Source organism: Pristiophorus japonicus, chromosome 18 (genome assembly GCF_044704955.1).
Source record: "Pristiophorus japonicus isolate sPriJap1 chromosome 18, sPriJap1.hap1, whole genome shotgun sequence".
Taxonomy (NCBI): Eukaryota; Metazoa; Chordata; class Chondrichthyes; family Pristiophoridae; genus Pristiophorus; species Pristiophorus japonicus.
Window position 1 is genome coordinate 146,750 of NC_091994.1, and position 71,587 is coordinate 218,336.

The 71,587-nt window shown below is 49.7% G+C and overlaps 1 protein-coding gene across 1 annotated transcript; it reads left to right on the forward strand.

Annotated features, from left to right (window-relative positions):
* Window positions 1-28,439: 28,439 nt before the first annotated feature.
* hapln4 (hyaluronan and proteoglycan link protein 4) lies at window positions 28,440-55,638 on the forward strand. Its single transcript, XM_070861066.1, has 5 exons — window positions 28,440-28,544; window positions 43,707-43,821; window positions 51,017-51,379; window positions 53,291-53,593; window positions 55,349-55,638. Exons 1-5 carry the CDS (start codon window positions 28,440-28,442, stop codon window positions 55,636-55,638), a joined length of 1,176 nt encoding a protein of 391 aa, XP_070717167.1.
* The last annotated feature ends 15,949 nt before the right edge of the window (window positions 55,639-71,587 follow it).

The following is a 71,587-nucleotide window of genomic DNA, read 5'->3' on the forward strand; positions in this document are numbered from 1 at the left end:
GTCCTAGTGTCCCTGTGTCTCAGTGTCTCAGTGCCTCAGTATCCTCGTGTCCCAATGTCTTATGTCTCTGTATCTCAGTGGACAAGTGTCCTAGTATCCTAGTGTCTCTGTGTATCTGTGTTTCAGTGTCCCAGTGTCCCAGTGTCCCAGTGTCGCAGTGTCTCAGAGTCTCAGAGTCTCAGTGCCCACTGTCCCAATGTCCCAGTGTCTCTATAGCTCATTGTCCCAGTGTCCCAGTGCCTCTGTTTCTCTGTGCCTCAGTGTACCAGTGTCCCAGTGTCTCAGTGTCTCAGTGTCCCAGAGTCTCTATGTCTCTGTATCTCTGTGTATCTGCATATCAGTGCCCCAGTGTCCCAGTGTCCCAGTGTCCCAATGTCTCTGTGTCTCATTGTCCTAATGTCCCAGTGTCTCTGTGACTCTGTGTATCAGTGGCCCAGTGTCCTCGTATCACAGTGTCTCTGTGTCTCTGCGTCACTTGGTCTCTGTGTCTCTGTGTCCCTGTGTCTCAGTGTCCCAGTGTCTCTGTGTCTCTGTGTCTCAGTGTCTCAGTGTCCCAGTGTCTCTGTGTCACTGTGTATCTGTGTCCCAGTTTCCCAGTGTCTCTGTGGCTCTGTGGCTCTGTGTCTCAGTGTCCTAGTGTCCCAGTGTCCCGGTGTCATAGTGTCACTGTGTCCCTGTCTCTCTATGTCTCAGTGACCCAGTGTCCCAGTGCCCGAGTGTCTCTGTGTCTCTGTGTCTCAGTGTCTGAATGTCGCAGTGTCCTAGTGTCATGTGTCTCTGTGTCTCCATGTCCCAGTGTTCCAGTGCCCTTATGTCACAGTGTCCCAGTGTCCTAGTGTCTCTGAGTCTCTGAGTCTCTAGTCTCAGTGTCCCAGTTTCCCAGTGTCCTAGTATCTCTGTGGCTCTGTGTCTCTGTGTCCTAGTGTCCCAGTGTCCCGGTGTCATAGTGTCACTGTGTCTCTGTCTCTCTATGCCTCAGTGACCCAGTGTCCCAGTGTCCTAGTGTCTCTGTATCTCTGTGTCTCAGTGTCTGAGTGTCGCAGTGTCCTAGTGTCATGTGTCTCTGTGTCTCCATGTCCCAGTGTTCCAGTGCCCTTATGTCCCAGTGTCCCAGTGTCCTAGTGTCTCTAGTCTCAGTGCCCCAGTGTCCAAGTGTCTCTGTGGCTCTGTGTCTCAGTGTCCCAATGTCCCAGTGTCCTAGTGTCTCTGTGTCTCTGTGTCCCTGTGTTCCAGTGTCCCAGTGTCCCAGTGTCTCTGTGTCTCTGTGTCTCAGTGTGTCAGTGTCTGTGTCCCAGTGTCCCTGTGTCACTGTGTATCTGTGTCCAAGTTTCCCAGTGTCCCAGTGTCCCAATGTCTCTGTGTCTCATGGTCCTATTGTCCCAGTGTCTCTGTGACTCTGTGTATCAGTGGCCCAGTGTCCTCGTGTCACAGTGTCTCTGTGTATCTGTGTTTCAGTGTCCCAGTGTCCCAGTGTCCCAGTGTCCCAGTGTCCCAGTGTTTCTGTGTCTCAGAGTCTCAGAGTCGCAGTGCCCACTGTCCCAATGTCCCAGTGTCTCTATAGCTCATTGTCCCAGTGTCCCAGTTTCTCTGTGTCTCTGTGCCTCAGCGTACCAGTGTCCCAGTGTCTCAGTGTCTCAGTATCCCAGTGTCTCTATGTCTCTGTATCTCTGTGTATCTGCATCTCAGTGCCCCAGTGTCCCAGTGCCCCAGTGTCCCAGTGTCCCAATGTCTCTGTGTCTCATTGTCCTAATGTCCCAGTGTCTCTGTGACTCTGTGTATCAGTGGCCCAGTGTCCTCGTGTCACAGTGTTTCTGTGTCTCTATGTCTCTTGGTCTCTGTGTCTGTGTGTCTCAGTGTCTCAGTGTCCCAGTGTCTCTGTATTTCTGTGTCTCAGTGTCTCAGTGTCTCAGTGTCCAAGTGTCCCTGTGTCACTGTGTATCTGTGTCCCTGTTTCCCAGTGTCATTGTGCCTCTGTGGCTCTGTGTCTCAGTGTCTCAGTATCTGAATGTCGCAGTGTCCTAGTGCCATGTGTCTCTGTGTCTCCGTGTCCCAGTGTTCCAGTGCCCTTATGTCCCAGTGTCCCAGTGTCCTAGTGTCTCTGAGTCTCTGAGTCTCTAGTCTCAGTGTCCCAGTTTCCCAGTGTCCTAGTGTCTCTGTGGCTCTGTGTCTCAGTGTCCTAGTGTCCCAGTGTTCCGGTGTCATAGTGTCACTGTGTCTCAGTCTCTCTATGTCTCAGTGACCCAGTGTCCCAGTGCCCTAGTGTCTCTGTGTCTCTGTGTCTCAGTATCTGAGTGTCGCAGTGTCCTAGTATCTCTGAGTCTCTGAGTCTCTAGTCTCAGTGTCCCAGTGTCTCTGTGGCTCTGTGTCTCAGTGTCCCAGAGTCCCAGTGCCCCAGTGTCTCTGTGTCTCAGTATCCCAGTGTTGCAGTGCCCTAGTGTCGCTGTGTCTGTGTGTCTCTGTGTCTCTGTGTCTCAGTGCCTCAGTGTCCCAGTGCCCTAGTGCCTCCTTGTCTCTGTGTCTCTGCGTCTCAGTGTCTCAGTGTCCCAGTGTCCCAGTGTCCTAGTGTCTCTATGCCTCGGTGTCCCCGTGCTCCAGTGTCCCAGTGTCCTAGTGTCGCTGTGTCCCGGTGTCTCAGTGCCTGTGTCCCAGTGTCCCTGTGTCTCAGTGTCTCAGTGCCCCAGTGTCCCGTCGCCTTTGTGTCACTGTGTCCCAGTGTCAGAGTGTCCCAGTGTCTCTGTGTCTCTGTGTCTCAGTGGCCCAGTGGCCCACTATCCTAGTGTCGCTGTGTCTCTGCGTCTTGGTGTCCCAGTCTCCAAGTGCACTAGTGTCTCTGTATCTCTGTGTCTCAGTGTCTCAGTGTCCCAGTGTCCCAGTGATCCAGTGCCCGAGTGTTTCTGTGTCAATGTGTCTCAGTGTCTCAGTGTCCCAGTGTCCTAGTGTCCCTGTGTCTCAGTGTCTCAGTGCCTCAGTGTCCTCGTGTCCCAATGTCTTATGTCTCTGTATCTCAGTGGGCAAGTGTCCCAGTATCCTAGTGTCTCTGTGTATCTGTGTTTCAGTGTCCCAGTGTCCCAGTGTCCCAGTGTCCCAATGTCTCTGTGTCTCATTGTCCTAATGTCCCAGTGTCTCTGTGACTCTGTGTATCAGTGACCCAGTGTCCTCGTGTCACAGTGTCTCTGTGTCTCTGTGTCACTTGGTCTCTGTGTCTCTGTGTCTCAGTGTCTCAGTGTCGCAGTGTCTCTGTGTCTCTGTGTCTCAGTGTCTCAGTGTCCCAGTGTCCCTGTGTCACTGTGTATCTGTGTCCCAGTTTCCCAGTGGCTCTGTGGCTCTGTGGCTCTGTGTCTCAGTGTCCTAGTGTCCCAGTGTCCCGGTGTCATAGTGTCACTGTGTCCCTGTCTCTCTATGTCTCAGTAACCCAGTGTCCCAGTGCCCGAGTGTCTCTGTGTCTCTGTGTCTCAGTGTCTGAATGTTGCAGTGTCCTAGTGTCATGTGTCTCTGTGTCTCCATGTCCCAGTGTTCCAGTGCCCTTATGTCCCAGTGTCCCAGTGTCCTAGTGTCTCTGAGTCTCCGAGTCTCTAGTCTCAGTGTCTCAGTGGCTCAGTGTCCCAGTGTCCCTGTGTCTCTGTGTCTCTGTGTCCCAGTGTCCCAGTGTCCCAGTGCCCCAGTGTCCAAGTATCCAAGTGTCTCCCTGTCCCAGTGTCCCAGTGTCCCAGTGCCCAGTGTCTCTGTGTCTCTGTATCCCAGTGTCCCAGTGTCTCAGTGTATCAGTGCCTCAGTATCCCAGTGTCCACTGTCTCTGTGTCTGTGTGTCTCTGTGTCTCTGTGTCCCAGTATCCCAGTGTCCCAGTGTCCCAGTGCGTCAGTGGCTCAGTGTCCCAGTGTCCCAGTGTCATAGTGTCTCAGTGCCCCAGTGTTCCAGTGTCCCAGTATCTCAGTGTCTCAGTGTCTCAGTATCCAAGTGTCCAGTGTCTCTGTGTCTTTGTGTCCATGTGTCTCTGTGTACCAGTGTCCCAGTGTCCCTGTGTCTCGGTGTCCCGGTGTCCCAGTGTCCCAGTGTCCATGTGGCTCAGTGTTCCAGTGTCCCAGTGTCCCAGTGTCACACTGTCCCAGTATCTCTGTGACCCTGTGTCTCTGTGTGTCTGTGACCCAGTGTCCCAGTGTCTCTGTGTCCCTGTGTCCCTGTGTCTCTGTGTCCCTGTGTCCCATTGTCCCAGTGTCCCTGTGTCTCAGTGTCCCAGTGCCCCAGTGTCACACTGTCCCAGTATCTCTGTGACCCTGCGTCTCTGTGTGTCTGTGTCCCAGTGTCCCAGTGTCTCTGTGTCTCTGTGTCCCAGTGTCCCAGTGTCCAGGTGTCCCAGTGACCCAGTGTTTCTGTGTCCCTGCGTCTCTATGTCCCTGTGTCCCATTGTCCCAGTATCCCTGTGTCTCTGTGTCCCAGTGTTCCAGTGCCCCAGTGTCCCAGTGTCACAGTGTCCCAGTTTCTCTGTGACTCTGTGTTTCTGTGTGTCTGTGTCCCAGTGCCCCAGTGTCCAAGTATCCAAGCGTCTCCCTGTCCCAGTGTCCCAGTGTCCAGTGTATCTGTGTCTCTGTGTCTCTGTATCCCAGTGTCCCTGCATCTCTGTGTCCCTGTGTCCCATTGTCCCAGTTTCCCTGTGTCTCAGTGTCCCAGTGTCCCAGTGTCCCAGTATCCCTGTGTCTCTGTGTCCCAGTGTTCCAGTGTCCCAGTGTCCCAGTGTCACAGTGTCCCAGTGTCTCTGTGGCTATGTGTTTCTGTGTGTCTGTGTCCCAGTGCCACAGTGTCCCAGTGTATCTGTGTCTCTGTGTCCCAGTGCCCCAGTGCCCCAGTGTCCAAGTATCCAAGTGTCTCCCTGTCCCAGTGTCCCAGTGTCCCAGTGCCCAGTGTCTCTGTGTCTCTGTGTCTCTGTATTCCAGTGTCCCAGTGTCTCAGTGTATCAGTGTCTCAGTATCCCAGTGTCCAGTGTTTCTGTGTCTGTGTGTCTCTGTGTCTCTGTGTCCCAGTGTCTCAGTGTCCCAGGGTCCCAGTGCCTCAGTGTCCCAGTGTCCAAGTGTACCAGTGTCTCAGTGTCCCTGTGTCTCTGTGTCCCAGTGTCCAAGTGGCTCAGTGTCCCAGTGTCCCAGTGTCTCTGTGTGGCTGTGCCCCAGTGTCCCAGTGTCCCAGTGCCCCAGTGTCCTCGTGTCTCCCTGTCCCAGTGTCCCAGTGTCCCTGTGTCTCAGTGTCTCAGTGCCCCAGTGTCCCTGTGTCTCTGTGTCCCAGTGTCCCAGTGTCCCAGTGTCCCAGTGTCCATGTATCCAAATGTCTCCCTGCCCCAGTGTCCCAGTGCCCAGTGTCTCTGTGTCTCTGTGTCCCAGTGTCCCAGTGTCCAAGTGTCCCAGTATCCCAGTGTCTCTGTGTCCCTGTGTATCTGTGTCCCAGTGTGCCAGTGACTCAGTGTCCCAGTGTCCCAGTGTCAAAGTGTCCCAGTGTCGCAGTGTCTCTGTGACTCTGTGTCTATGTGTGCCTGTGCCCCAGTGTCACAGTGTCTGTGTATCTCCGTGCCCCAGTGTCCCAGTGTCCCAGTGCCCCAGTGTACACGTGTCTCCCTGTCCCAGTGTCCCAGTGTCCCTGTGTCTCTGTGTCACAGTGTCCCAGTGTCCCTGTGTCTCTGTGTATCTGTGTCCCAGTGTATCTGTGTCTCAGTGTCTCAGTGTCCCAGTGTCCCTGTGTCTCTGTGTCTCTGTGTCCCAGTGTCCCAGTGTCCCAGTGCCCCAGTGTCCAAGTATCCAAGTGTCTCCCTGTCCCAGTGTCCCAGTGTCCCAGTGCCCAGTGTCTCGGTGTCTCTGTATCCCAGTGTCCCAGTGTCTCAGTGTATCAGTGTCTCAGTATCCCAGTGTCCAGTGTCTCTGTGTCTGTGTGTCTCTGTGTCTCTGTGTCCCAGTATCCCAGTGTCCCAGTGTCCCAGTGTCTCAGTGGCTCAGTGTCCCAGTGTCCCAGTGTCATAGTGTCTCAGTGCCCCAGTGTTCCAGTGTCCCAGTATCTCAGTGTCTCAATGTCTCAGTATCCAAGTGTCCAGTGTCTCTGTGTCTTTGTGTCTCTGTGTCTCTGTGTCCCAGTGTCCCAGTGTCTCAGTGACCAAGTGTCCCAGTGTCCCAGTGTATCTGTGTCCCTGTGTCTCTGTGTACCAGTGTCCCAGTGTCCCTGTGTCTCTGTGTCCCAGTGTCCCAGTGTCCTGGTGGCTCAGTGTTCGAGTGTCCCAGTGTCACACTGTCCAAGTATCTCTGTGACCCTGTGTCTCTGTGTGTCTGTGTCCCAGTGTCCCAGTGTCTCTGTGTCTCTGTGTCCCTGTGTCTCTGTGTCCCTGTGTCCCATTGTCCCAGTGTCCCTGTGTCTCAGTGTCCCAGTGCCCCAGTGTCACACTGTCCCAGTATCTCTGTGACCCTGTGTCTCTGTGTGCCTGTGTCCCAGTGTCCCAGTGTCTCTGTGTCTCTGTGTCCCAGTGTCCAAGTGTCCAGGTGTCCCAGTGACCCTGTGTCTCTGTGCCCCTGTGTCTCTGTGCCCCAGTGTCCCAGTGTCCCAGTGTCCATGTGTCTCAGTGTCCCTGTGTCCCATTGTCCCAGTGTCCCTGTGTCACAGTGTCCCAGTGTCCCAGTGTCCCAGTATCCCTGTGTCTCTGTGTCCCAGTGTTCCAGTGTCCCAGTGTCACAGTGTCCCAGTGTCTGTGACTCTGTGTTTCTGTGTGTCGGTGTCCCAGTGCCACAGTGTCCCAGTGTCTCTGTGTCTCTGTGTCCCAGTGTCCCAGTGCCCCAGTGTCCCAGTGTCTCTGTGTCTCTGTGTCTCTGTATCCCAGTGTCCCAGTGTCTCAGTGTATCAGTGTCTCAGTATCCCAGTGTCCAGTGTCTCTGTGTCTCTGTGTCTCTGTATCCCAGTGTCCCAGTGTCTCAGTGTGTCAGTGTCTCAGTATCCCAGTGTCCAGTGTCTCTGTGTCTGTGTGTCTCTGTGTCTCTGTGTCCCAGTGTCTCAGTGTCCCAGGGTCCAAGTGTCTCAGTGTCCCAGTGTCCAAGTGTACCAGTGTCTCAGTGTCCCTGTGTCTCTGTGTCCCAGTGTCCCAGTGTCCAAGTGGCTCAGTGTCCCAGTGTCTCTGTGTGGCTGTGCCCCAGTGTCCTAGTGCCCCAGTGTCACAGTGTCCCAGTGTCTCTGTGACCCTGTGTCTCTGTGTGTCTGTGTCCCAGTGCCCCAGTGTCCCAGTGTCTCTGTGTCTCTGTGTCCCAGTGTCCCAGTGTCCAAGTGTCCCAGTGTCTCTGTGTCCCTGTGTCTCTGTGTCCCGGTGTCCCAGTGTCCCAGCATCCCAGTGTCTCAGTGTCCCAGTGTGAAAGTGTCCCAGTGTCCCAGTGTCTGTGTATCTCCGTGTCCCAGTGTCCCAGTGTCCCAGTGTCCCAGTGTCCCAGTGCCCCAGTGTCCACGTGTCTCCCTGTCCCAGTGTCCCAGTGTCCCTGTGTCTCTGTGTCACAGTGTCCCAGTGTCCCTGTGTCTCTGTGTCTCTGTGTCCCTGTGTCCCAGTGTATCTGTGTCTCAGTGTCTCAGTGCCCCAGTGTCCCTGTGTCTCTGTGTCTCTGTGTCCCAGTGTCCCAGTGTCCCAGTGCCCCAGTGTCCAAGTATCCAAATGTCTCCCTGTCCCAGTGTCCCAGTTTCCCAGTGCCCAATGTCTCTGTGTCTCTGTGTCTCTGTATCCCAGTGTCCCAGTATCTCAGTGTATCAGTGTCTCAGTATCCCAGTGTCCAGTGTCTCTGTGTCTGTGTGTCTCAGTGTCTCTGTGTCCCAGTGTCTCAGTGTCCCAGGGTCCCAGTGTCTCAGTGTCCCAGTGTCCAAGTGTACCAGTGTCTCAGTGTCCCTGTGTCTCTGTGTCCCAGTGTCCCAGTGTCTCTGTGTGGCTGTGCCCCAGTGTCCTAGTGCCCCAGTGTCACAGTGTCCCAGTGTCTCTGTGACCCTGTGTCTCTGTGTGTCTGTGCCCCAGTGCCCCAGTGTCCCGGTGTCTCTGTGTCCCAATATCCCAGTGTCCAAGTGTCCCAGTGTCCCAGTGTCTCTGTGTCCCTGTGTCTCTGTGTGTCTGTGTCCCAGTGTCCCTGTGTCTCTGTGTCTCTGTGTCCCAGTGTATCTGTGTCTCAGTGTCTCAGTGTCCCAGTGTTCCTGTGTCTCTGTATCTCTGTGTCCCAGTGCCCCAGTGTCCAAGTGTCCCAGTGTCCCAGTGTACCTGTGTCCCAGCGTCTCAGTGTCCCAGTGCCCCCTTGTCCCTATGTCTCTGTGTCCCAGAGTCCCAGTGTCCCCGTGTCTCTGTGCCCCAGTGTTCCAGTGTCCCAGTGTCCCAGTGTCCAAGTGTCTCAGTGTCCCAGTGTCTCTGTGTCTCTGTGTGCCAGTGTCCCAGTGACCCAGTGTCCCAGTGTCCACGTGTCTCAGTGTCCCAGTGTCCCAGTGTCCAAGTGTCTCAGTGTCCCAGTGTCCCAGTGTCCCACCGTCCCTGTGCCCCAGTGTCCCAGTGCCCCAGTGTCCAAGTGTCTCAGTGTCCCAGTGTACGAGTGTCCCAGTGTCCCAGTGACCCCGTGTCTCAGTGGCCCAGTGCCCCAGTGACTATGTGTCTCTGTGTCCCAGTGTCCCAGTGTCCCAGTGTCTCAGTGTCTCAGTGTCCCAGTGTCCCACTGCCTCAGTGTCACTGTGTCTCTGTGTCTCTGTGTCCGAGTGTCCCAGTATCCCAGTGTCTCTGTGTCCCAGTGTCTCAGTGCCTCAGTGTCCCAATGTCCCAGTATCCCAGTGACTCTGTGTCTCTGTGTCCCAGTGTCCCAGTGTCCCAGTGTCTCAGTGTCTATGTGTCTCTGTGCCCCAGTGTCCCATTGTCCCAGTGTCTCAGTGTCTCAGTGGCTCAGTGTCTCAGTGTCCCAGTGTCCCAGTGTCCCAGTGTCTCTGTGTCCCAGTGTCTCAGTGCCTCAGTGTCCCAGTGTCCCAGTGTTTCTGTGTCTCTGTGTCTCTGTGTCACAGTGTCCCAGTGTCTCAGTGTCTATGTGTCTCTGTGTCCCAGTGTCCCATTGTCCCAGTGTCTCAGTGTTTCAGTGTTTCAGTGGCTCAGTGTCTCAGTGTCCCAGTGTCCCAGTGTCCCAGTGTCCCAGTGTCTCTGTGTCTCTATGTCCCTGTGTCCCAATGTCCAAGTGTCCCAGTGTCTCTGTGTCCCAGTGTCTCAGTGCCTCAGTGCCCCAGTGTCCCAGTGTCCAAGTGTCTCAGTGTCCCAGTGTCCCAGTGTCTCAGTTCCTCAGTGTCCCAGTGTACCAATGTCCCAGTGTCCCAGTGTCTATGTGTCTCTGTGTCCCAGTGTCCCATTCTCCAGTGTCTCAGTGTCTCAGTGTCTCAGTGGCTCAATATCTCATTGTCCCAGTGTCCCAGTGTCCCAGTGTCTCTGTGTCTCTGTGTCTCTGTGTCCCTGTGTCCCAATGTCCAAGTGTCCCAGTGTCTCTGTGACCCAGTGTCTCAGTGCCTCAGTGTCCCAGTGACCCAGTGTCTCTGTGTCTCAGTGTCCCAGTGTCCCAGTGCCCCAGTGTCCAAGTGTCTCAGTGTCCCAGTGTCTCAGTGTCTCAGTGTCCCAGTGTCCCAGTGTCCCAGTGTCCCAGGCCTTACTCTGTAACACACTCCCTGTGCCTCACTCTGTAACTCATTCCCTGTGCCTCACTCTGTAACACACTACCTGTGCCTCATTCGGTAACACACTCCTGGTGCGTCGCTGAGGCACGTGTCCAGGATCGGAGAGGCCGATAAAGGCCGCGAGATCAGCAGTCGGGAAGTGAGTCGCTGAGGCGAGAGTCCAGGGTCGGAGAGGCGGAGCCAGTGAGTCGGAGAGGCGGGGCCAGTGAGTCGGAGAGGCGGAGCCGGTGAGTCGGAGAGGCGGAGCCGGTGAGTCGGAGAGGTGGGGCTTGTGCAGCTGCAGCAGGGAGAGAAGGCAATAAAGAAGTAGAAAGAAATAGAAAGGTGATGTCACAGCCACGGCGGTAAGTGATTGGCTGGTGATTGGTAACTAGCTTTTCTTTTTTCTTTTCTGTATCAGTCAGTAACATTTAGCATTGTTGTTGCCAAATTAAGTTTATCTAAGGGTTAAGTCATGGCAGGAGAGCTCGGACACGTGTTTTGCTCCTCCTGTACTACGTGGGAACTCAGGGACGCTTCCGTTGACCCTGACGACTAAGTGTGTGGGAAGTGTATCCGCCTCCAGCTCCTGATGGTCCGCGTTGCGGAATTGGAGCTGCAGGTGGATTCACTCTGGAGCATCCACGATGCTGAGAATGACGTGAATAGCACGTTTAGTGAGTTGGTCTTACCGCAGGTAAAGGGTACACAGTCAGATAGTAAATGAGTGACCAACAGGAAGAGCAGTGCAAGGAAGGTAGTGCAGGGGTCCCTTGCGGTCATCCCCCTGCAAAACAGATACACCGCTTTGGGTACTGTTGAGGGAGATGACTCATCAGGGGAGGGCAGCAGCAGCCAAGTTCATGGCACAGTGGCTGGCTCTGCTGCACAGGAGGGCAGGAAAAAGAGTGGGAGAGCGATAGTGATAGGGGATTCAATTGTAAGGGGAATAGATAGACGTCTCTGCGGCCGCAACTGAGACTCCAGGATGGTATGTTGCCTCCCTGGTGCAAGGGTCAAGGATGTTTCGGAGCGGGTGCAGGGCATTCTGAAAATGGAGGGCGAACAGCCAGTTGTCGTGGTGCACATAGGTACCAACAATATAGGTAAAAAACGGGATGAGGTCCTACGAGACGAATTTAGGGAGCTAGGAGCTAAATTAAAATGTAGGACCTCAAAAGTAGTAATCTCAGGATTGCTACCAGTGCCACATGCTAGTCAGAGTAGGAATCACAGGATAGCTCAGATGAATACATGGCTTGAGCAGTGATGCAGCAAGGAGGGATTCAAATTCCTGGGGCATTGGAACCGGTTCTGGGGGAGGTGGGACCAGTACCGGACGGTCTGCACCTAGGCAGGACCGGAACCAATGTCCTCAGGGGAGTGTTTGCGAGTGCTGTGGGGGAGGAGTTAAACTAATATGGCAGGGGGATGGGAACCAATGCAGGGAGACAGAGGGAAACAAGAAGGAGACAGAGGCAAAAGACCGAAAGGGGAATAGTAAAAGTGGAGGGCAGAGAATCCCAAGGCAAAAATCAAAAAGGGCCACATTACAGCAAAATTCTAAAGGGCCAAGGTGTGTTAAAAAGACAAGCCTGAAGGATTTGTGCCTCAATGCGAGGAGTATTCGGAATAAGGTGGAAGAATTAACTGCGCAGATAGCAGTTAATGGATATGATGTAATTGGCATCACGGGGACATGGCTCCAGGGTAACCAAGGCTGAGAACGCAACATCCAGGGGTATTCAACATTTAGGAAGGATAGACAGAGAGGAAAAGGAGGTGGTGTGGTGTTGCTGGCTAAAGAGGAAATTAATACAATAGCAAGGAAAGACATTGGCTTGGATGATGTGGAATCGGTATGGGTGGAGCTGCGGAATACCAAAGGGCAGAAAACGCTGGTGGGAGTTGTGTACAGGCCACCAAACAGTAGTAGTGAGGTTGGGGATAGCATCAAACTAGAAATAAGGGATGTGTGCAATAAAGGTACAGCAGTTATCATGGGTAACTTTAATTTACATATAGATTTGGGTAAACCAAACTGGTAGCAATGGAGGAGAATTTCCTGGAGTCTATTAGGATGGTTTTCTTAACCAATACGTCAAGGAACCAACTAGAGAGCTGGCCATCCTCGACTGGGTGATGTGTAATGAGAAGGGACTAATTAGCAATCTTGTTGTGCGAGGCCCCTTGGGGAAGAGTGACCATAATATGATAGAATTCTTTATTAAGATGGAGAGTGACACAGTTAATTCAGAAACTAGGGTCCTAAACTTAAGGAAAGCTAACTTCGACGGCATGAGGCGCGAATTGGCTAGAATAGACTGGCAAATGTTACTTGGAGGATTGACGGTGGATAGGCAATGGCAAACATGTATAGATCACATGGATAAACTTCAACAGTTGTACATCCCTGTCTATAGTAAAAATAAAACAAGGAAAATGACTCAACCGTGGCTAACAAGGGAAATTAAGGATAGTGTTAGATCTAAGGAAGAGGCATATAAATTAGCCAGAAAAAGCAGCAAACCTGAGGACTGGGAGAAATTTAGAATTCAGCAGAGGAGGACAAAGGGTTTAATTAGGAGGGGGAAAATAGAGTACGAGAGGAAGCTTGCTGGGAACATAAAAACTGACTGCAAAAGCTTCTATAGATATGTGAAGAGAAAAAGATTAGTGAAGACAAACGTAGGTCCCTTGCAGTCGGACTCAGGTGAATTAACAATGGGAAACAAAGAAATGGCAGACCAATTGAACAAATACTTTGGTTCTGTTTTCACGAAGGAAGACACAAATGACCTTCCGGATGTACTAGGGGACCGAGGGTCTAGTGAGAAGGAGGAACTGAAGGATGTCGTTATGAGGCGGGAAATTGTGTTGGGGAAATTGATAGGATTGAAGGCCGATAAATCCCCGGGGCCTGATTGTCTGCATCCCAGAGTACTTAAGGAGGTGGCCCTAGAAATAGTGGATGCATTGGTGATCATTTTCCAACAATCTATTGACTCTGGATCAGTTCCTATGGACTGGAGGGTAGTAAATGTAACACCACTTTTTAAAAAAGGAGGGAGAGAGAAAACAGGGAATTATGGACCGGTTAGTCTGACATCAGTAGTGGGAAAAATGTTGGAATCAATTATTAAGGATGAAATAGCAGCACATTTGAAAAGCAGTAACAAGATCGGTCCAAGTCAGCATGGATTTGTGAAAGGGAAATCATGCTTGACAAATCTTCTGGAATTTTTTGAGGATGTAATTAGTAGAGTGGACAAGGGTGAACCAGTGGATGTGGTGTATTTGGACTTTCAAAAGGCCTTTGACAAAGTCCCACATAAGAGATTGGTGTGCAAAATCAAAGCACATGGTATTGCGGGTAATGTACTGGCGTGGATAGAGAATTGGTTGGCAGACAGGAAACAGAGAGTCAGGATAAACGGGTCCATTTCGGAATTGGAGGCAGTGACTAGTGGGGTGCCGCAGGGCTCAGTGCTGGGACCCCAGCTATTTACAATATACATCAATGATTTGGATGAAGGAATTGAGTGTAATATTTCCAGGTTTTCAGATCACATTAAACTGGGTGGTGCTGTGAGCTGAGAGGAGGATGCTAAGAGGTTGCGGGGTGACTTGGACAGGTTAGGTGAGTGGGCAAATGCATGGCAGATATAGTATAATGTGGATAAATGTGAGGTTATCCACTTTGGTGGCAGAAACACGAAGACAGAATATTATCTGGATGGCGGCAGATTAGGAAAAGGGGAGGTGCAACGAGACCTGGGTGTCATGGTTCATCAGTCATTGAAAGTTGGCATGCAGGTACAGCAGGTGGTGAAGAAGGCAAATGACATGTTGGCCTTCATGGCTAGGGGATTTGAGTATAGGAGCAGGGGGGGTCTTACTGCAATTGTACAGGGCCTTGGTGAAGCCTCACCTGGAATATTGTGTTCAGTTTTGGTCTCCTAATCTGAGGAAGGACATTCTTGCTATTGAGGGAGTGCAGCGAATGTTCACCAGACTGATTCCAGGGATGGCTGGACCGACATGAGGAGAGACTGGATCAACTGGGCCTTTATAGACTGGAGTTTAGAAGGATGAGAGGGGATCTCATCGAAACGTATAAGATTCTGACAGGGCGGGACAGGTTAGATGCAAGAAGAATGTTCCCGATGTTGGGGAAGTCCAGAACCAGGGGACACAGTCTTAGGATAAGGGGTAGGCCATTTAGGACTGAGATGAGGAGGAACTTCTTCACTCAGAGAGTTGTTAACCTGTGGAATTCCCTGCCGCAGAGAGACGTAGATGCCAGTTCGTTGGATATATTCAAGAGGGAGTTAGATATGGCCCTTACGGCTATGGGGTATGGAGAAAAAAGCAGGAAAGAGGTACTGAGGTGAATGATCAGCCATGATCATATTGAATGGTGGTGCAGGCTCGAAGGGCCGAATGGCCTACTCCTGCACCTATTTTCGAAGGCCCCAAGTTTCGTCCCGCAGCGAAAACGGCGCACCGCCGAGAGGGCGTCTGTTTTTCGCGCCGAAAACTGCGCCTAAAAAAAAGTCCGATATTCTCGAGCTCCTTGGAGCTCGATGTCTGCTTGGCGCGGCGTGTTCTTTGCAGCAGGGGGCGGAACCTAACACTCATGCCGATTTTCTAAGTCGCAGGGTGCGGGTACAATTTAAATTAGCCTTCGTGGTGCCGGCAACCCTGCGCGTGCGCGTTGGAGCGTGCGCGCACGCGCAGTCTCACACAAACATTGGCACTCGCCCATTTTTAAAAGGACTGCAGAAAAAGTGAAGATTTGTTTCTTGGACCCCTGCAAAGGCTTGTAATTTAATTTTTTTTGATATTGCTGTGTGTGAGGGAGTGCTTTTAGCAGCACTGCTGAATAAATCACCTGCTGAAATCAGTGAGTTCAGCTTTTCACTGCTAAACTTGCAGAACCGGTGCTGCATTGGTGCATGCAAATTAAGGACTGTGTGTTTGGAGAAATAAGTGTGCCAATTCAACTTTGCAATGGATCAACGTCCACCAAGAACAAAGAATTTCTTGCATGAGGAAGTGGAGATATCAGTCAACGTAATTGAGCAGAGATGGCAGGAGCTAGATACCAGCAACAGAGGTCGCATAAAAGTGCCACCAAAAGAAATGAAGAAACGCTGGAACCAAGTTGCAGAAGATTACTGCGCAGTGGTGCATACCAGGAGATCTGGAAGTCAGTGTAAAAAGAAATGGCACGACCTTGGTCAAGTAGTTAGTGTAAGTAATATTTCCCATTTTTAATTTAATCGACGTGGGTAAGGTCTCCTGCCCATCAACCTATGGGCTACGACGTTCCTGGTGCGGTGAGCTCTAATCAATTCTCTCCTATGCAGTGAATTGATGGCAAACCATTGCATAATACGTGGTGTTGACAATGCAGCACCCATTCTGCAAATTTAAATATAAAACTGTCTATGTGGCTGCCTCTCCCTGTCCAAATGGCCTCAGTCCCCCTCACAGCTCGAAGGCTGCTGCTGTATCTTCGGCTGCCGTCGAGCCACTGACACCGCCTCTAAAGCGTGGCCGAATGGCCTCAAACACCATAAAGAGCTGCGTGTGTCAGGTGTTGATTCTTCGGCTGCCGGCCAGCCACTGACGCCGCTGATATCCTGTGGCCGAATGGCCTCACGTCGGTCCGCTGCTGATTCTTCGGCTGCCGGCCAGCCACTGACGCCACTGATATTGCATGGCCGAATGGCCTCGGGTCCGTCCGGTGCTGCTTCTCCGCAGCCAGCCACGAAGAGAATGAAGGCCTGCCTCAAGCACCGCAGCTCAGCTCGAAGCTTGCTGCCGCTGCCGTCGAGACACTGACGCCACACCCCTGCCTGTCTCCAACATGAAAGGCCTGCCTGAAGCACAGCAGCTCGAAGGCTGATGCTATTTCACACAGGTAGGAACATGGTTTATTTAATCTTTTCTTTGCTTATAAATTTTTATTCAGGTTGGATTTATTTGTATAATATTTGTATAAGTATAACTAAGGATTGATTGTAGAATTTAATTACTTCCCTTATCCCACTCCCCCGCCACCTCATTCCCTATGCCTAATTTGTAACCTACGCCTGATTTTCTAAAGTGTAGACAAGGTTTTTTTGAGCATACAAAAATCTTCACTTACTCCATTCTAAGTTAGTTTGGAGGAAGTTTTCACTGACGAAACTTTGAAAACAGGCGTAAGTGGCCGGACACGCCCCATTTTGAAAAAAAATTATGTTCCAAAGTGAAACTGTTCTAACTGACTAGAACTGGAGCAAACTAAATGTCGAGAATTCCGATTTCTAAGATACTCCGTTCTACACCAGTTGCTCCTAAAAATCAGAAGCAAATCATGTGGAAACTTGGGCCTATGTTTCTATGTTTCTATGTAACACACTCAAGGTGTGCCTCACTCTGTAATACACTCAGTCTGTGCCTCACTCTGCAACACACTCCCTGTGCCTCACTCTGTACCATACTCCCTGTGCGTCACTCTGTAACACACTCAGTCTGTGCCTCACTCTGTAACACACTCAGTCTGTGCCTCATTCTGCAACCCACTCCCTGTGCCTTACTCTGTTATACACTCCCTGTGCCTCACTCTGTAATACACTCCCTGTGTTTCACTCTGTAATACACTCCCTGTGCTCACTCTCAAACCACTCCGTGTCTCACTCTGTAACAGACTACCTGTGCGTCACTCTGTAACACACACCCTGTGCTCACTCTGTAATACACTTCCTGTGCCTCACTCTGTAACCCACTCCATGTGTCACTCTGTAACTCACTCCCTGCGCCTCACTCTGTAACACACTCCCTGTGCATCACTCTGTAACACACTCAGTCTTTGCATTATTCTGTAACACACTCCCTGTGCCTCACTCTGTAACACACTCCCATGCCTCACTCTGTAACACACTCCCTGTGCGTCACTCTGCAACACACTCCCTGTGCCTCACTCTGCAACACACTCCCTGTGCCTCACTCCGTAACACACTCCCTGTGCCTCACCCTGTAACACACTCCCTGTGCCTCACCCTGTAACACACTCCCTGTGCCGTACTCTGTAACACACTCCCTGTGCCTCACTCTGTAACACACTCCCTGTTCGTCACTCTGTAACACACTCCCTGTGCCTCACTCTGTAACACACTCCTTGTGCCTCACTCTTTAAGACACTCAGTCTGTGCGTCACTCTGTAACACACTCCCTGTGCATCACTCTGTAACACACTCCCTGTGCCTCACTCTGTAACACACTCCCTGTGAGTCACTCTGTAACACACTCCCTGTGCCTCACTCTGTAACACACTCCCTGTGCCTCACTCTGTAACACACTCCCTGTACGTTACTCTGTAACACACTCCCTGTGCCTCACTTTGTAACACTCTCCCTGTGCCTCACTCTGTAACACACTCCCTGTGCTCACTCTGTAACACACTCACTATGCCTCACTCTGTAACACGCTCCCTGAGCATCACTCTGTAATACACTCCCTGTCCCTCACTGTAACACACGACCTGTGCCACGCTCAGTAACACACCCCCTGTGCTCACTTTGTAACACACTTCCTGTGCCTCGCTCTGTAACACACTCCCTGTGCCTCACCCTGTAACACACTCCCTGAGCATCACTCTGTAACACACTCCCTGTGCCTCAATCTGTCATACAATTTCTGTGCGTCACTCTGTAACAGACTCCCTGTGCATCATTCTGTAACACACTCAGTCTTTACATCACTCTGTAACACACTCCCTGTGCGTCACTCTGTAACACACTCCCTGTGCCTCACTCTGTAACACACTCTCTGTGCCTCACTCTGTAACACACTCTCTGTGCGTCACTCTGTAAGACACTCACTGTTTTTCACTCTGTAATACACTCCCTGTGCTCAGTCTGTGATACACTCCCTGTGCCTCACTCTGTAACATACTCAGTCTTTGCATCACACTGTAACACACTCCCTGTGCCTCACTCTGTAACACACTCTCTGTGCGTCACTCTGTAAGACACTCACTGTGTTTCATTCTGTAATACACTCCCTGTGCTCAGTCTGTGATACACTCCCTGTGCCTCACTATGTAACACACTCCCTGTGCTCACTCTGTAACACACTCCCTCTACCTCACTCTGTAACACACTCCCTATGCTCACTCTGTAACACACTCCCTGTGCCTCACTCTGTAACACGCTCCCTGAGCATCACTCTGTAATACACTCCCTGTGTGTCACTCTGTAACACACTCCCTGTGCCTCACTCTGTAACACACTCAGTCTGTGCCTCACTCTGTAACTCACTCCCTGTGCCTCACTCTGTAACATACTCCCTGTGCGTCATTCTGTCACACATACCCTGAGCATCACTCTGTAACACACTACCTGTGTGTCACTATGTAACACACTCCCTGTGCCTCACTCTGTAACACACTCTCTGTGCGTCACTCTGTAAGACACTCACTGTTTTTCACTCTGTAATACACTCCCTGTGCTCAGTCTGTGATACACTCCCTGTGCGTCACTCTGTAACATACTCAGTCTTTGCATCACTCTGTAACACACTCCCTGTGCCTCACTCTGTAACACACTCTCTGTGCGTCACTCTTTAAGACACTCACTGTGTTTCATTCTGTAATACACTCCCTGTGCTCAGTCTGTGATACACTCCCTGTGCCTCACTATGTAACACACTCCCTGTGCTCACTCTGTAACACACTCCCTCTACCTCACTCTGTAACACACTCCCTATGCTCACTCTGTAACACACTCCCTGTGCCTCACTCTGTAACACGCTCCCTGAGCATCACTCTGTAATACACTCCCTGTGTGTCACTCTGTAACACACTCCCTGTGCCTCACTCTGTAACATACTCCCTGTGCATCATTCTGTCACACATACCCTGAGCATCACTCTGTAACACACTACCTGTGCGTCACTGTGTAACACACTCCCTGTGCCTCACACTTTAACACACTCAGTCTGTACCTCACTCTGCAACACACTCAGTCTGTACCTCACTCTGCAACACACTCAGTCTGTGCCTCACTCTGTAACACACTCCCTGTGCCTCACTCTGTAACACACGCTCTGTGCGTCACTCTGTAAGACACTCGCTGTGCTCACTCTGTAACACACTCAGTCTGTGCCTCACTCTGTAACTCACTCCCTGTGCCTCACTCTGTAACATACTCCCTGTGCGTCATTCTGTCACACATACCCTGAGCATCACTCTGTAACACACTACCTGTGCGTCACTGTGTAACACACTCCCTGTGCCTCACACTGTAACACACTCAGTCTGTACCTCACTCTGCAACACACTCAGTCTGTGCCTCACTCTGTAACACACTCCCTGTGCCTCACTCTGTAACACACGCTCCGTGCGTCACTCTGTAAGACACTCGCTGTGCTCAGTCTGTGATACACTCCGTGTGCGTCACTCTATAGCACACTCGCTGTGCGTCACTTTGTAACACACTCCCTGTGCTCACTCTGTAATACACTCCCTGTGCCTCACTCTGTAACTCACTCCCTGTGTCTCACTCTGTAACACACTTCCTGTGCCTCGCTCTGTAACACACTCCCTGTGCCTCACCCTGTAACACACTCCCTGAGCATCACTCTGTCACACAATTCCTGTGCCTCACTCTGCAACACACTCAGTCTGTGCCTCACTCTGTGACACACTCCTTGTGCCTCACTCTGTAACACACTCAGTCTTTGCATCAATCTGTAACACACTCCCTGTGCGTCACTCTGTCACACACTCCCTGAGCATCACTCTGTAACACACTACCTATGCGTCACTATGTAACACACTCCCTGTGCCTCACTCTGTAACACACTCTCTGTGCGTCACTCTTTAAGACACTCGCTGTGTTTCACTCTGTAATACACTCCCTGTGCTCAGTCTGTAATACACTCCCTGTGCCTCACTCTGTAACACACTCCCTGTGCCTCACTGTGTAACACACTCCCTGAGCATCACTCTGTAACACACTCGCTGTGTTACATTCTGTAATACACTCCCTGTGCTCATTCTGTGATACACTCCCTGTGTGTCACTCTGTAACACACTCCCTGTGCCTCACTCTGTAACACACTCAGTCTGTGCCTCACTCTGTAACTCACTCCCTGTGCCTCACTCTGTAACATACTCCCTGTGCGTCATTCTGTCACACACTCCCTGTGCCTCACTCTGTAACACACTACCTGTGCGTCACTGTGTAACACACTCCCTGTGCCTCACACTTTAACACACTCAGTCTGTACCTCACTCTGCAACACACTCAGTCTGTGCCTCACTCTGTAACACACTCCCTGTGCCTCACTCTGTAACACACGCTCTGTGCGTCACTCTGTAAGACACTCGCTGTGCTCAGTCTGTGATACACTCCCTGTGCGTCACTTTATAGCACACTCGCTGTGCGTCACTCTGTAACACACTCCCTGTGCTCACTCTGTAACACACTCCCTGTGCCTCACTCTGTAACACACTCCCTGTGACTCACTCTGTAACACACTCCCTGTGCCTCACCCTGTAACACACTCCCTGTGCCCCACCGTGTAACACACTCCCTGAGCATCACTCTGTAACACACTCACTGTGTTTCACTCTGTAATACATTCCCTGTGCTCACTCTGTGATACACTCCCTGTGCGTCACTCTGTAACACACTCCCTGTGCCTCACTCTGTAACGCACTCAGTCTGTGCCTCACTCTGTAATTCACTCCCTGTGCCTCACTCTGTAACATACTCCCTGTGCGTCATTCTGTCACACATACCCTGAGCATCACTCTGTAACACACTACCTGTGCGTCACTGGGTAACACACTCCCTGTGCCTCATACTGTAACACACTCAGTCTGTACCTCACTCTGTAACACACTCCCTGTGCCTCACTGTGTAACACACTCCCTGTGCCTCACTGTGCAACACACTCAGTCTGTGCCTCACTCTGTAACACACTCTCTGTGCGTCACTCTGTAAGACACTCGCTATGCTCAGTCTGTGATACACTCCCTGTGCGTCACTCTATAGCACACTCGCTGTGCGTCACTCTGTAACACACTCCCTGTGCCTCACTCTGTAACACACTCCCTGTGCTCACCCTGTAATACACTCCCTGTGCCTCACTCTGTAACACACTCCCTGAGCATCACTGTGTAACACACTCCCTGAGCATCACTCTGTAACACACTCCCTGTGCCTCACTCTGTAACACACTCGCTGTGTTTCATTCTGTAACACACTCCCTGTGCCTCACACTGTAACACACTCCCTGTTGCCTCACTCTGTAACACACTCCCTGAGCATCACTGTGTAACACACTCCCTGAGCATCACTCTGTAACACACTCCCTGAGCATCACTGTGTAACACACGCCCTGTGGCCTCACTCTCTAACACAGTCTCTGTGCCTCACTCTGCAACATACTCCCTGTGCATCACTCTGTAACACACTCCCTGTGCCTCACTCTGCAACACACTCAGTCTGTGCCTCACTCTGTAACACACTCCCTGTGCCTCACTCTGTAACACACTCAGTCTGTGCCTCACTCTGTAACACACTCCCTGTGCCTCACTCTGTAACACACTCAGTCTGTGCCTCACTCTGTAACTCACTCCCTGTGTCTCACTCTATAACACATTCCTTGTGCCTCACTGTGTAACACACTCCCTGTGCCTCACTCTGCAACACACTCAGTCTGTGCCTCACTCCGTAACACACTCGCTGTGCCTCACTCTGTAACTCACTCCCTGTGTCTCACTCTGTAACACCCTCCCTGTGCCTCACTCTGTAACACACTCCCTGTGCCTCACTCTGCAACACACTCGGTCTGTGCCTCACCCTGTAACACACTCGCTGTGCGTCACTCTGTAACACACTCCCTGTGACTCACTCTGTAACACACTCCCTGTGCCTCACCCTGTAACACACTACCTGTGCCTCACTCTGTAACACACTCGCTGTGTTTCATTCTGTAATACACTCCCTGTGCTCACTCTGTGATACACTCCCTGTGCGTCACTCTGTAACACACTCCCTGTGCCTCACACTGTAACACACTCAGTCTGTACCTCACTCTGTAACACACTCCCTGTGCCTCACTGTGTAACACACTCCCTGTGCCTCACTCTGCAACACACTCAGTCTGTGCCTCACTCTGTAACACCCTCCCTGTGCCTCACTCTGTAACACACTCTCTGTGCATCACTCTGTAAGACACTCGCTGTGTTTCACTCTGTAATACACTCCCTGTGCTCAGTCTGTGATACACTCCCTGTGCGTCACTCTGTAGCACACTCGCTGTGCGTCACTCTGTAACACACTCCCTGTGCTCACTCTGTAATACACTCCCTGTGCCTCACTCTGTAACACACTCCCACAGCCTCACTCTGTAACACACTCCCTGTGCATCACTCTGTCACACACTCCCTGAGCATCACTCTGTAACACACTCCCTGTGCCTCACTCTGTAACACACTCCCTGTGCCTCACTCTGTAACTCACTCCCTGTGTCTCACTCTATAACACATTCCCTGTGCCTCACTGTGTAACACACTCCCTGTGCCTCACTCTGTAACACACTCCCAGTGCCTCACACTGTAACACACTCAGTCTGTACCTCACTCTGTAACACACTCCCTGTGCCTCACTGTGTAACACACTCCCTGTGCCTCACTCTGCAACACACTCAGTCTGTGCCTCACTCTGTAACACCCTCCCTGTGCCTCACTTGTAACACACTCTCTGTGCATCACTCTGTAAGACACTCGCTGTGTTTCACTCTGTAATACACTCCCTGTGTTCAGTCTGTGATACACTCCCTGTGCGTCACTCTGTAGCACACTCGCTGTGCGTCACTCTGTAACACACTCCCTGTGCTCACTCTGTCACACACTCCCTGACCATCACTCTGTAACACACTTCCTGTGCCTCACTCTGTAACACACTCCCAGTGCCTCACTCTGTAACACACTCAGTCTGTGCCTCACTCTGTATCACACTCCCTGTGCCTCACTCTGTAACTCACTCCCTGTGCCTCACTCTGTAACACACTCCCTGTGCATCACTCTGTCACACACTCCCTGACCATCACTCTGTAACACACTCCCTGTGCCTCACTCTGTAACACACTCCCAGTGCCTCACTCTGTAACACACTCAGTCTGTGCCTCACTCTGTAACACACTCCCTGTGCCTCACTCTGTAACTCACTCCCTGTGTCTCACTCTGTAACACACTCCCTGTGCGTCACTCTGTAACTCACTCCCTGTGTCTCACTCTGTAACACACTCCCTGTGCTTCACTCTGTAACACACTCCCTGTGCCTCACTCTGCAACACACTCAGTCTGTGCCTCACTCCGTAACACACTCCCTGTGCCTCACTCTGTAACACACTACCTGTGCCTCACTCTGTAACTCACTCCCTGTGCCTCACTGTGTAACACACTCCCTGTGCCTCACTCTGTAACACACTCTCTGTGACTCACTCTGCAACACACTCCCTGTGCTTCACCCTGTAACACACTCCCTGTGCCTCACCGTGTAACACACTCCCTGAGCATCACTCTGTAACACACTCGCTGTGTTTCACTCTGTAATACATTCCCTGTGCTCACTCTGTGATACACTCCCTGTGCGTCACTCTGTAACACACTCCCTGTGCCTCACTCTGTAACACACTCAGTCTGTGCCTCACTCTGTAACTCATTCCCTGTTTCTCACTCTGTAACACACTCCCTGTGCCTCACTCTGTAACTCATTCCCTGTGCATCACTCTGTGACACACTCCCTGTGCCTCACCCTGTAACACACTCCCTGTGCCTCCCCCTGTAACACACTCCCTGTGCATCACTCTGTAACATACTCGCTGTGTTTCACTCTGTAATACACTCCCTGTGCGTCACTCTGTAACACACTCCCTGTGCGTCACTCTGTAACACACTCCCTGTGCGTCACTCTGTAACACATTCCCTGTGCATCACTCTGTAACGCACTCTGTTATTAAAGGATGATATCAGGGCAGTTGTGAGAGATGATATTGGCTCTAATGAACAAAATGTTGAATCATTGTGGGTGAAGATTAGAGATAGTAAGGGGAAAAAGTCACTGGTGGGCGTGGATATAGGCCCCCAAATAATAACTTCACGGTGGGGTGGGCAATAATCAAGGGAATAATGGAGGCATGTGAAAAAGGAACGGCAGTAATCATGGGGGATTTTAACCTACATATCGATTGGTCAAATCAAATCGCACGGGGTAGCCTGGAAGAGGAATTCATATAATGCATACGGGATTGTTTCTTAGAACAGTATGTTACAGAACCTACAAGGGAGCAAGCTATCTTAGATCTGGTCCTGTCTAATGAGACAGGAATAATAAACGATCTCCTAGTAAAAGATCCTCTCGGAATGAGTGATCACAGTATGGTTGAAATTGTAATACAGATTGAGGGTGAGGAAGTAGTGTCTCAAACGAGCATACTATGCTTAAACAAAGGGGACTACAGTGGGATGAGGGCAGAGTTGGCTAAAGTAGACTGGGAACACAGACTAAACAGTGGCACAATTGAGGAACAGTGGAGGACTTTTAAGGAGCTCTTTCATAGTGCTCAACAAAAATATCTTCCAGTGAAAAAGAAGGGCGGTAAGAGAAGGGATAACCAGCCGTGGATAACCATGGAAATAAAGGAGAGTATCAAATTAAAAACCAATGCGTATAAGGTTGCCAAGGTTAGTGGGAAACTAGAAGATTGGGAGAATTTTAAACGACAGCAAAGAATGACTAAGAAAGCAATAAAGGAAGGAAAGATTGATTACGAAAATAAACTTGCGCAAAACATAAAAAGAGATAGTAAAAGCTTTTACTTATATATAAAACGGAAAAGAGTGACTAAAGTAAATGTTGGTCCCTTAGAAGATGAGAAGGGGGATTTAATAATGGGAAATGTGGAAATGGCTGAGACCTTAAACAATTATTTTGCTTTGGTCTTCACAGTGGAAGACACAAAAACCATGCCAAAAATTGCTGGTCACAGGAATGTGGGAAGGGAGGACCTTGAGACAATTACTATCACTAGGGGGGTAGTGCTGGACAGGCTAATGGGACTCAAGGTAGACAAGTCCCCTGGTCCTGATGAAATGCATCCCAGGGTATTAAAAGAGATGGCGGAAGTTATAGCAGATGCATTCGTTATAATCTACAAATTCTCTGGACTCTGGGGAGATACCAGCGGATTGGAAAGCAGCTAATGTAACGCCTCTGTTTAAAAAAGGGGGCAGACAAAAGGCAGGTAACTATAGGCTGGTTAGTTTAACATCTGTAGTGGGGAAAATGCTTGAAGCTATCATTAAGGAAGAAATAGCGGGACATCTCGATAGGAATAGTGCAATCAAGCAGACACAGCATGGATTCATGAAGGGGAAATCATGTTTAACTAATTTACTGGAATTCTTTGAGGATATAACGAGCATGGTGGATAGAGGTGTACCGATGGATGTGGTGTACTTAGATTTCCAAAAGGCATTCGATAAGGTGCCACACAAAAGGTTATTGCAGAAGATAAAGGTACGCGGAGTCAGAGGAAATGTATTAGCATGGATCGAGAATTGGCTGGCTAACAGAAAGCAGAGAGTCGGGATAAATGGGTCCTTTTCAGGTTGGAAATCGGTGGTTAGTGGTGTGCCACAGGGATCGGTGCTGGGACCACAACTGTTTACAATATACATAGATGACCTGGAAGAGGGGACAGAGTGTAGTGTAACAAAATTTGCAGATGACACAAAGATTAGTGGGAAAGCGGGTTGTGTAGAGGACACAGAGAGGCTGCAAAGAGATTTAGATAGGTTAAGCGAATGGGCTAAGGTTTGGCAGATGGAATACAATGTCGGAAAGTGTGAGGTCATCCACCTTGGAAAAAAAACAGTAAAAGGGAATATTATTTGAATGGGGAGAAATTACAACATGCTGAGGTGCAGAGGGACCTGGGGGTTCTTGTGCATGAAACTCTTCCCAAAAAGTTAGTTTGCAGGTGCAGCAGGTAACCAGGAAGGCGAATGGAATGTTGGCCTTCATTGCGAGAGGGATGGAGTACAAAAGCAGGGAGGTGTTGCTGCAACTGTATAGGGTATTGGTGAGGCCGCACCTGGAGTACTGCGTGCAGTTTTGGTCACCTTACTTAAGGAAGGATATACTAGCTTTGGAGGGGGTACAGAGACGATTCACTTGGCTGATTCCGGAGATGAGGGGGTTACCTTATGATGATAGATTGAGTAGACTGGGTCTTTACTCGTTGGAATTCAGAAGGATGAGGGGGGATCTTATAGAAACATTTAAAATAATGAAAGGGATAGACAAGATAGAGGCAGAGAGGTTGTTTCCACTGGTAGGGGAGACTAGAACTAGGGTGCACAGCCTCAAAATACGGGGGAGCCAATTTAAAACCGAGTTGAGAAGGAATTTCTTCTCCCAGAGGGTTGTGAATCTGTGGAATTCTCTGCCCAAGGAAGCAGTTGAGGCTAGCTCATTGAATGTATTCAAATCACAGATAGATAGATTTTTAACCAATAAGGGAATTAAGGGTTACTGGGAGTGGGCGGGTAAGTGGAGCTGAGTCCACGGCCAGATCAGCCATGATCTTGTTGAATGGCAGAGCAGGCTCGAGGGGCTAGATGGCCTACTCCTGTACCTAATTCTTATGTTCTTATTATGTTCTCTCTGTGCCTCACTCTGTAACACACTCCCTGTGCCTCACTCTGTAACACACTCCCTGTGCCTCACTCTGTAACCCATTCCCTGTGCCTCACTCTGTATCACACTGCAGCCTACATATAACGCACGCCCACATATTTTTCATTAATTCTGCATGTTGCCAGAACCAGACTTTTCAGCAAACTCTGACAGATCTCAGCTGGCGGCACTGTGAGCCTCACCCCTGAGCCTGCAGCTGATCTCCTTTCCCTGAAACTGCTGCACACGCCACCTCTCTCTGCTTGGTAATGAGATTTCTGGCCGCTAGCTCCGAGCAGCCTTGCTGACTGCAGCTGAAACTCTGGTCAGACCTTTCATTTCACGTCAGCATTTCAGTGTGCAGCCGATCGAGAGAGAGATCTGCAGGACCTCCCGCACAATAAGACAAGACTGACGCACGTTTGTCGTTGCATTTAGTTCTACTTATTGCAGCAGCTGGCTTTTGTGTTCGCTGTTTGAAGGGGAGATGGTAAGTTGAGACTGTCTCTATTTACAGTCTGTGGGGCTGTTTCGGTGAATTAATCATTCTGCAGGATACAGTGATAATAACATTGTCAGGCTGCAGGGGAAGATACTGCAGTGCCTCCCACACAGCACCTCTGCATTCCTGCCCTCGAGAGTTACCGAGCGCTGCTTTGGGACGCTGAAAATCTTTGCGCGGTTTATTCCAGGAGTCGCTTGTTACCGTTTATATTTCTGTGCAATATTTTCCGCGCTTCTTCCCTGAGAGGGGCAGCTCCTTGCCGGGTAACCCTTGCACAGAGCAGCCCCCCAACATCCCGGTACCCTGCCCATGGGGCCGTTCCCCTCCCACCCCCCGTGCCCAACAGCGTCAGTGCGCTATTCGACCTTGAGGGGCTGCGCGATGGATTCCATCCTCTCCCCTGCCTTTCCCAGCGGGGACATTGCCAGAGGCCGATCGGGAGAAGGAATCCTGGCTGATTTTAATCCCCCTCCCTCCCCCTCAACTGTGTCAGCCAATGACTCACTGAGCAGCAAACTCGTCTCTGATTCAGAAGGTTGTGGGTTCATGTCCCACTCCAGAGACTCAAGCACATAAGTCTCGGTTGACACTCCCAGTGCAGTGCTGAGGGAGCGCCGCACTGTCGGAGGTGCCGTCTTTCGGATGTGATGTTAAACGAGGGCCCCGTCTGCACACTCAAGTGGACGTATTTCCAAGAAAAGCAGTGGAGTTCTCCCCGGTGTCCTGGGGCCAATATTTATCCCTCAACCAACAGATTATCTGGTCATTATCACATTGTTGTTTGTGGGAGCTTACTGTGCGCAAATTGGCTGCTGTGTTTCCTACATTACAACAGTGACTACACTCCAAAAATACTTCATTGGCTGTAAAGCGCTTTGGGGCATCCCGTGGTCGTGAAAGGCGCTATAGAAATGCAAGTCTTTCTTTCTTTCCCTGCTCCTTAGGTCAGGATTGGTGAGGCCCCATGCCCACACCACCCTGCTGTCAATCAGCCAGCAACATGCAGAGCAGCAATGGATCCTGGAACCCGCCTGGTCTGTACAGCTCCATCCTACCCCGTGTGGGTCGTGACTAACTGGCCCAGTGTTATCTCCTCTTACACAGACAATACCAGAGCTTCTAACTGTCAGTGAAAACTGCACAGGCCGGGGCTCTTTGCTCTCGAAAAGGGAGGGCTGAGGGCTGACCTGATAGAGATCTTTAAGATTATGAAAGGTTTTGATCGAGTGGATACAAAGAGAATATTTCCACTTGTGGGGAGACCAGAACTAGGGGGCCATCAATATAAGACAGTCACTAATAAATCCAATGGGAAATTCAGGAGAAACTTCTTTACCCAGAGAGCGGTGAGAATGTGGGACACGCTGCCACAGGGAGTGGTTGAGGCGAATAGTATCGATGTATTTAAGGGGAAGCTGGATAAACACATGAGGGAGAAAGGAATAGAAGGATATGGTGATGGGATGAGATGGAGAGGGGTGGGAGGGGGCTGGTGTGGAGCAGAAACCCCGGCACGGAGCGGTGGGGCCCAATGGCCTGTTACTGTGCCATACAACCGTTGGGCCAGACTTTCGGCCTCATTGTCGCCGATTTTCTCGGCGTTGCAGCTGATTTTCTGCCCGCCAAGAGTTTCCACGTAAGTTTTTTCCTTGGTTTCACCCACATCTGAAGTCACCCGCCCATGTGCAACGTCTAGAACAACCACGTAAGTTTGGCTACAACCACCGAGGTCCAGATCGCCGAGAGACCCGCCCTGTAAACGTTGCGTAAACCGAAGGGGGCACCCTGCAGAGAAAGGTCAGTTAAAGGTTCTTTCATTTTTTTTTTTAATTTTAAAACAGCGATTAGGTTTAAAACTATCTTGGGAATGCTGTGTACGTTTTCTTTTAATGATAATTATTTTTTTAAGTTTCCCCCCTCCCTAGGCCCAACTGCAGCCTCGGACTAAATTTTGGTACTAACCATCCATTCTGGTAACGACTTGCCGAGAGACTGCCGACAATGAGTGAGCGACGCCCATTTCTCGCCGCGCGATGACTTTTACTTACTTTAATCAGAGTAATTCTATGTATGTCTTGCTCACGTTTGAACAGCCAGAGAGTCCTGTGGAGACTCCCACAGATACATTGGCTGTGGGGGACACAAGGTGAGACACTCTGCACCCTGAGGGGCAAAATGCCAACCTCATTCACGGGCCACTCTCTCTCAACCCTCGTAAAACAGGGTGATGGGGCATGGGTCTCTGCCCGTGATCACTGCACGGTGAGGGCAATCACGCCACTGTGAGGAGGTGCCAGGTCGGGCCTTCCCACAGTAAGAGTGGGTGGGACGAAGGGGGGGAGAATGTTGTCGGCTCAGTTGTTCTAGTAAAGCAATGAGTCCTACAGTAGTGCTGGAGCAGGGACAGTGCTGAATCTCAGCTCTTGTATCGCGGAGCTGGGAAGGTCATGATCGGAGACGCAGACACAGATAGAGCAGGTGGCCTACCCAATGAGCTAGGTGCCCTTTGATGGGCACCATCAGTTCAAGCAATGAAGGAGGAGACCTTTTCTCCCCTTCCTCTATTTTCCTTCATCTCTTTCATGTCAGCTGTGGCTCAGTGGGCAGCATTCTCGCCTCTGAGTCAGAAGGTCACGGATTCAAGGCCCACTCCAGGGACAAGCACAAAAATCTAGGCTGACACTCCCAGTGCAGTACTGAGGGAGTGCCGCACTGTCGAAGGGACAGTACTGAGGGAGCACCGCACTGTCGGAGGGGCAGTACTGAGGGAGTACAGCACTGTCGAAGGGACAGTACTGAGGGAGCACCGCACTGTCGGAAGGGCAGTACTGAGGGAGTGCTGCACTGTCGGAGGGGCAGTACTGAGGGAGCGCCACACTGTCGGAGGGGCAGTACTGAGGGAGCGCCACACTGTCGGAGGGGCAGTACTGAGGGAGCGCCGCACTATCGGAGGGTCAGCACTGAGGAAGTGCTGCACTGTCGGAGGTGCAATACTGAGGGAGTGCCGCGCTGTCGGAGGGGCAGTGCTGAGGGAGCATAGCAATGTCGGAGATATCGTCTTTCAGATAAGATGTTAAACCGAGGTCCTATCTGCTCTCTGAGGTGGACATAAAGGATGCTGCGGCACTGTTTCAAAGAAGAGCAGGGGAGTTATCCCCGGTGTCCTAGGGCCAATATTTATCCCTCAATCAACATCACTAAAACAGATTATCTGGTCATTATCATATTACTGTTTGTGGGAGCTTGCTGTGCGCAAATTGGCTGCAACAGTGATGATGTTTCAAAAAAAAAGTTAATTGGCTGTAAATCTCTTGGGGACGTCCTGAGGTTTCGAAAGGCGCTATAGAAATGCAAGTCTTTCTTTCAAGCGATGAGGGAAAAAAAATACCTTTACCACTCCCTGCTCGCCGGGGAAAATTCAGCCAAGGCTCAAAGCTGATCTCGCAGAGAGAGCTCAAAGCTCGTGCACCTTAATGAGTCGCCATTGTAAGCTTGGGCCCAATGCCAACATCCAATCGGTTCCCCGGTGTGGTGTAACTGGGACAGCTCTCTGTCGTTAGCCTGAGCTGTGGCTGATCACAAGTTGTGGATTTTAAAAGCTCGCTTTTTGCTTACAAACTGGCTGAACTGTTCCCCGCCCCTCCAATAATCCTAAGCCACCTGTTTCATACTGCACCTGCGAGGATGCTCACAGGTTGGTCGAGCCAGTCACATGATGTTCACCAAACCCCATCCAGTTGGGTTCGGGGGATCCACGATGGGGCAGGTGGTTGTGAGCCTGGTGGATGAACCGGTAATGTGTCGTGTGATTGTTAAACCTTTGTTAATAAGCCAACTAGTTCTTAATAGCAATGTGTTGCTATAAATTCTTAAGCACAGAACCCATGAAGCAAATACATTACACATACGTCCTTTATTGAGGTGTCACGGTCATTGATGGGAAACAGCGGTAATTAAGAGTCATGTGCAGTTTCCCTTTGATCTTTGGCTTTGAGGCAATGTAGGCGTTAACTCTTTAACGGAAGATTGGGGAACTGATTCAGGGTTCTATTGAAGGAAAGAAAGATCGTGCATTTATATAGCGCTTTGCATGACCTCAGGATGTCCCAAAGCGCTTTACAGCCAATTAAGTACTTTTTGAAGTGTGGTCACTGTTGTAATGTGGGAAATGTGGCAACCAATTTTGGCACAGCAAGCTCCCACATACAGCACTGTGACCAGATAATCTGCTTTTAGTGAGGACAGTTGAGGGATCAATATTGGCCCCAGGACATGGGGGGACACTTCATACATGCACACATGCACACACGCGCACACGTGCACATGAGCACGCGCTCACACATGCGTGCACGTGCGCACACACTCACACACACACACACACGCACACGTGTGCGCGCACACACACACATGCGCACTTATGTGCACACACACACACATGCGCACGCATGTGCACACACACACATGCACACGCACACACAGAGACAACAGACTTTTGTTGCTAGGTTTACATCTTCGCTTAAAGTAACAGACAGCACGTCAAAAAGAAAATAGATGCTGCCACCGAAAAACCAGATGGGTGACAAAGTCACATTTACAGGGCCCAGAATTTTCATCTGCAATTTTGTTTTGTGTTTAATGAAGCAAGAGTAGGCTTCACTGAGCTCTGCCGAAAGCTCAGCGAGCTGAAAGGTTAACTCTGTCTCTTGTCCACAGATGCTGCCTGGCCGCCTGAGCATCTTCCAGCACTTTATTCCTGGTTTTCCAGCAGTATCTCACCTGCCGTCGAATTGTCCTGCTATGTTTTACTCAGTGATTGCACATGGGTGTAAACATGGAGTGCAGACTCGGTTTGCCAATCCGCTAGGATCACCCTGGAGTCACCAGGCAGGCTACAACCATCGGGGCATTAAAAAAACAATTCTGTATTTTTAAAACATTTTCTTTGAACACTTTCAACAACAACATTGCATTTATTTAGCGCCTTTAACGTAGTTAAAAAGTCCCAAGGTGCTTCACAAGAGTTACATAAGGAAATGTTAGGACACGTGACCAAAGGTTCGGTCAAAGAGGTCGATTTTAAGGAGAGTCTTGGAGGAAAGGGAGGTAGCGAGGCAGAGAGGTTTAGGGAGGGAGCTCCAGAGCTTGGGGCCCAGGCAACAGAAGGCACGGCCACCGATGGTGGAGCGATTATAATCAGGGGATGCTCAAGAGGGCAGAATTAGAGGAGCGCAGACATCTCGGGAGGTTGTGGGGCTGGAGGGGGTTACATATAAATGGAAAGAGAACTGAGCAGTGAGGAGGTGGAGAGGTTTAGGGAGGATATTCCAGAGTTTAAGGTCCAGGCAGCAGGAAAGGAACAATATTAGTTCAGCCGGAGAGGGACAAAGTGCCAAGATCTGATGGGACACAGCTGAACATCGGCAGTGAAATGGGGGGTGTAAGAGGGGGTGTGGGACGTGTGTGGTCTCTATGAGGAGGTCAGGTTCCCTTCTGACCAACTTGAGCAGTTCGAATCGCTCCACCTCCCTTGGCTTCTGTACTCTGGATTTATTTGGGGGGATGTGATAAAAGTGCAGAGGACACCGGTTTGATGCAAAGAACTTTGGTTTTATTACAGTCAAATTACAGGCTTATTACTCTAGTAAGAAAATACATGGCCAAACTTGCAATCACTCTAATAAAGTACCATACATTACACATTCAAAGAGGGTTGCAGTAAAATTCCCACCTCCCACCTCCCAATACCTAATTCTAGCTAGGTTAGACTCCAGGGCAGGCAGGGACTACTGCTCACCAATCCTTTTGATAGTTAATGGTAGATGGTGATGTTCTTCCTTCCTTCAGGACTTCAAGACTTCGAGGCTGGAGAAGTTAGTTTACAACTGTCACATTGGTTTCTCTCCTTGTCTTGATGAGGTAGTAGCGACCACCTCTCTCCCCTCTCACTAACCTCTGTTGAAAACAGTGGCCAGTGATACGATTTCAGTGTTCTATCTGAGCCCCAAATCCTTTGTATAATTTTGGCGGGCTTGGTTCTTCTTTGTAATATTTTGTCGGGCTCATTAAAGTTGATATGTCCCAGGTGGGTTGATGTTCGAAAACTGTTCCCTGATGGAAATATTAGTTTGGTAATTGCAATGTCCTTTTGTGCTGAGTCTTTCGCATATAGGCTGGATTGGGCCTCTTTGTGATGTATATGCTGAAATGGTTTGTCCAGACCCATGTTGATGGGGAGCTATCTCTGGGTGATTTTGTGATGGTAATGTCTCTTGTGGAGAAGGATTTTCAAATACTCATTCTTCCAGACAGGTTACCTCAGTCCTCACACCCAGACACTTCCAATAATCAAGTGGGCTTCCTTTGTTCCCTAGGTCCGCCCACAGGCTTGAATTTGTTTTGTAAAAGTTCATAATTCTATTAAAATTCGTAGTTTCTTCCAGAAGCACTTTAGAGTTCCAAACTTTTCGGTAGATAGTCCCAAATTAAATTTCCTTTTGAATGAGCCCAAACACAGGGGTGGGGGGGGGGGGGGGGGCAGTTGTGGTGAATTTTGCTCTCTGTATGGGGGGGGGAAGAAATAACGGAGATGATATTTCAAAAAGAAAGAAAGACTTGCATGTAGAAACATAGAAACATAGAAAATAGGTGCAGGAGTAGGCCATTCGGCCCTTTGAGCCTGCACCATCATTCAATATGATCATGGCTGATCATTCACCTCAGTACCCCTTTCCTGCTTTCCCTCCATACCCCTTGATCCCTTTAGCCGTAAGGGCCATATCTAACTCCCTCTTAAATATATCCAATGAACTGGCATCAACCACTCTGCGGCAGGGAATTCCACAGGTTAACAACTCTCTGAGTGAAGAAGTTTCTCCTCATCTCGGTCCTAAATGGCCTACCCCTATCCTTAGACTGTGTCCCCTGGTTCTGGACATCCCCAACATCGGGAACATTCTTCCTGCATCTAACCTGTCCAGTCCCGTCAGAATTTTATATGTTTCTATGAGATCCCCTCTCGTTCTTCTAAACTCCAGTGAATACAGGCCCAGTCGATCCAGTCTCTCGTCATATGTCAGTCCTACCATCCCTGGAATCAGTCTGGTGAACCTTCATTGTAATCTCTCAATAGCAAGAACATCCTTCCTCAGATTAGGAGACCAAAACTGAACACAATATTCCAGGTGAGGCCTCACCAAGGCCCTGTACAACTGCAGTAAGACCTCCCTGCTCCTATACTCAAATCCCCTAGCTATGAAGGCTAACATACCATTTGCCTTCTTCACCAACTGCTGTACCTGCATGCCAACTTTCAATGACTGATGTACCATGACATCCAGATCTCGTTGCACCTCCCATTGTCCTAATCTGCCGCCATTCAGATAATATTCGGCCTTCGTGTTTTTGCCCCCAAAGTGGATAACCTCACATTTATCCATATTATACTGCATCTGCCATGCATTTGACTATTCACCTAACCTGTCCAAGTCACTCTGCAGCCTCTTAGCGTCCTCCTCACAGCTCACACCGCCACCCAGCTAAGTGTCATCTGCAAACTTGGAGAGATTATATAGCGCCTTTCACAACCACCGGATGCCTCAAAGCGCTTTACAGCCAATGAAGAACTTTTGAAGTGTAGTCACTGTTGTAATGTGGGAAACGCAGCAGCCAATTAGCGCACAGCAAGCTCCCACACACAGCAATGTGATAATGACCAGATAATCTGTTTTCTTGTTATGTTGATTGAGGAATAAATATTGACCAGGAAACCAGGGGGAACTCCCCCGCTCTTCTTCGAAATAGTGCCGTGGGATCTTTTACATCCACCTGAGAGAGCAGAAGGGGCCTCAGTTTAAGGACTGGGTTTTATTGAGAGTGGATTGGAGCGAGGCCAGTGAGGAGGAAAGGTGTAAGAGAAAAAATAGCCATCCGTGGCTAACTAAGGAAATAAAGGACAGTATCCAATTAAAAACAAAGGCATACAAAGTGGCCAAAACTAGTGGGAGGACAGAAGATTGGGAAGCGGTTAAAAGCCAGCAAAGAATGACTAAAAAAAATGATTAAGAAAGGGAAGATAGACTATGAGAGTAAAGTAGCACAAAATATAAAAACAGATAGCAAGAGTTTCTACGGGTATATAAAAAGGAAAAGAGTGGCTAACGTAAATGTTGGTCCCTTAGAGGACGAGACCAGGGAATTAGTAATGGGGAACATGGAGATGGCACAAACTCTGAACAAATATTTAGTATCAGTCTTTACGGGAGAGGACACTAACAATATTCCAACAGTGGATAGTCAAGGGGCTATAGGTGGGGAGGAACTTAACACAATCACAATCACTAAGGAGGTGGTACTCAGTAAGATAATGGGACTAAAGGCAGATAAATCCCCTGGACCTGATGGCTTGCATCCTAGGGTCTTAAGAGAAGTAGTGGCAGGGATAGTGGATGCATTGGTTGTAATTTACCAAAATTCCCTGGATTCTGGGAAGGTCCCAGCAGATTGGAAAACTGCAAATGGAACACCCCTATTTAAAAAAGGAGGCAGACAAAAAGCAGGAAACTATAGACCAGTTAGCCTAACATCTGTGGTTGGGAAAATGTTGGAATCCATTATTAAAGAAGCAGTAGCAGGACATTTGGAAAAGCAAAATTCGGTCAGCATGGATTTATGAAGGGGAAATCACATTTGACAAATTTGCTGGAATTCTTTGAGGATGTAACGAACAGGGTGGATAAAGGGGAACCAGTGGATGTGGTATATTTGGACTTCCAGAAGGCATTTGACAAGGTGCCACATAAAAGGTTACTGCACAAGATAAAAGTTCACGGGGTTGGGGGTAATATATTAGCATGGATAAAGGATTGGCGAACTAACAAAAAACAGAGAGTCGGGATAAATGGGTCGGTCATTCTTGGGTTGGCAATCAGTAACCAGTGGGATGCCGCAGGGATCAGTGCTGGGGCCCCAACTATTTACAATCTATATTAACGACTTGGAAGAAGGGACTGAGTATAACGTAGCCAAGTTTGCTGACGATACAAAGAGGGAGGAAAAGCAATGTGTGAGGAGGAAACACAAAATCTGCAAAAGGACATAGACAGGCTAAGTGAGTGGGCAAAAATATGGCAGATGTAGTATAATGTTGGAAAGTGTGAGGTCATGCGCTTTGGCAGAAAAAAAATCAAAGAGCAAGCTATTATTCAAATGGAGAAAGATTGCAAAGTGCCACAGTACAGCGGGACCTGGGGTACGGTGCATGAAACACAAAAGGTTAGTATGCAGGTACAGCAAGTGATCAGGAAGGCCAATGGAATCTTGGCCTTTATTGCAAAGGGGATGGAGTATAAAAGCAGGGAAGTCTTGCTACAGCTATATAAGGTATTAGTGAGGCCACACCTGGAGTACTGCGTGCAGTTTTGGTTTCCATATTTACGAAAGGATATATTTGCTTTGAAGGCAGTTCAGAGAAGGTTCACTAGGTTGATTCCAGAGATGAGGGGGTTGACTTATGAGGAAAGGTTGAGTCGGTTGGGGCTCTACTCATTGAAATTCAGAAGAATGAGAGGTGATCTTATCGAAACGTATAAGATTATGAGGGGGTTTGACAAGGTGGATGCAGAGAGGATGTTTCCACTGATGGGAGAGACTAGACTTAAGGGGCATAATCTTAGAATAAGGGGCCACCCATTTAAAACAGAGATGAGGAGAAATTGGATTTGTGGAATTCTCTGCCTCAGAGAGCTGTGGAAGCCGGGACATTGAATAAATTTAAGACAGAAATAGACAGTTTATTAAACGATAAGGGAATAAGGGGTTATGGGGAGCGGACGGGGAAGTGGACCCGAGTCCATGATTGGATCAGCCATGATCGTATTAAATGGCGGAGCAGGCTCGAGGAACTTTGTGGCCTACTCCTGCTCCTATTTCTTATGTTCTTATTAATGTAATAACCAAGTTCAAAAGGGGAGACAGAGCAAACCCAAGTAATTACAGACCGGGTGAGTTTCACATCTGTGTTAGTGAACATTAAGATAAAATTACTAAATATCGAGATTAAATAAAAATAATTAGAAGCAGCCAACATAGATTTTTAAAAAGTAGCCGTGTGCTTGGTAAACCGAATGGAGAAGACCCAGGGCATTAGGAATAGAAACATAGAAACATAGAAAGTAGGTGCAGGAGTAGGCCATTCGGCCCTTCGAGCCTGCACCGCCATTCAGTGAGTTCATGGCTGAACATGCAACTTCAGTACCCCATTTCTGCTTTCTCGCCATACCCCTTGATCCCCCTAGTAGTAAGGACAATAGTGAACCAGATGGGTTTTTACGACAATCTGACAGCTTCAGGGTTACTTTGATGTGTCTTCTGTGGCTCAGTGGGTACCACCCTCGGCTCTGAGTCAGAAGGTTGTGGGCTCAAATCCCACTCCAGGGACTTGAACACATAAATCGAGGCGCACACTCCAGTGCAATGCTGAGGGTGTGCACTGCACTCGAGTGTCAGCCCAGATTATGTTGAGATCTGTCCTATATGTGACTCAGTCCCACACCAACCTGGTCGACCCATAACTGATTATGGCTGAGACCATTCCAATATAATGTGGACATACAATTTATAATGAGGAAGTGGCAGCTAGTGTAAGCAGAATTTTTATATAGAATATCTATTGCTTTTTATTTACAGTTAGTTCCTCTTCTGTGGTTCCTGAAAATTAGACTTCTAACTTTGGTAATTTTTTTTCATTGTCTTCAGATATGGCTTTATGTCCTGGCCAATATTTATCCCTCAATCAACATTAAAAAACTCAGATTATCTGGTCATCGTCACGTTGCTGTTTGTGGGAGCTTGCTGTGCGCAAATTGGCTGCCATGTTCATAAGAACATAAGAACATAAGAATTAGGAACAGGAGTAGGCCATCTAGCCCCTCGAGCCTGTTCCGCCATTCAATAAGATCATGGCTGATCTGGCCGTGGACTCAGCTCCACTTACCCGCCCTCTCCCCGTAACCCTTAATTCCCTTATTGGTTAAAAATCTATCTATCTGTGACTTGAATACATTCAATGAGCTAGCCTCAACTGCTTCCTTGGGCAGAGAATTCCACAGATTCACAACCCTCTGGAGAAGAAATTCCTTCTCAACTCGGTTTTAAATTGGCTCCCCCGTATTTTGAGGCTGTGCCCCCTAGTTCTAGTCTCCCCTACCAGTGGAAACAACCTCTCTGCCTCTATCTTGTCTATCCCTTTCATTATTTTAAATGTTTCTATAAAATCCCCCCTCATCCTTCTGAACTCCAACGAGTAAAGACCCAGTCTACTCAATCTATCATCATAAGGTAACCCCCTCATCTCCGGAATCAGCCTAGTGAATCGTCTCTGTACCCCCTCCAAAGCTAGTATATCCTTCCTTAAGTAAGGTGACCAATACTGCACGCAGTACTCCAGGTGCGGCCTCACCAATACCCTATACAGTTGCAGCAACACCTCCCTGCTTTTGTACTCCATCCCTCTCGCAATGAAGGCCAACATTCTATTCGCCTTCCTGATTACCTGCTGCACCTGCAAACTAACTTTTTGGGATTCATGCACAAGAACCCCCAGGTCCCTCTGCACCTCAGCATGTTGTAATTTCTCCCCATTCAAATAATATTCCCTTTTACTGTTTTTTTTTCCAAAGTGGATGACCTCACACTTTCCGACATTGTATTCCATCTGCCAAACCTCAGCCCATTCGCTTAACCTATCCAAATCTCTTTGCAGCCTCTCTGTGTCCTCTACACAACCCGCTTTCCCACTAATCTTTGTGTCATCTGCAAATTTTGTTACACTACACTCTGTCCCTCTTCCAGATCATCTATGTATATTGTAAACAGTTGTGGTCACAGCACTGATCCCTGTGGCACACCACTAACCACCGATTTCCAACCCGAAAAGGACCCATTTATCCCGACTCTCTGCTTTCTGTTCGCCAGCCAATTCTCTATCCATGCTAATACATTTCCTCTGACTCCGCGTACCTTTATCTTCTGCAATAACCTTTTGTGTGGCACCTTATCGAATGCCTTTTGGAAATCTAAATACACCACATCCATCGGTACACCTCTATCCACCATGCTCGTTATATCCTCAAAGAATTCCAGTAAATTAGTTAAACATGATTTCCCCTTCATGAATCCATGCTGCGTCTGCTTGATTACACTATTCCTATCTAGATGTCCTGCTATTTCTTCCTTAATGATAGTTCCAAGCATTTTCCCCACGACAGATGTTAAACTAACCGGCCTATACTTACCTGCCTTTTGTCTGCCCCCTTTTTTAAACAGAGGCGTTCCATTAGCTGCTTTCCAATCCGCTGGTACCTCCCCAGAGTCCAGAGAATTTTGGTAGATTATAACGAGTGCATCTGCTATAACTTCCGCCATCTCTTTTAATACCCTGGGATGCATTTCATCAGGACCAGGGGACTTGTCTACCTTGAGTCCCATTAGCCTGTCCAGCACTACCCCTCTAGTGATAATGATTGTCTCAAGGTCCTCCCTTCCCACATTCCTGTGGCCAGCAATTTCTGGCATGGTTTCTGTGTCTTCCACTGTGAAGACCGAAGCAAAATAATTGTTTAAGGTCTCAGCCATTTCCACATTACCCATTATTAAATCCCCCTTCTCATCTTCTAAGGGACCAACATTTACTTTAGTCACTCTTTTCCGTTTTATATATAGGTAAAAGCTTTTACTATCTCTTTTTATGTTTTGCGCAAGTTTATTTTCGTAATCAATCTTTCCTTCCTTTATTGCTTTCTTAGTCATTCTTTGCTGTCGTTTAAAATTCTCCCAATCTTCTAGTTTCCCACTAACCTTGGCAACCTTATACGCATTGGTTTTTAATTTGATACTCTCCTTTATTTCCTTGGTTATCCACGGCTGGTTATCCCTTCTCTTACCACCCTTCTTTTTCACTGGAAGATATTTTTGTTGAGCACTATGAAAGAGCTCCTTAAAAGTCCTCCACTGTTCCTCAATTGTGCCACTGTTTAGTCTGTGTTCCCAGTCTACTTTAGCCAACTCTGCCCTCATCCCACTGTAGTCCCCTTTGTTTAAGCATAGTATGCTCGTTTGAGACACTACTTCCTCACCCTCAATCTGTATTACAATTTCAACCATACTGTGATCACTCATTCCGAGAGGATCTTTTACTAGGAGATCATTTATTATTCCTGTCTCATTACACAACAACCAGATCTAAGATAGCTTGCTCCCTTGTAGGTTCTGTAACATACTGTTCTAAGAAACAATCCTGTATGCATTCTATGAATTCCTCCTCCAGGCTACCCCGTGCGATTTGAGTTGACCAATCAATATGTTGGTTAAAATCCCCCATGATTACTGCCGTTCCTTTTTCACATGCCTCCATTATTCCCTTGATTATTACCCGCCCCACCATGAAGTTATTATTTGGGGGCCTATAAACTACGCCCACCAGTGACTTTTTCCCCTTACTATCTCTAATCTCCACCCACAATGATTCAACATTTTGTTCATTCGAGCCCATATTGTCTCTCACAACTGCCCTGATATCATCCTTTATTAACAGAGCTACCCCACCTCCTTTCCCTTCTTGTCTATCTTTCCGAATCGTCAGATACCCCTGTATGTTTAATTCCCAGTCTTGGCCACCCTGCAACCATGTTTCTGTAATGGCCACCAAATCATACCCATTTGTAATGATTTGTGCCGTCAACTCATTTACTTTATTTCGAATGCTGCGTGCATTTAGGTAGAGTGTTTTAATTCTAGTTTTTAAACCATGATTTTTAGTTTTGACCCCTCCTGCAGCCCCTTTATATTCAGTGGCCCTTTTTGTTTTTTGCCTTGTGTTTCTCTGCCCTCCACTTTTACTCATTTCCTTTCTGTCTTTTGCTTCTGTCTCCATTTTGTTTCCCTCTGTCTCCCTGCATTGGTTCCCATCCCCCTGCCATATTAGTTTAACTCCTCCCCAACAGCACTAGCAAACACTCCCCCTAGGATATTGGCTCCAGTCCTGCCCAGGTGCAGACCATCCGGTTTGTACTGGTCCCATCTCCCCCAGAACCTGTTCCAATGCCCCAGGAATTTGAATCCCTCCCTGCTGCACCACTGCTCAAGCCACGTATTCATCTGCGCTATCCTGCGATTCCTACTCTGACTAGCACGTGGCACTGGTAGCAATCCCGAGATTACTACTTTTGAGGTCCTACTTTTTAATTTAGCTCCTAGCTCCTTAAGTTCGTCTCGTAGGACCTCATCCCTTTTTTTACCTATGTCGTTGGTACCAATGTGCACCAACTGGCTGTTCTCCCTCCCTTTTTAGGGGAATTGGATTCAAAATATTGGTTAGATCGCTGGGGAACTTTTCCGAGAACTCTTCCTGGGAACATCTGTTTTATGCTCCTGATTTAGACATGCAAGTGCAAGCCTTCACCCAAATTGTTGTCTCTGTATCTTCCTGGCTATTAACGCTGTCAGCTGTGGCTCAGTGGGCAGCACCCTTGTCTCTGAGTCAGAAGGTTGTGGGTTCGAGTTCCACTCCAGGGACTTGAGCACATAATCCACTCTGACACTCCCAGTGTAGTACTGAGGAAGTGCTGCACTGTTGGAGGTGCTGTCTTTCACATGAGTAGTTAAACTGAGCCCCCGTCTGTCCTCTAAAGTAAAAGATCCCATGATTTCAAAGAAGAGTAGGGGTGTTATCCCTAGTGTTTTGGGGCCAGTATTTATCCCTCAATCAACATCACTAAAACAGATTATCTCGTCATTATCACACTGTTGTTTATGGGAGCTTGCTGTGTGCAAATTGGCTGCTGTATTTCTACATTACAACAGTGACTACACTTCAAAAAAAGTAGTATTTCATTAGCTGTAAAGCAGTTTGCGAGGTACGGTGGTTGAGAAAGGTGCTATATAAATGCAAGTCTTTTTTTATTCCGCTGGGAGAACAATATGTATTAGTGTGAGGATTCGCAGGCTGATTAACGACGGATCAGCTGCAAGGTGAACACTCCTTCCACAGCCATTGGGAGGGGGGCAGAGGGGAGTGGTAATGGGCAGGGCTGTCTTATGGGCAGGGCATGCGGTGGGCGGGTGATGAGCAGGGCGTGTGCTGGGCGGGGTGTGTGATGGGCGGGGATTGTGATGGGCCGGTGTGTGATGGGCGGGGAATGCGATGGGCGGGGTGTGTGATGGGCGGGGATTGTGATGGGCCGGTGTGTGATGGGCGGGGAATGCGATGGGCGTGCGATGGGCGGGGCTTGTGATGGGCGGGGCATGTGATGCACAGCAAATCGGCGGCCATTCATCTTGCGCCTCTGTTGAAGTTGAACATCACACCCGCCCCCACCGCCCAAATCAAACCATGTGGCTGCGAAGATAGTGTTGCACTTCACCAGGGAGGCTTTGAGGATATCCTTGTAACCTTTCCGTTGCCCACCTTTGGCTCGGTTGCCAATCTATGTTAATGACTTGGATGAAGGGACCGAATGTAATGTAGCCAAGTTTGCTGATGATACAAAGATGGGTGGGAAAGCAAATTGTGAGGAGGACACAAAAAATCTGCAAAGTGATATAGACAAACTCAGTGAGTGGGCAAATGGAGTATAATGTGGGAAAGTGTGAGGTTATCCACTTTGGCAGAAATAATAGAAAAGCAAATTATAATTTAAATGGAGAAAAATTGCAAAGTGCTGCAGTACAGAGGGACCTGGAGGTCCTTGTGCATGAAACACAAAAAGTTAGTATGCAGGTACAGCAAGTAATCAGGAAGGCAAATGGAATGTTGGCCTTTATTGCAAAGGGGATAGAGTATAAAAGCAGAGAAGTCCTGCTACAACTGTACAGGGTATTGATGAGGCCACACCTGGAGTATTGCGTACAGTTTTGGTCTCTGTATTTAAGGAAGGATATACTTGCATTGGAGGCTGTTCAGAGAAGGTTCACTCGATTGATTCCTGAGATGAGGAGGTTGTCTTATGAGGAAAGGTTGAGTAGGTTGGGCCTATACTCATTGGAGTTCAGAAGAAAGAGAGGTGATCTTATTGAAACTTATAAAATAATGAGGGAGCTCGACAAGGTGGATGGAGAGAGGATATTTCCCCTCATAGGGGAAACTAAAACTTGGGGAAAATAAAATTGCGATGAGGAGAAATTTCTTCTCTCAGACAGTTGTAAATCTGTGGAATTCTCTGTCCCAGAGAGCTGTGGAGGCTGGGTCATTGAATATATTTAAGGCGGAGATCGACAGATTTTTGAGCGATAAGGGAGTGAGGGGTTATGGGGAGCGGGCAGGGAAGTGGAGCTGAGTCCATGATCGGATCAGCCATGATCTTATTGAATGGCGGAGCAGGCTCGAGGGGCCGAATGGCCGGCTCCTGCTCCTATTCCTTATGTTCACTTGGCTTTCTCTGATTTGTAACTGCAACCCAGTCTGTTGGATTCATAAAATTGTATAAAAGCTTCATGGGTAAAAGGCTTTTACAGGAGATTCGACCGCGGGCTTTGAACGATCTAGAGAAACAAAGACTGCGGCCTAATCTCCCGTAAGGTTAACGCTCCCTCCTGGTGTGTGTCAGGTACAGAGCAGGCCTGGCTTGCCACAGCTCCGGTCTTGCTGGCTGTGCTCTGAGTGGTGTGTTTAACGGTTTAGGAGGCCCGTGTGGAGCTTCCCGTGGCCAGAGCACTCGTGGGGAATTCGGGCAATCGGCCAGTCCGCCCGAATCAGGACCAGCCGGATCTCCATTCACTAAAATTAAAATGTCTGTTGTCTCTCCAGCTCTGTGTGAGAAACTCGCTGTGCCTCGATTACATCCTCTTGGTGCTTCTCATTCCCGCCCTCGCCCTCTTGACAGCCAACGACATCGGAACCAAGCAGAGCGTGCACGTGTCAGGTGAGACGCAGAACAGAGCTCGCAACGGTTGTGACGTTGTGGGAGGAAGGAAATCGCGCCAGCTGGCCCCCTAATGCTGCAGTGCAGAAATGCATCACCCTGTGCGATACTGAGCCAACTAAACAGATCAGAAAGTCTTGGCTTTGATTTTTCGTTGGTTGGTGTCCTAACTCGCACCCAGTCCCGTTCACCCATCACCCCCTGTACTCACTGCCCCGTGTCCTAACTCGCACCGAGTCCCGCTCACCCATCACCCCCTGTGCTCACTGCCTGTGTCCTAACTCGCACCCAGTCCCACTCACCCATCAGCCCCTGTGCTCGCCGACCTACATTGGCTCCCGGTTAAGCAACACCCCGATTATTTTCCTTATCCTTATTTTCAAATCCCTCCATGGCCCTCGCCCCTCCCTATCTCTGTAATCTCCTCCAGCCCCACAACCCCCCGAGATCTCTGCGCTCCTCTAATTCTGCCCTCCTGAGCATCCCTGATTATAATCGCTCCACCATTGGTGGCCGTGCCTTCTGTTGCCTGGGCCCCAAGCTCTGGAACTCCCTCCCTAAACCTCTCCGCCTCTCTACCTCTCTTTCCTCCTTCAAGATGCTGCTTAAAACCTGCCTCTTTGACCAAGCCTGCCCTAATTTCTACTTATGTGGCTCGGTGTCAAATTTTTATCTGATAATACTCCTGGAGGTGATTGCAGAGATCGGGAGGGGTGAGGTCATGGAGAGATGTGAAGATAAGGATGAGAATTTTCAAATTGAGGCCTTACTTAACCGGAAGCCAATGTAGGGCAGCGAGCACAGGGGGTGATGGGTGGGCGGGACTTGATGCGAGTTAGGACACGGGCACTTCAAAGGGTAGTGAAAATCTGAAATTCTCTCCCCCTAAATGCTGTGGAGGCTGGGGGTCAATGGAAGGTTTCTAGACTGAGCCCGATAGATTTTTGTTGAGTAAGGGTATCACGGGATATGAGAAAAGGCGGATAAATGGAGTTGAGGTACAGATCAGCCATGATCTGATTGAGAAACGGAACAGGCTCGAGGGGGTGAATGGCCTCTTCCTGTTCCTATGTTCTCTTATCCATTATTCATCTGTGAACTGAATACCACGTATAGGCATCTAATATTCTGAGGGGGATTGACAGGGTAGCTGCTGAGAGGTTGTTGCTACAGTTGTACAGGGCCTTGGTGAGGCCACACCTGGAGTATTGTGTACAGTTTTGGTCTCCTAACTTGCGATTGAGGGAGTGCAGCGAAGATTCACCAGACTGATTCCTGGGATGGTGGGACTGACCTATCAAGAAAGACTGGATCAACTGGGCTTGTATTCACTGGAGTTCAGAAGAATGAGAGGGGACCTCATAGAAACGTTTAAAATTCTGTCGGGTTCAGACAGGTTAGATGCAGGAAGAATGTTCCCAATGTTGGGGAAGTCCAGAACCAGGGGTCACAGTCTAAGGATAAGGGGTAAGCCATTTAGGACCGAGATGAGGAGAAACTTCTTCACCCAGAGAGTGGTGAACCTGTGGAATTCTCTCCCACAGAAAGTAGTTGAGGCCAATTCACTAAATATATTCAAAAGGGAGTTAGATGAAGTCCTTACTACTCGGGGGATCAAGGGGTATGGCGAGAAAGCAGGAAGGGGGTACTGAAGTTGCATGTTCAGCCATGAACTCATTGAATGGCGGTGCAGGCTAGAAGGGCTGAATGGCCTACTCCTGCACCTATTTTCTATGTTTCTATGTTTCTATGTTTCTATGTTTCCCCCGGCTAGTGAGTCTAGAACCAGGGGGCACAGTCTGATAAGGGGTCAGACATTTAGGACTGAGATGAGGAGGAATTTCTTCACTCAGAGGGTGGTGAATCTTTGGAATTCTCTGCCCCAGAGGGCTGTGGAGGCTCAGTCATTGAGCGTATTCAAGACAGAGATCGATAGATTTTCAGAGTCTAAGGTAACCAAGGGATATGGGGATCAGGTGGGAAAGTGTAGTTGAGGCCGAAGATCAGCCGTGATCTTATTGAATGGCGGAGCAGGCTCAAGGGGCCGAATGGCCGACTCCTGCTCCTAATTCTTATTTTCTTATGTTAAGCTGGCCATTCAATTGTGGGTTGGGTGGGCGGGGGAGGGATGGACGCCTTCGCCAAGTCTCTGACTAGCCTTACCACACCTGCCGGCTTTCCAGTCAGTGCATTGGACAGCGATCCGGAGCGAGGTTCCATCATGACCTTTCCCCTCCCTGGCCCAGAATGACTCACACCTCACCAGCTGCTGGTATAGCTAAGTCCGCCCAGACCATAGTCGAACCTGTGGTGCTTCCTGGTTCCAATGATCACTGCCACACCAGGAATACACTTTAAAAGGTATTTTGTTGAACTGACTGTAAAGCGCTTTGGGACGTCCTGAGGCTGTGAAAGGCGCTATAGCAATGTAGAAAGTCTTTCGTTCTGTCAATGGAGAGTTCCCCATCTCTCTGGTTCTGTCCGGGACCATTGTTTTATAAATCTGATTAACAGATCAGGAAACCAGTCACTATACCAGCTGCGGAACTAATGACCTGTGGCAGCCGTGGCTCAGTGGGCAGCACCCTCACCTCTGAGTCACAAGGTTGTGGGTTCAAGTCCCCCATCAGGGACTTCAACACAAAAAATCCAGGCTGACACTCCCAGTGCAGTGCCGAGGGAGTGCCGCACTGTCGGAGGGGCAGTACTGAGGGAGCGCCACACTGTCGGAGGTGCTGTCTTTCGGATGAGATGTTAAACTGAGGCCCTGCCTGCTCTCTCAGGTGGATGTAAAAGATCCCATGGCACTATTTCGAAGAAGAGCAGGGGAGTTCTCCCCGATGTCCTGGGGCCAATATTTATCCCTCAATCAACATCACTAAAACAGATTATCTGGTCATTATCACATTGCTGTTTGTGGGAGCTTGCTGTGCGCAAATTGGCTGCTGCGTTTCCCACATTACAACAGTGACTACACTCCAAAAATACTTCATTGGCTGTAAAGCGCTTTGAGACTTCCGGTGGTTGTGAAAGGCGCTATATAAATGCAGGATTTGCTTTAAAACATCGAGACTAATTTCAAGGCTCAAATCTCAACTGAGGAATCTCGTGATGGTTACAAACAGCTTGATTTCAGCATTGGTGATTTATGATATCCTCTTAACCCCATAATGAGATTGCAGCCTTGTAATCACTCCTGGGAATGCATTATTCTCTGGTTCAGCAAGGGAACTACATGTGAAACTCAATGTAGCATTCGACTGCAATTGGAGATGGTCATTATTCCTGGTGCCTTGCCAAATTGGGGGGAAACTCAAAAGATTAATGGGATGGGGGAGAATCAATGCTCCCAATTTGGTAACGTACCATGTAGACACTTTTAGCAAAAATAAATTGTACACTGGGGTAAAGAAAAGAAGAACTTGCATTTATATAGCACCTTTCACAACTTCTGGACATCCCAAAGCACTTTACAGCCAATGAAGACCTTTTTGGAGTGCAGCCAATTTGCATACAGCAAGCGCAATGCGATAATGGCCAGATAATCTGGTTCTTTATTGATATTGTTTGAGGGATAAATATTGGCCCAGGACACCAGGAAGAACCCTCTGCTCCTCTTCGAAATTGGGACTAATTTGGTTAGCTCTTTCATACAAGCATTCGATGGGCCGAATGGCCCCTTCTGTGCAGTAAGATTCACGATTCTATGAAATCGTGGCCATGAGATCTTTTACATCTACCTGAGAGGGCAGACGGGGCCTCGGCTTAATACCTCATCTGAACGACGGCACCTTCGACAGTGCTGCACTCCCTCGGTACTGCATTTTAGTGTCAGCCTGGTTTTTGTGCAACTGAATATATAGGAAACAAGTTGAGATCAGCTCAGGTCTTTTTCCATCTTTCCTTCCGTAATGTATGCATCTGTAACTATGCTCACAGGTTTGTAGAGCTGTTGCTCCCAGGCGGCCTGGAAGAGTTTGTGTTCCACGTGTATGTTCAGTGTGTGAGGTTGCAGCCCCTATTCCGTTATTTAAAGGAGCTGCTCCGCAAATTCTGGTTGCACTTCAGTCCCACGCTCCTGATCTTTGGGCACCCTGTGCGGAGGGGAGCGGGCAGGTCGGAAGGCCTCCTCGCGGGACTGCTCCTGGGCCTGGTCAAGGGGGTCATAAACCGATCCAGGCAGCGGGCGGTCGAGGGGGTTGTTCAGCCCGACTGCCTGCCTCTCTTCCGCGCCTACATCCGAGCCAGGGTGTCCTTGGAGATGGAGCACGCGGTGTCCACCGGTACGCTCGCGGCCTTCCGCGAGAGGTGGGCGCCGGAGGGACTGGAGTGCATCATCACGCCCGGCAACCAAATTTTAATTTGCTTTTATATGTTTAAAGTTTAATTTGTTTAATTGCCGGTTTTAGTGTCCGTTCCCCCCTTTAATCAGGGGGCACTTGATTTAATGTTTATTTTTGTTTTCTACAAAAAGAGTTGTAGAACTGTGCTCCCAGCCCACCTGTAATTTCTGCGGTCTGGAAGAAACATGGAAACATAGAAACATAGAAAATAGGTGCAGGAGTAGGCCATTCGGCTCTTCGAGCCTGCACCATCATTCAATAAGATCATGGCTGATCATTCACCTCAGTATCCCTTTCCTATTTTCTCTCCATACCCCTTGATCCCTTTGGCCATAACGGCCGTATCCAACTCCCCCTTGAATATATCTAACGAACTGGCATCCACAACTTTCTGCGGTAGAGAATTCCACAGGTTAACAACTCTCTGGATGAAGAAGTTTCTCCTCATCTCGGTCCTAAATGGCTTACCCCTTATTCTTAGACTGTGACCCGGTTCTGGACTTCCCCAACATCGGGAACATTCTTCCTGCCTCTAACCTGTCAAATTCCGTCAGAATTTTATATGTTTCTATGAGATCCTCTCTCATTCTTCTAAACTCCAGTGGATACAAGCCCAGTTGATCCAGCCTATCCTCATATGTTAGTCCTGCCATCCCGGGAATCAGTCTGGTGAACCTTCGCTGTACTCCCTCAATAGCAAGAACGTCCTTCCTCAGATTAGGAGACCAAAACTGAACACAATATTCCAGGTGTGGCCTCACCAAGGCCCTGTACAACTGCAGTAAGACCTCCCTGCTCCTATACTCAAATCCTCTAGCTATGAAGGCCAACATGCCATTTGCTTCTTCACCGCCTGCTGTACCTGCATGCCAACTTTCAATGACTGAAGTACCATGACATCCAGGTCTCGTTGCATCTCCCCTTTTCCTAATCTGTCACCATTCAGGTAATATTCTGTCTTCCTGTTTTTGCCACCAAAGTGGATAACCTCACATTTATCCACATTATACTGCATCTGCCATGCATTTGCCCACTCACCTAACCTGTCCAAGTCACCCTGCAGCCTCTTAGCATCATCCTCACAGCTCACACCGCCACCCAGCTTAGTGTCATCTGCAAACTTGGAGATATTACATTCAATTCCTTCATCTAAATCATTGATGTATATTATAAATAGCTGGGGTCCCAGCACTGAACCCTGCGGCACCCCACTGGTCACTGCCTGCCATTCTGAAAAGGACCCGTTTATCCCGACTCTCTGCTTCCTGTCTGCCAACCAGTTCTCTATCCATGTCACTACATTACCCCCAATACCTTGTGCTTTAATTTTGCACACTAATCTCTTGTGTGGGACCTTGTCAAAAGCCTTTTGAAAGTCCAAATACACCACATCCACTCGTTCTCCCTTGTCCACTCTACTAGTTACATCCTCAAAAAATTCTAGAAGATTCAAGCATGATTTCTCTTTCATAAATCCATGCTGACTTGGACCAATCCTGTCACTGCTTTCCAAATGCGCTGTTATTTCATGTTTAATAATTGATTTCAACATTTTCCCCACCACTGATGTCAGGCTAACCGGTCTATAATTCCCTGTTTTTTCTCTCCCTCCTTTTTTAAAAAGTGGTGTTGCATTAGCTGCCCTCCAGTCCATAGGAACTGATCCAGAGTCGATAGACTGTTGGAAAATGATCACCAATGCATCCACTATTTCTAAGGCCACTTCCTTAAGTACTCTGGGATGCAGCCTATCAGGCCCTGGGGATTTATCGGCCTTCAATCCCATCAATTTCCCTAACACAATTTCCTGACTAATAAGGATTTCCTTCAGTTCTGCCTTCTCACAAGACCCTCGGTCCCCTAATATTTCCGGAAGGTTATTTGTGTCTTCCTTCGTGAAGACAGATCCAAAGTATTTGTTCAACTGGTCTGCCATTTCTTTGTTCCCCATTATAAATTCACCTGATTCTGACTGCAAGGGACCTACGTTTGTCTTCACTAATCTTTTTCTCTTCACATATCTATAGAAGCTTTTGCAGTCAGTTTTTATGTTCGTGTGTGAGTGTGAGGTTGCAGCCTCTGTTCCAATATTTAAAGGGGCTGCTCCTCAAATTCTGGTTGCACTTCAGTCCCACACTCCTGATCTTTAGGCACCCTGTGCGGAGGGGAGCGGGTAGGTCCGAGGGCCTCCTCGTGGGACTGCTCCTGGTCATGATGAAGGTGGCCATCAGCCGATCCAGGCAGTGGGCGGTTGAGGAGGTCGTTCAGCCCGACTGCCTGCCTCTCTTCCACGGTTACATCCGGGCCAGGGTGTCCCTGGAGATGGAGCACGCAGTGTCCACCGGTACGCTCGCGGCCTTCCACGAGAGGTGAGCTCTGGAGTGCATCATCACCCCCGGCAACCAAATTTTAATTTGATTTAAAGTTTCGTTAAAGTTTAAAATGTTAATTTGTGGGTTCTAGTGCCCTTGCCAAAAGAGGGCATTTGATTTACGTTTCAACTAAAATAGTTGTAGAGCTGTTGAGTTGGGATTGGCTTAGCCAGTCACATGATGTCCACAAGACTCAATAAAACTCCAGCCAGTTGGGTTCGGGGGATCCACGATGGGTCAGGTGGTTGTGAGCCTGGTGGATGGGCCGATAATGTGTAGTGTGATTGTTAAACCTTTGATAATAAACTAACTAGTTCTTTAATAGCAATGTTTTGCTATGAATTCTTAAGCAAAGAACCCGGAAAGCAAATACATCATGCCTTCTTTATCTTGTGCTCCTTTATTGCTGGGAATGATTGTCTGTTGATCGGTGCGCTGACCTACATTAAGAGTGGTTGTATGTGTTTAATACCTGTGCAGGTGATGAGAGTGGGGTGGTGGTTGTTCAGACGGCCCCGGGGAAAGTCCTGACCCACCGCGGGGGTTCCATCATCCTGCCCTGCAGGTACCACTATGAGCCGGAGAGCCAGGACCCCGATAAGATCCGCATCAAATGGACCAAGGAGTCCGACTCGCTACAGAGCATCGATGTCTTCGTGGCCCTGGGGAAGATACGAAAAGGATTTGGGATATACAAGGGCAGGGTGTCGCTGCAGGAGGATGGGGAAGGAGATGCATCTCTCATCATGCAGGACGTCACGCTCCAGGATTACGGGAGATACGAATGCGAAGTCATAGATGAGCTGGAAGATGATACCGGAATCGTCAAGCTGAATTTGGAAGGTATGGGTTTATTTCTATATTATTGACATTTTTCCCCCCACTGTTCTTCAGTCGGAACCACCAATCCAATCCCATCTATCCGATCTCTACTGAACCCCCTCTAACCAAACTCTACTCAATCCCTCCATCCAAACGCTACTCAATCCCTCCATACAAACTCTACTGAACCCCCTCCATCCAAACTCTACTCAATCCCTCCATCCAAACTCTACTCAATCCTATCTGAGCTGTGCTGACTGACATGATTTCATGTCTCAGCGCTCCTTCTGAAGGTCCTTACCTATGTTGATGGTACATCATTGGTACTGCTGGTGACTCACCCTAGTGGCCATTCGTTAGGCAGATGTCTAGCCAGGCTAATTGACCAAGGAAGGCATCATTGCCCCTCCATTTGTATTAGTCTGGTGAGTGGATGAGGGAGGGGGGAACCATGCTCAGCCACTGACCTCTGCTCCTGACCCACAGGGTTAGGATTGGGTCAGGATGAGATCATGTGATTGAAATAGGTCCTGGGCGATAGCTGATTGGCTGCCTGTTTGAAAAGGAATACCTAGGGGTAGATGCGAGGGGTAACGGACAGAAAACCAAGAGTAGGGGGGAGAGGTTGCCGTGCGTCCTGATTGAAGGTGGTAACTGGCTCGGGGCGTACTTCCTATGCCCAGTGCTGCTGCCCAGGCCTTACCACCCCTCGGAGGAAGCGAAAAACCATCTCACGCGTGCAACTTCCTCTTGGGATGGGTCCCACGGCGCTAATGTTTTGCGGATGTTTCACGTAACACTAACATGTTTCAACACCCCTCCCCTAAAGGGGAGGGCCACTGCGCCCTCCACACGTCCTCTGATGGTCACCAGGGCAGTGCAGCACTGCGGCTGCAAAAGGCACAATGGCGGCCAAGGCGACGCAAGGAAACAAGCATTGATGCCGACCGGTGAGTCGTCAAAATCGGTAAGATGGCGGCACGGGGCGCTCGCGACCTTCCTTTTGATTTCCGCCCCGCGAGCAGATGTCAGCCCAGTTCGCGACCCGCGAGGCTAGTGCTGACACCCGCTTGCGCCAGCCTCGTGGGTCGTGGGGCAATATCCGCCGCGGGGCAGAAAGGGCTCGGCGCGTGCGGCGATAATGGCAGCGGCGGTTGTGCAGCGACCATCTAATTCCCGGGCAATTTCCTGGGAGCCAGCATCCTCCCCCCCGCCCCTGCCCCCGCCCCCTGCCCACGCCCCTGCTCCCTGCCCCCAGCCCCCGCCCCCTGCCCCCCGCCCCCCGCCCCCCAGTTTAGAAGAATGAGAGGAGATCTCAGTGAAACATAAAAAATTGTTACAGGGCTTGACAGGGTAGATGCAGGGAGGGTGTTCCCCCCAGGCTGGGGAGTCTAGAACCGGGGGTCACAGTCTCAGGATAAGGGGTCGGCCATTTAGGACTGAGATGAGGAGAAACTTCTTCACTCAGAGGGTGGTGAATCTTTGGAATTCTCTGCCCCAGAGGGCTGTGGAGGCTCAGTCTCTCAATATATTCAAGGCTGAGATCGAGAGATTTTGGGACATTAAGGGAATCACGGAATATGGGGATCGGGCGGGAGAGTAGAGTTGAGATTGAAGATTAGCCAAGATCTTATTGAATGGCGGAGCTCCTATTACATATGTTCTTGTAAATGTTTCTGGACATGTGTCTGGGCATTTTGGATCATCTGGGCACATTAACTCCATGAAAGTCGAATGCCAGCCGATAAGGACCTCTCTCGATTTCCCATTCAGTCAATTTAAAGGCTCCCATTAAAGGGGTGCCTTGCTTACTACCTGATGTCCTGGTAATCCCTCGCCCTCAGGTGATCCAACACACCCACGAAGCAGAGTGGAACAGTCCACGCTGCCCTCTACCTGCTGTATTTAATGGTGCCTTTACTTCCACTGCAGGGGTGGTTTTCCCTTACCACCCGCGGCTGGGGCGGTACACGCTGAACTTCGACGGTGCGAAGGCGGCCTGTGCCGGGCAGGATGGGATACTGGCCTCGTACGAGCAGCTGCACGAGGCCTGGGAGAAAGGGCTGGACTGGTGCAATGCAGGCTGGCTAGACGATGGCTCTGTGCAATATCCCATCTCCAAACCCCGGCACCAGTGTGGCCGAATGGACCAGGCCGCCGGCGTCAGGAATTACGGCTACCGCCACAAGGAAGACGAGCGATACGACGCTTTCTGCTTCACCTCCAACCTAAAAGGTGAGGGGGATGGGGGGGGGGGGGAGGGGGGAAGGTGGGGTGGGGGGGAGGTGGAGGTGGGGGTAGTGGGGGGGAGGTGGGGGGTTGGGGGAGGTGGGGGGTGAGGTGGGGGAGGTAGGTGGGGTAGTGAGGAGTGGGGGCGATGGGTGGGGGGTGGGACGATGGATGGGGGGGTGGGGCGTGAGTGGGACAATGGGGGGGGCATTGGCTCATACCAAGAAAGCCCAGGGGACCGTTTGCCCTGGGGCGCACCGATGAGATGGAGGGAGAGGCACGTGAGGTAAGTCAAGGAGTAAGTCAAGGAGCGCGGTTAGTGTGATATATAGCACCACCTCGTGGACTACTGCGGTAATGTAGACATTGTTGTAAATACAATTAGAGCATCACGTGACTGGGTCACCTGACTAGTTCCTGTCGAGCCATCTGATAAGCGTGTGTTTTTGTGAGGTCTTAGAGAAGATATCACATTCCATTGGTCTTTATCTGAAAGCTCTGTCCTGTATATAGGCCAACACAGTATTTTGTGCACATAGAGCTCCCATAAACAATCAGATGAACCAGCAGTTAAAGTGTCAGCTTTGGCTCAGTGGGTAACGCTCTTGCCTTCTAAATTTAGAAGGTTATGGGTTCAAGTCCCACTCCAAAGATTTGTGCACATAATCTAGGCTGACTCCCAGCAGCAGAGAAGTCCTGCTCCAACTGTACAGGGTATTGGTGTGGGCAGACCTGGAGTACTGCGTACAGTTTTGGTCTCCGTATTTAAGCAACAATATACTTGCATTGGAGGCTGTTCAGAGAAGGTTCACTAGGTTGATTCTGGAGATGAGAGGGTTGACTTATGAGGAAAGATTGAGTAGGTCGGGCCTCTACTCATTGGAGTTCAGAAGAATGAGAGGTGATCTAATCGAAACATATAAGATAATGAGGGGGCTTGACAAGATGGATGCAGAGAGAATGTTTCCACTCATAGGGGAAACTAAAACTAGGGGACATAGTCTCAGAATAAGGGGCCGCCCATTTAAAACTGAGATGAGGGGGAATTTCTTTTCTCACAGGGTTGTAAATCTGTGGAATTCTCTGCCCCAGAGAGCTGTGGAGGCTGGGCCATTGAATATATTTAAGGCGGAGATAGACAGATTTTTGAGCAATAAGGGAATAAAGGGCTATGGGGAGCGGGCGGGAAGTGGAGCTGAGTCCATGATCAGATCAGCCATGGTCTTATTAAATGGCGGAGCAGGCTCGAGGGGCTAGATGATCTACTCCTGCTCCTATTTCTTATGTTCTTATGTAGTGCTGAGGGAGTGCTGCACTGTCGGAGGTGCCGTCTTTCAGATGAGGCGTTAAACTGAGGCCCCCTCTGCTCTCTCAGATGGATGTAAAAGATCCCACAGGCATTATTTCAAAGAAGAGTTATTCCCGGTGTCCTGGCCAATATTTATCAAGCAGCACCTAAAAAAAAGATTATCTGATCATTATCACATTGCTGTGTGTGGGAGCTTGCTGTGTGCAAATTGGCTGCCGCGTTTCCCACATTACAACAGTGACTACACTCCAAAAGTACTTCATTGGCTGTAAAGAAGGACGTCCTGAGGTTATGAAAGTTGCTATAGAAATGTAAGTTCTTTCTCATTACAGTCTCCCGTGTCTCTGAATACCAGAGGCTAAGCGCGAAGTGTGACAAATGGGAACCTGTTCAGTGCGGTGCAGGTAACCTGTGCAGAGATTTATGCACTTTGTGTTTTTTTTTAAATCAAGGGAAAGTTTACTTCTTGAAGGCGTACCGGAAGCTGAACTACGGGGAGTCAGTGAAGGCGTGCGAGAAGAGCGGGGCCTCCATTGCCAAAGTGGGCCAGCTATACGCAGCCTGGAAGGTGCAGTTACTGGACCGCTGCCAGGCAGGATGGCTGGCGGATGGAAGCGTGCGGTACCCCATCGTCAATCCCCGAGCCAAGTGCGGTGGCAAGGAGCCAGGTGTCCGCAGTTTCGGCTTCCCGGACAAGAAGCGTCGGTTGTACGGAGTTTACTGCTTCAAAAAGAAGGAATGAGGCGAAAGAGAGAGAGAGCGAGAGAGGTGCGGGCCAGACTCCACCAAGGGGTCTCCAGGAGTCATTTCCGGGCCAGCGTGACCACGTTTCAATCCAAAATAAACTCTCATCTCATCCGGATCCAACAATGAGGCGTCTACTCCCACAATCCCAGGCCCGAACTGTGTGTGAATGCAAAAGGCCGAAAAAGCACACGATTATATTTACATATCAGGAGTGCTTTTAGTATCTATTTATTCTCCGAAAACAGTACCTGCTTTTAAATGCATTGTGAAGATTTGCAAAATTATAAAGACCATTATCTCAGAGGGACGGTAAAGCAGCAACTCGACATAATTCCTCTCCTCAGAGATTAGGCCCTTGAAGTCTGAGTGTGCTGGAGTTTAAAGCATGTCGGAACAAATTGTTTGCTATTTTATGGGAGGGATTTGCCTGCTTGATATAAATGGGTTGACACCTCTGCTGAAATGGCAGAGTGAGAAAGAAAGACTTGCATTTATATAGCGCCTTTCACAACCACCGGACGTCTCAAAGCGCTTTACAGCCAATGAAGTACTTTTGGAGTGCAGTCACTGTTGTAATGTGGGAAACACAGCAGCCAACTTGCGCACAGCAAGCTCCCACAAACAGCAATGTGATATTGACCAAATAACCTGTTTTTTTTGTCATGTTGATTGAGGGATAAATATTGGCCCCAGGATACCGGGGATAACTCCCCTGCTCTTCTTTGAAATAGTTCCATGGGATCTTTTACATCCACCTGAGAGAGCGGACGGGGCCTCGGTTTGACTTCTCAAAGACAGCACCTCCAACAGTGCGGCAGTCCCTCAGTACTGCCCCTCCGACAGTGCAGCGCTCCCTCAGTACTGCCCCTCCGACAGTGCGGCGCTCCCTCAGTACTGCCCCTCCGACAGTGCGGCACTCCCTCAGTACTGCCCCTCCGACAGTGCGGCACTCCCTCAGTACTGCCCCTCCGACAGTGCGGCACTCCCTCAGTACTGCCCCTCCGACAGTGCGGCACTCCCTCAGTACTGCCCCTCCGACAGTGCAGCACTCCCTCAATACTGCCCCTCCGACAGTGCAGCGCTCCCTCAGTACTGCCTCTCCAACAGTGCAGCACTCCCTCAGTACTGCACTGGGAGGGTCAGCCGAGATTTATTTTTGTGCTCAAGTCCCTGAAGTGGGACTTGAACCCACAACCTTCTGACTCAGAGGCGAGAGTGCTGCCCGCTGAGCCGCAGCTGACTTCTCTGAGGGTTTTTTTGTATAAATGTTTCAGGCGCTAATATTCAAAGGGCCTAATTTGGAGGTGCTGGTTTCCTGTGTACAGGCTGATCAATCCGGACTAGGGGTAGCCATGGTTGGAGCACTATCGTAGCACTCCCCGGCGGGATAATCCACTGGCCTCAGGCGACACTGGGCCATGTGGACCAACAATGCCCCAGAGTTGTGTGGCAGGTGAACTGATCGCGGGCAGGTGGCAGTGAGACCGTTCCTGGTCACCATCCAGTGGCCTGCGTGGGAAGGCAGGCATGGACAGGCGTCGGGTGAGGACCGGATTGGGCTTGGCTCTGACGCCCATCACAGCCAAATAGCCCACCTGGATACACTTGCATTGGGGGCAGTTCAGAGAAGGTTCACGAGGTTGATTCCTGAGATGAAGGGGTTGTCTTATGAAGAGAATTTTGAGCAGGTTGAGCTTCTACTCATTGGAGTTTAGAAGAATGAGAGGTGCTCTTATTGAAACGTTTCAGATTCTGAGGGGGCTTGACAAGGTAGATGCAGAGAGGATGTTTCCCCTCGAGGGGGCATTGTTTCAGAATAAGGGTTCGTCCATTTAAAACTGAGATGAGGAGTAATTTCTTCTCTCAGAGGGCCGTGAATCTTTGGAATTTTTTGCCCCAGAGAGCTGTGGAGGCTGGGTCATTGAATATATTTAAGGGGGAGCTAGACAGATTTTTAAGTGATAAGGGAGTCGAGGGTTATGGGGAGCGGGCGGGGAAGTGGAGTTGAGGCCAGGATCAGATCAGCCATGATCTTATTGAATGGCAGAGCAGGCTCGAGGGGCCGAATGGCCGACTCCTGCTCCTATTTCTTATGTTCTTATGTTAGTACTCACACATAAAGAATGTCTGAGTTACCTGAGGAGATGCCTTCCTCTGTGGAACTGTATCCCAGCACCTTCAGGAAGGGAAGAGAAGGGAAAATGCATGGGAGGTGGCAGCATGGAACAGAGCAAAAGAACCATGTCCCATTACTTATGGAACCTAGGTTTGAGCCCAAGTGAGGCTGGTGGGATGGAAGTCTCTTGTATCTGCGAGCTGAGGAGGCCCAGATTGAATGTTACGCACACAGTCTTAAACCTGTTCACAGTGGGTGTGACTCCAAGGGACAAAGGAAACCTTGTTCCACCAGCCATTGACAGATCACTCAGAGAGGCCCGGGACAGCTGGCATAGGACAGGAAATATCACTGGGGCTGGTGTTCTCATTGTGGGATCAAGGCACCTTGTGGAGGCCGTGCAGGGGGAGTTTGATAGTGCATTGAACCGTTGTTGTTCGTGACCTGGGACTGCCTGATTAGTGCCAAAGGTGATGCAGCAGTTCAGTGCCAGCTGTGGCTCAGTGGGCAGCACTCTCGCCTCTGAGTCAGAAGGTTGTGGGTTCAAAATCCCACCCCAGGGACCTGAGCCCAAAAATCTAGGCTGGCCCCCCAGTGCAGGAGTGAGGGAGTGTGCCGTCTTTCAGATGAGACACTAAACTGAGGCCCTGTGAATGTAAAAGATCCCATGGCATTATTTTGAAGAAGAGTAGGAGAGTTCTCCCCTGAGGCCAATATTTATCCCTCAATCAACATAACAAAAACAGATTATCGGGTCATTATCACATTGCTGTTTGTGGGAGCTTGCTGTGCGCAAATTGGTTGCTGTGTTTCCCACATTACAACAGTGACTATACTTCACAAGTAATTCATTGGCTGTAAAGCACTTTGGGACGTCCTGAGGATGTGAAAGGCGCTATAGAAATACAAGGCTTTATTTTATTAGATGATGCGTGAACAAGGAAACATTTATTTTGCAACCGTAGAGACTGGCTGGATTTCATATTCCGAACTGCATGATATGTATATATATATATATATATATAAAGACAATGAACAACTGAAGTCTAAATATTGAGGGTGAATGCTTCAAATAGTGTGTAAAATAAAATTTTCTACATGTACAGTCAAACTGATGTCTACTCTTCTATTTTGTGTATGTGTAAGTAACTGACAAACTGAGCCAGGAGTAATGTAACTTAACTTAACTGTGCTTTTATGCAACCCAAAATGGTGTCCCCCAAACCAGCATGAACCAGCATGAGTACAGCAACTGTGAATAGCTCCCGTAGGGTCCTAATGCAAGTCCAGTGAGCCGTAACAAATAAATAGAGTATAAACATCACATTCTGGTTGCGTGTGATGATGTGAGTCTCTCTGTCAGACATTGTTTGGGAGATTGAGCAGCCACTTGTTGAACCGTGGCTGGTTTGAGAGCACATTGAGGGGGAACATTGCGGTCGAACTCCTCCGACCCGAAAAAAATCTACGAAAGTAGCTGGTGGTCCCGGAGGAAGGGAGAGATTCTGGTCGGAGGCCGAGATTCGCTGCGCAGCACACGGTGAGCTGCCTTTCTGGTATGTACGGACAAGCTGGAGTCACGTGGGCCAGGATCACCAATCACGGTGCAGTATTCTCATTGATAAAACTGGGAGCTCTGTTTGTACAGTCACCCATCACTATCAATGGGACAATATCCTAAAACACCCAAACACAGCATCAGAAATAAATAAAACGCCTCACATATTTAAAATTAATTCAATTTAAATGTTTTAGAAAAAATATATATTTTATGGAATTTTTTTTAATATGTTTTAATAGGGTTAAAATTAAACTTACCTTAATGGACAGGGTTTTAAATATAAAACTGAGTGTTTAAATTACATTTTTATATGTTTTAAAACTCTTACGCTGGTAAAATTAAGCTGTGCCTGCTGTTACCAGGCATAAGAGTTTGAAGGACATTCGCTGGGCACAAGTTGGGCAAATGGCCCAATCTCTCCCGCGTGAATGTCCTTCTCCCGGGGATGTGTGGAATCTGTATGGAGAAATTTAGACAGATCAGAAAAGCTGGTTTTTGGCGCAAGCACATCACACCCCTAAAACCAGCTTTTGCGAGGCCTCACTGGGTCCGTGCCCACTCGCATTTCTGGGATTAGCTTTTAGCCCAGCCAGTGGGACGCTGGAGGTTTTCCCATCGGGAAGGAGGGAGAACTCGTCCTGGACCCATTCCGGCACACACTGTCTGCTGGGATGACCTGCTAAAACCGTTAAGGCGAGCGAGCCTCTTCTCCAATTTTCCGCTCTCCGCTGACCCTTGCCGGGGTTCACCTTCTGCAGCCAGGGCCGCCCCTCACCGAAACGGCCATCCTGCACCAGTGCAGCGAGATGGTGAGTTTAGAAACATAGAAACATAGAAATTTACAGCGCAGAAGGAGGCCATTCCGGCCCATGGTGTCCGTGCCGGCCGACAAAGAGCCACACGGCCCTCGGTCAGCAGCCCTGAAGGTTACAAATAAACCCGTGAACAATGGCGGAAAGGCAAAGAGCACCCAGCCCAACCAGTCCGCCTCACACAACTGCGACACGCCTTACACTGAAACATTCTACACTCCACCCCAACCGGAGCCAAGTGATCTCCTGGGAGAGGTAAAAACCAGATAAAAACCCAGGCCAATTTAGGGAGAAAAAATCTGGGAAAATTCCTCTCCGACCCATCCAGGCGATCGACACTAGTCCAGGCGATCACCCTGGCCGTATTCTATTCCCTGCAGTACTTACCATTATATCTGCACCGTCCAACAATAGATCATCCAGTCTAATCCCAATTACCAGCTCTCGGTCTGTAACCCTGTAGGTTACTGCACTTTAAGTGCTCATCCAACCATCTCTTAAAATGGTGAGGGTTTCTGCATCCACCACTCTTCCAGGCAGCGAGTTCCAGATCCCCACAACCCTCTGCGTAAAGAAACCCCCCCCCCTCAAATCCCCTCGAAACCTTCCACCAACCACCTTAAAACTATGCCCCCTCGTAATAGACCCCTCCACCAATGGAAATAGACCCTTACTATCCACTATGTCCAGGCCCCTCAATATTTTGAACACCTCGATGAGGTCTCCTCTCAACCTCCTCTGTTCCAAGGAGAACAAACCCAGCCTATCCAATCTGTCCTCATAACTAAGATTCTCCATTCCAGGCAGCATCCCAGTAAATCTCCTCTGCACCCTCTCTAGTGCAATCACATCCTTCCTATAATACAGCGACCAGAACTGCACGCAGTACTCCAGCTGTGACCTAACCAGAGTATTATACAATTTAAGCATAACCTCCCTGCTCTTATATTCTATGCCTTGGCCAATAAAGGCAAGCATTCCGTATGCCTTCTTAACCACCTTATCCACCTGGCCTGCTACTTCCAGGGATCTGTGGACAAGCACCTCCAAGGTCCCTTTGTTCATCTACACTATTAAGTGGCGACCGCTTAATGTGTATATCCTTTCCTTATTAGCCCTCCCAAAGTGCATCACCTCACACTTCTCTGAATTAAATTCCATTTGCAACTGCTCTGCCCACCTAACCAGTAGATTGATATCCTCCTGCAGCCCATGACTTTTGGGAGTTTCACTTACATGCGCGTCGCAACTAAGCTGGATCCTGTTCTCAACCCAACATTCACGGCCGAAATCTTCCCAGTCGACATTCCCAAACTGCAGTCGGGAGCGGGAATCTGGGCCGATTTTTCCCTTGCCTAGTTCAGGGATGCTGAGGTCAATTGAGATTGCGCACAAAACCCAGGCCGACACTCCCAGTGCAGTACTGAGGGAGCGCCGCACTGTCGGAGGGGCAGTACTGAGGGAGTGCTGCACTGTCGGAGGGGCAGTACTGAGGGAGTGCCACACTGTCGGAGAGTCATTTCTGAGGGAGCGCTGCACTGTCGGAGGGGCACTACTGAGGGAGTGCTGCACTGTCGGAGGGGCAGTACTGAGGGAGTGCTGCACTGTCGGAGGGGCAGTACTGAGGGAGTGCCACACTGTCGGAGAGTCATTTCTGAGGGAGCGCTGCACTGTCGGAGGGGCACTACTGAGGGAGTGCTGCACTGTCGGAGGGGCACTACTGAGGGAGCGCCGCACTGTTGGAGAGGCAGTACTGAGGGAGCACCGCATTGTTGGAGAGGCAGTACTGAGGGAGCCCCGCACTGTCGGAGGGGCAGTACTGAGGGAGTGCTGCACTGTTGGAGAGGCAGTGCTGAGGGAGCCCCGCACTGTCGGAGGGGCAGTACTGAGGGAGCGCCACCCTGTTGGAGGGGCAGTACTGAGGGAGCGCCGCAATGTCGGAGAGACAGTACTGAGGGAGTACCGCACTGTCGGAGGGGCAGTACTGAGGGAGTACCGCACTGTCAGAGGGGCAGTACTGAGGGGGTGCCGCACTGTCGGAGGGACAGTACTGAGGGAGTATCGCACTGTCGGAGGGACAGAACTGAGGGAGTACCGCACTGTTGGAGGGGCAGTATTGAGTGGATGCTGCACTGTCGGAGGGGCCGTCTTTCAGATGAGACTTTAAACCGAGTCACCGTCTGTTCTCTCAGGTGGACATAAAAGATCACAGGGCACTATTTTGAAGAAAAGCGGGGGAGTTCTCCCCGGTGTCTTGGGGCCAATATTTATCCCTCCACCAACATCTAAAAACATATAATCTGATCATTATCACATTGTTGTTTGTGGAGCTTGCTGTGCGCAAATTGGCTGCTGCGTTTCCCACATTGCATCAGTAACTGCACTTCAAAAGTACTTCATTGGCTGTAAAGTGCTTTGGGATGTTCTGAGGTTGTGAAAGGCGCTATATAAATGCAAGTCTGTCTTTAATAAGCTAAATTGTTCCAGATCAGGGAATGAACCCTTGATCTGCTGGTCTCTGTAGCTCGGTCCTATAATGGACCTTGACCCAACACCTTACAACTGACAGGATCAGTGACAGTGCTGTGGTCAGCACATCAGTGCAGTGTGAATCGTATTCTTGCTCACACGCCTGTTAACAAACCAGATTGAAATTCCAATGGTTTTAGCCGGACGACAAATTCTCTTTAAAGCATGATTGATGGATGATGACAGACCCAGAAAACTGAATTGAAGTGTTAAGCTGTGCATGTGTGGACGCACTCATTAAGGAGCAGAACTCGGGGGCGAAATATGTCTTCAAGCTGCATTTGGCGTGCATTCTCCTCTGCGCTTGCCATTAAAAAAGACAAATGATTTTGCTGAATTGTCGACGCTTTATCAAGATAATGTCTTTCTTTAATTTTCTACACCTTCTGTGCATTACAACATCCAGTAGTTGTTTTACCCACTAAACCATGGGAGGAGACACCAATTATAAGTGACAAAGGATTTTCAATTATGTTAATTACCATACATACAAGTATCTCTCCAGTAGCTGCTCATTCAGAATGATCCCTTTCCACTGACAGAATCCTCCCTCTGCTGCTGAGCTGTTGAGGAGTTTATACTTCCAAATTGGCCAGAAGGGACATGTACGTTACTATCCCGTTCCCAGTCGCTTATTCCAGACTTCCACATTGTGAAAATAGTCACAAGGTCAAGGCACTGGGCCAAGTGTGGGGTCACCATGAGCTCATGAGCACCCAGAAGAGGAGCACCCCATTGCAATGTCTCATCCAAAGGGTGGCACCTCCCTCAAGGCAGTGCCCTGCGTTGTGCTTATGTTACTGGACCAATAATCCAGAGGCCGAGGGCCCGAATTTGATGAAGGCCTCCACCCGCCCAAGTGCCACCCAAGTGCCGGCGATGGCCGCCAAGGTACCGGCGTGTACTTTGGGCGGGATATTCATGGCCGGGGTCTCTCGAAGGTCGGCGGGCGGCAAATGGACGACGTATGCCACCAATCTGGGCGACAGTGGGCAGGAGGTCACATCCTCGACGGCGGAGGCGCTTGTCGCCCAAGTGCCACCGAGGGGGAGTCGGGTCCACGGAGGGGCGAGCAGCTGAAAAGCAAAAGCATTTAAAAAATGAAAAAACCATGTGAAGACCTTCGGGGACCCCATGCAGGTAAGAGGCTGTAAAAAAAACATTACAAAACGTTCACTAACCTTTTCTACTGTCGGGGATGGACCAGCCTCCAGCCAGCGGTCCTCCTCCCCCCCGTCCAGCCGCTGAGTCCCGCCCGCATCAATCTGGCAGCTCGGCGGGCAGGAGGTCAGTTGCACGACTCGGCCGTCCACTGACCTCGGTGGGGGCTTCCCGGTGGCTCTCCCCTCTTGCCCGCTCCGGGTCACGACAATAGTGGCACTGAGCAGTTCATGCGGGGAGTGGGCGGGGCAGCGGGCGGGGAGTGGGCGGGGCAGTGGGTGGGGCAGCGGGCGGCGAGTGGGTGGGGCAGTGGGTGGGGCAGTGGGCGGGGCACTGGGCGGTTCATGCGGGGAGTGGGCGGGGCAGCGAGCGGGGAATGGGCGAGGAGTGGGCGGGGCAGCGAGCGGGGAGTGGGCGGGGAGTGGGCGGGGGAGTGGGCGGGGCAGTAGGCGGGGCAGTGGGCGGGGCACTGGGTGGTTCATGCGGGGAGTGGACGGGGCAGCGGGCGGGGAGTGGGTGGGGCAGAGGGCGGGGCAGTGGGTGGGGCAGCGGGCAGGGAGTGGGTGGGGCAGTGGGCGGGGAGTGGGAGGGGCACTGGGCGGGGCACTGGGTGGTTCATGCGGGGAGTGGGCGGGGCAGTGGGCGGGGAGTGGGCGGGGCACTGGGCAGTTTGTGCGGGGGGTGGGCGTGGAGTGGGTGGGGCAGTGGCCGGGGCAGTGGGCGGGCAGTGTGCGGGGCAGTGGGCGGGGCAGCAGGCAGCGAGTGGGAGGGGCAGTGGGCGGGGCAGTGGGCAGGGTAGCGGGCAGAGAGTAGGCGGGGCAGTGTGCGGTGCAGTGGGCGGGGCAGTGGGCAGGGCGGTGGGCGGGGCAGTGGGCGGGGCAGTGTGCGGTGCAGTGGGCGGGGAAGTGGGCGGGGCAGTGGGCGAAGCGGTGGACGGGGCAGTGGGCGGGGCAGTGGGCGGGGCAGTGGGCAGGGCAGTGGGCAGGGCGGTGGGCGGAGCAGTGGGCGGAGCAGTGGGCGGGGCAGTGGGTGGGGCAGTGGGCGGGGCAGTGTGCGGTGCAGTGGGTGGGGAAGTGGGCGGGGCAGTGGGCGGGGCAGTGGGTGGGGAAGTGGGCGGGGCAGTGTGCGGTGCAGTGGGTGGGGCAGTGGGCGGGGCAGTGGGCGGGGAGTGGATGATTCAGTGGGCAGTAAATTTTTCAATTTCGGGCCCTAGACTAATGTGTTCGGGGAGCATGAGTTCAAATCCTATGATGGTAGCTGAGGAATTTAAATTCAGTTAATTAAGTAAATCATTAATGGTGACCATGGGCTAGAACACCCACTTTTTTGCATGTTTACGCCCACTTAACGCCCATTTTACCGCTGAAATGATGTATAACGCCCAGATATCACCCATTTTGGCACAAGATGGAAACCGACAGGCTTTTTTAGGACGTTATTTTCCCAATGGGCTTAATGCCAAGAAAAAATATCACCGCCCGCCCACTTTTTTGGGGCGGAATCAGCAGAATGGCTGATTTCAACGGCCATAATATCGGCCAGCGTTACTTTCCTCACGGAATTAACGGCAAGATTCAATAATAACGCCTGGCGACTGTTTTTTGTCATAAAGAGCATATTTACCCAAACTAGCGGCCAGGAGATCGCTCATCTTCAATTTCACCACCTCGCACACATATCGCCCACAATATCGCCCGCTCAAAAAACTGCCCACAAAAAGTGGAACTAACTGGGACGGATGCCAGCGATGTGGCTGGCAATTGTTAAATCCCACTCTTACGTGAGGAGCTGATATCTGAACGATTTTCCTGAAAGAACGCTGATGGGTGTGACAACGCTGACACATTGCTGTGTATGTGCAGCTCAGACATCAATGGTGCCCATCACCTTGGTGCCAGTTAAAGTTTATGTTGATTGATGTTAAGTTGTATTTAACCCTTTCATGGTAAGGAATCACCAGTGTGTAACGATCCAGCTATCTGACATTAACAAAAGTTTAATAGCAACATTGGTCTGAAATCATAAGTATCACAGCCAATAACACCCAACCCCCGCCCACACCCCACTTTTTCCACCATTGACATAAATCACATGTTCAACATGTCCAGCAACACAGAATACAAAGACAAAGCAGGAGCGTGGTCCCCAGCCCCCATACATTGCAACAAATTGCATACACCCAGATGGAGATATAACACAGCCATCACCTGCGCACGTGCACCTCACTTTCCTTCCCCCTCTCCTTCTTCTCCCCACCTCTACCCCTTCCCCTCCTCGCTCCACAGTACCTGGCCGAGGAGCTCCTCAGGCAGTGCCTCATTGGGGGGGATGAAGGCAGATGCGGTGGTTGCACGGGTACGGGAACGGGGGGTGCTGAGGGGGCAACATTCTCTGATACAGAAGCAGGATCTTGGTCCTTGTTCTCATCTGTCATTGGCAGTGGTGGTGTGGAACCGAGGGGTGGAGTGCCGCGATCGGGGACCACTGGAAGGCCTGTGGCAGCAGTGTTCCTGGCTATCGCATCCAGGGCCTCTGCTATACGCGGAATGTAATCGGTCATGGTGGCCAGGTGTCGGGATATGCTCCCCAAAGCTTCGATGAGCTGGTCACCAATGTCTACAGTCCTCCTGGACAACTGTGCCATCTCTCCGCTGTCATGTCGTGCTCGTGGAACAGACCTGCCGCGTCCACGAGACCTCCGCAAGGTCGGTGCCATTCTGGGGACAAATGGGGTGCCTTGTGGCGAGGTGCTTGGGGCCGGTACCTCCAGAATGGAGGCGGGAATGACCGGAGGACCACTAGAATGCCTGGGGGTGGAATGGCTTCTGGAGCGTGGCAATGCACGTTCTTCGAAGTCCGCGCTCTCATCCATCGAGAACAGACCCAGCGGATTGACGGGCGAGAATCGGAGCTCTTCAGCACCAGGTGTAGGATCGTCCACCGACTCCTGCCCCATGCCCCCACATTCTGGCCTCTGTGGCCTTGCCTGGGGCCGCGCTGCTGGCTGAGCTGCAAAATACAAATGAGGATATTAGAGGAGCAGCGGGTGCTCGGGTGACAAGGTGATTCCAGCGCTACACACAGCATATGCACGGCAAAAGCACCACCGCTCTCAAAATCATTGCAGACATCACATTCCATGACCATCAACATATTGTGTATTGGAATGATTTTCATGACACGAGCATTATTTCTATGACACTTTTAGAAATCATCTATCATATATGATTGTTCGGATATGAGTGGGTGTGGCATTTATTGACTTTAGATCACACAATGGTGTAAACTATACTCATGTGGCATCACTTCAGGGTCTGCAGATGCGTCAGTGGCTGTCCGGGGGTGCTTCCCCACGAGTGCGAGCACTCGCTCCTCCATCTCAGTGATGTCGCTGGGGACTGGTGGCCCCCCACCCGTTCACCTCTGCACGGACCTCATCGTCTCTAGCTTCTTCTGTAAAAGGTGACAGGACAACATGGCATGATCATTGCATGATATCATTGCTCAGTACTGTCACAGACACTGAGACAAGACATAACCGACAGATTATTATGACTATTATCATTCTTTACCTAAAGACGTATACCATGACTGCAGGCTTTGAGCAAAACTTTCTCAGTAAAAGTGCAAAACCTCACTCTGACTGCTGATAGTCACTCATGGCTGTTACAAATCAAATTATATAAATACATAAGTATATGTAAATCAATAAGAACATAAGAAATAGGAGCAGGAGTCGGTCATTCGTCCCCTCGAGCCTGCTCCACCATTTAATAAGGTAATGGCTGATCTGATCATGGACTCAGCTCCACTTCCCTGCCCGCTCCCCTTAGCCCCTTATCCCCTTATCGTTTAAGAAACTGTCTATTTCTGTCTTAAATATATTCAATGACCCAGCCTCCAAAGCTCTCTGAGGCAGTGAATTCCACAGATTTACAACCCTCTGAGAGAAGAAATTTCTCCTCATCTCAGTTTTAAATGGGTGGCCCCTTATTCTAAGATCATGCCCCCTAGTTCTAGTCTCCCTCATCAGTGGAAACATCCTCTCTGCATCCACCTTGTCAAGCCCCCTCATAATCTTATACGTTTCGATAAGATCACCTCTCATTCTTCTGAATTCCAATGAGTTGAGGCCCAACCTCCTCAACCTTTCCTCATAAGTCAACCCCCTCATCCCTGGAATCAACCTAGTGAACCTTCTCTGAACTGCCTCCAAAGCAAGTATATCCTTTCGTAAATATGGAAACCAAAACTGCTCGCAGTATTCTAGGTGTGGCCTCTCCAATTCCTTATATAGCTGTAGTAAGACTTCCCTGTTTTTATACTCCATCCACTTTGCAATAAAGACTAAGATACCATTGGCCTTCCTGATCACTTGCTGTACCTGCATACTAACCTTTTGTGTTTCATGCACAAGTTCCCCCAGGTCCCGCTGCACTGCGGCACTTTGCAATCTTTCTCCATTTAAAGAATAACTTGCTCTTTGATTTTTTTCTGCCAAAGTGCATGACTTCACACTTTCTTACTTTATACTCCATCTGCCAAATTTTTGCCCACTCACTTAACCTGTGTATGTCCTTTTGCAGATTTTTTGTGTCCTCCTCACACATTGCTTTTCCTCCCATCTTTGTATCGTCAGCAAACTTGGCTACATTACACTCAGTCCCTTCTTCCAAGTCGTTAATGTAGATTGTAAATAGTTGGGGTCCCAGCACTGATCCCTGCAGCACCCCACCAGTTACTGGTTTTCAACCAGAGAATGGACCATTTATCTCGACTCTCTGTTCTCTGTTAGTTAGCCAATCCTCTATCCATGCTAATATATTACCCTCAACCCCGTGAACTTTTATCTTGTGCAGTAACCTTTCATGTGGCATCTTGTCAAATGCCTTCTGGAAGTCCAAATATACCACATCCACTGGTTCCCCTTTATCCACCCTGTTCATTACATCCTCAAAGAACTCCAGCAAATTTGTCAAATATGACTTCCCTTTCATAAATCCATGCTGACTCTGCCTGACCGAATTTTGCTTTTCCAAATGTCCTGCTACTGCTTCTTTAATAATGGACTCCAACTTTTTCCCAACCACAGGTGTTAGGCTAACTGGTCTATAGTTTCCTGCTTTTTGTCTGCCTCCTTTTTTAAATAGGGGGTTAAATTTGCAGTTTTCCAATCTGCTGGGACAATGTAATATTTACTCTTGCGGATCCCACAAGGTCGTTCCAGCACTTGCGGCATTGGTTGCCCTCATGCACCTCGTTGGTCGCCGACGAGACCACCTCTGCTATCTCGGTCCATATCTTCTGGTAGGCCTTTGGGGTGGGCTTCCCACGCCCTCCCTGTATCACATCACCCCAGCATGACTCGACCTCCTGAAGGAGGGAGGCACTTGCCTCGTCTGAGAACCTCCTCGCTCTTTTGCGGCCTCCAATGCGCTCCTCTCCCACCTCACTGCTCTCTCCAGTGTCAGCCTCCACAGCGTGCTGTGATGCCTCCCCCTCTCTCTCCATTATAGCGCAATTTTGATCAAATATCTGGCTGGTAACAGCTAATTTTTGTTTGCCCACTTGCCGTGAAGCTCTAAAGTCTCCCTCCTTCCTCCCAAAGCAGCCACACCATACCCAGACACACCTTCAGTTCCTCTGAGCTCCCTCTCTCTCTGCCTCCTCTTCTGCGCATGTCATGGTGACCCTTGACCTCCAGAATCGCGGGAATCGAGCGTTGTCATGCCGTTGCTAAGGATGGTCACACTTTACGGCAGAAGGTCAGAAAAATTTTACACTACCGCCCATTTGACATCGCTCGCGGTAACGCCCATTTTCAAAAATGTAAACTAGGTGTTTTGAGAATGGGCGAGAAGCCGGTGATCTGAAAACCCCTTTTTACTGCCCACGCCGGAAATAACGCCCATTGTTGGGCAATAACCTCAAAAGTGAGGGTTCTAGCCCCATGGAACTACCGGATTGTCATAAAAACCAGTCTGGTTCACTAATGTCCTTAAGGGAAGGAAATCTGCCGCCCTTACCCGGTCTGGCCGATATGTGACTCCAGACCCCCAGCAATGTGCTGGCCCTAACAGCCCTCTGAAACGTCTTAGAAAGCCCCTCAGTTGTACCAAACCGCTAGGAAAACTTTCACTTCACGGACTGCAGCGGTTCAAGAAGGCGGCTCACCACCACCTTCTCACGGGGCAATTAGGGATGGGTAATAAATGGCGGCCTTGCCAGCGACGCCCACATCCCGTGAAAGAATAAATGAAAAGCCCAGTCGGTATTATCCTTGAGCATTAAACCTGGATTACGAGTGTAGGTCTCTTGGAATTGGCAGTAAAGCCACCAGTTTCTGACCCAGAGGTGAGAGCACGACCCACAGTTTGACAGGTGCAGGTTATCCACTGCATGCTAGGTGGACAATATGGGTGAGCGCAGCCTCCTTCATGAGCTAACCACCAAAATATGAGTTACTTTGCTGCCTGCCACTCGAGATTTCTTTGGCTTGCATTGAGCCCCAGCAACACCTCGATTTAAAAAAATTCTCAACCTTCTGTCCGAATCCCTGCGCCCTCTCAGGCAGAGAGTTCCAGATTATAACAACTCGCTGCATTAACAAAAACAAAGGTTCTTTGCATCTCACCTCTGGCTCGTTTGCCAATTACCTTAAATGCAAGTCTTTGTTTCTTTTTAAACACTGCCTCTCCCACTGACATCTCTTAATCGATGAGCAAAAAAACAATTTATTTTTTGTTAAATCCATCTTTCAGAAAATTGATGTTCCCTGCCTGAATCCTGCCTGAATCCTGCACCACTCTATGGGTTGGCAACATGCTGACACAATCTTGCACTTCCAGCAGGGATTAATTAACCAGCGGGTTACAAGTGTGAGTCAGACTATGCGCTTTCCCTCCTCCACCCCCTCCCCTTCCTTTCCTGAACTGCCAGTGTTCTATTGCAGCGACAGAGCCTGGCGGATACAGCCAGCCTTCCTGCTGGGCCCACAGACATTCTTGGGCCTCAGAACAAGAATAGCAGCCACTCCCGCTGCAGCAGAAACCTGTCAGTAACCAAATCCATCGCTCGCGGGACAGGTTGGCACGATGCAACAGTAACAATTTGCATTTAGAGAGTGCCTTTCACGTAGTAAACAAACAGAAAGAGAGATATTCATTTATATAGCGCCTTTCACGACCATCAGACGTCCCAAAGCGCTTTACAGCCAATGAAGTACTTTTTCGAGTGCAGTCACTGTTGTAATGTAGGAAACACGGCAGCTGATTTGTGCACAGCAAGCTCCCACAAACAGCAACGTCTAATGACCAGATAATCTGTTTTAATGATATTGATTGAGGGATTAATGTTGGGCCAGGACACCGAGGAGAACTCCCCTGCTCTTCTTCGAAATAGTGCCATGGGATCTTTTACATCCACCTGAGGTGGCTTAACATCTCATCCAATAGACGGCACCTATGACAGTGCAACGCTCCCTCAGCATTCCCTCGGAGTGTCAGCCGAGGTTTATGTGCTCATGTCCCTGGAGTGGGCCTTGAACCCACAACCTTCTGACTCAGAGGCGAGAGTGCTGCCCACTGAGCCACAGCTGACACATAAGGTGCCCAAGGTGCTTCACAGGAGCGAAAATCAGACAAAATTTGACACCAAGCCAAATAAGGAGATATTAAGACAGGTGACCAAAAGCTTGGTCAAAGAGGTAGGTTTTAAGAAACGTCCTAAAGAAGGAGAGAGAGATGGACAGGTGGGAAGGTTTAGG

Excerpts from the sequence above, each read along its gene's own strand:
- hapln4 (XM_070861066.1), top strand. The coding sequence starts at position 28,440 with ATGGCCTGTTACTGTGCCATACAACCGTTGGGCCAGACTTTCGGCCTC. Across the intron at positions 51,380-53,290 it reads CGTCAAGCTGAATTTGGAAG|GGGTGGTTTTCCCTTACCAC; the intron begins GTATGGGTTTAT and ends CTTCCACTGCAG. Across the intron at positions 53,594-55,348 it reads CTTCACCTCCAACCTAAAAG|GGAAAGTTTACTTCTTGAAG; the intron begins GTGAGGGGGATG and ends TTTTAAATCAAG.